The 72089-nt window shown below is 42.8% G+C and overlaps 1 pseudogene; it reads right to left on the bottom strand.

The window, feature by feature from the left end:
* Positions 1-37296: 37296 nt before the first annotated feature.
* On the bottom strand, positions 37297-53120 carry LOC136406571 (histone-lysine N-methyltransferase PRDM9-like; annotated as a pseudogene).
* Between the last annotated feature and the right edge of the window lie 18969 nt (positions 53121-72089).

The raw sequence follows: 72089 nt of genomic DNA, 5'->3' as shown, positions 1-72089 counted from the left end.
AAACTGGTTTCTGCAAAGGGAGGGGTCTTTCTGGAGGGGAGTTAATCAAGTGGAAAAGATTTTCAGAGGGACCAGAGAGGGGTCCCGAGAGGGGGGTGCCCTCAGGTGTCAGACAGGAGAAGGAGAGAGTTGAGAGTCCATGGAGAAGAAAAGATTAGAATCAGAAGTTTTAGATGAGGTTTTTTTGGCCAAAAACAGCCTGCACGTATAATAGAGGGTACAGAAATTAAGAACAGGAAAGAAGGGCGAAGAAAAGCCTTCACGTAAGGAATTTCTCATGCCCTCCCCATCTGGTGGCAGAAATTGTCAAGATCTCTTAGGATATTGTAATTGAATGCCCTGTTTTCAGGCCAATAGGAGTCATTGTCTGTATTGAGGCCATGCTGTGTTACAAAAAAAGATTAATTTCTTCGGTTTGAGGTCTGAGAGACCGAGTTTGGTAAGGTTTTTTTTATGAAACATCCTAGAGAGGTCTGGTTGGAAGGCTTAGATTCTGAAGAGCCATAGTGGAGACAGGTCAGCAAGAGGGTGTGCCTCCTCCTTTTGTCACTGTCCCAAGAGGAGAGAATCTCCGTGTGGGGGAGTCATCCCTGATAGAGGTCGTCACCACCTGTCAAGGAGCTCCAAAGATGAGAAGTCCTACTAGGCAACCAGTCTTCCGTGCAGTCCACTGAGACTGAAAGTCAAACCCCTCAAAATGTGAGGCGAGTCAGAGAAAACCATCCGACCAGGAAGGGGTGTTTGTAGAGAGAAATTTAGAGGCCAACAGGGGAGGGGGAAGGAGAAAGTTTTTACCTTTCTCTGGACCAGTAGGGGTTCAGGACAGGGTTAGACTGCTGGCCAATCAACCTACAATTACACGTCCAAACAGAATCAGGGAGTAAGCCAGGGACGAGCTGCTGCTGCCTATTGCTTCTCTGGTTGTAAGTTTGGACAACAAAGAGGGATCGTCCAGGCAGTTAGTACCCTGTCCCGGATTTCGGCACCAGATATGAGAATGAGATGGCACTCGATTACCAGGTGTGCACTTTTTATTAGAGGAGAAAGACCTGCTGGGGCCCTTTCTACCACTCTCAGTGTGTTTTCTTCTGTGCTCTTTGTTTTTTGAGTCCTGTTCTTTTAGTCCGAAGTTTGTTTTTCAGTATTATTGTTCTTAAATTAATAGGTAATTCAGTTTGGTCCTGGGAGGTGGTAGTTTGTATGTCTGCCTACTCCACTGTCATCTTTAAATGTTTTTTTTTAGGTTTAATTGACATATAGCATTATGTAAGTTTCAGGTGTCCAATATACTGATTTAATATTTGTGTATATTGTGAAATGATTATTGCAATGTCTAGTTAACATCTGTCACTATGCATAATTACAATTATTTTTTTCATGATGAGAATTTTTAAGATCCACTCAGCAATTTTCAAATGTGCAATAAAGTATTATCAACCTTATCAGCCATGCTGTACATTACATCCCAATAACTTTTTTATTTTATAACTGGAAGTTTGTACCTTTTAACCCCTTCAACCGTTTCTCCCACTGCCTCCCCCTGGCAACCATCATCAGTCTGTTCTTTGTATCTATGGTTTTTTTCTTCTTCTTCTTAAATTCCACATGTAACTGAGATAATATAATACTTGTCTATCTTTGTCTAACTTCTTTCACTTAGTATACTGTAATGCACTCAACTTCCATCCAGTTTGTTGCAAATGGCAAGATTTTATTTTTTATGGCTAAATAATATTCCATTTATAAATACTTCACATTTTCTGTCCATTCATCCACTGATGGGCACTTAGGTTGCTTGTGTATCTTGGCTTTTATAAATAATGTTGTAATAAATGCAGGGGTATATATATCTGTTTGAGTCAGTGTTATTTTTTTTTTAGATAAATACCCAGAAGTAGAAGTGCTGACTTATAAGATAGTTCTATTCTTAGTTTTTGAGAAACCTCTATACTGTTTTCTGTAGTGACTACACAAATTACACTCCCACCAATAGTGCATAAGGATTTACTTTTCTCTGCATTCTTCAACACTTGTTATTTCTTGTATGTGTTTTTCTTTAATAGCCATTCCAACAGGTATGAAGTGACATCTCATTGTGGTTTTGATTTGCAAATTCCTGATGATTAGTGTGATGATGAGTATCTTTCATGTACCTGTTAGTGCCTTTGAAAAAATGTCTATGTAAAAATCTAGATCATCTGTCCATTTTTAAATCAGCTTTTTTCCTATTAAGTTTTATGAGTTTTTATATATTTTGAATATTAACTCCTTATCATATATTTTATTTGGAAATATTTTATCTCATTTTTTAGGTTGTCTTTTTATTTTGTTGATGGTTTCCTTTGCTCTGCAGAAGCTTTTCAGTTTGATGTACTCATTTATTTTTCTTTTGTTGCCTTTGCTTTTGGTATTAGAGCCAAAAAAATTATCACCTATATCAATGCCAAGAGCTTAACACCCATGTTTTCTAGTAGGAGTTTTTTTAAATTTTAAGTCTTATATTCAAGTCTTTAATCCATTTTTAATTAATTTTTGTATATGGTGGAAGATAATAATACAGATTGATGCTTTCATATGTGGTTTCCTGAGAGTACCCTTCAGCTATTGTCTATTGTATCTTTTGTTATAAGTTAATTGGCCATATGTACATGGGTTTTTTTTTGGTTCTCCATTCTGTTTCATTGGTTTGTGTCTGTTTTTATGCCAATACCATTCTGTTCTGATTATTGTAGCTTTGTATTATAGTTTGAAATTGGGGTGCATGATTTCTTCAGTCTTGCCATTCTTTCTCAAGATGGCTTTGACTATTTGGGGTCTTTTGTGATCTCACTCAAATTTTAGGATTGTTTGTTGTATTTCTGTAAAAAATGGTGCTGGGGTCCAGCCCCGGGGGGAATCCAGGGGTCCCACAGGAAGAGACGGTGTCAGCATTAATCGAGTGAGAGAGCCGAATTCTTTTTTCTTCTCTTTAGCATTTACTGCCAGGCATCTCTCTCAATTGCTGGTCTAGCTTTCCTTTTATGCACACACACTAAGTTACAATCACATGGTATTCAGAATACATTGAATAATCATTGTTTTTGTTTCACTATGATTACATTTTCTAGGTAACAGTTAATTCATTTCTATAAACTATAAATCAGGTGGTAAGTCATTCAAAGTACAATTATACAATAACTTGAACAGCAATAACAATATTGGTACAAACTTCCAAAAGGTCAGTACTGATTAATAACTCTACCTTGTCTAAGATTCTATAGTCAAATTTTATTTATTTACTATATTCATACACTAGTTAAGTTCTAACTTTATTCTTCTCAGAGTGTTCCACCACCTGCAGGTCAGGTATGCAAGAAGAAAGGAAAGTTTCTCTACTCTACCACATGGAAAGGCTAGGGAGGAAAAGTGATGAATTAAGTGAAGGCTGGAAGGTGCTCTGTGTATAGTTACTGTTTCCTACCTATTCATAAGTCACAATCTATTCTTTCTAACATGATTAATGAGAAGAAATTCTCCTACAAACTTAACCCTTTACGAGGAATATTATAGCCAGCCTCTTATATCTATGAGCCCAGTTCAAGGGGCTTACAGGCTTTTCTGTGGAACTCACACCCTTTGTCTCATTTCCAAAGAAATTACTACGAATCTACAGGGAAAGCATGGTACTATTATCCCTGTGCCATAAATGATAGCACACACCCAGAAAAAAGGGGGGATATAAGGCCAGATTAATACAAAAAGGTCAAAGGGGGAAGTATCGTTGTGCCTTTCCTTTGCGGTGACTTTGTCAACCAGCAGCCGTTGGTCTTCTCTGCTGTGACTTTGTCAATCAGCAGTTTTTGATCTTCTTCTGCTGTGACCTTGTCAGCCAGTAGTTGTGGGTCTTCTCCTGCTGTGACCTTGTCAGCCAGCAGTTGTAGATCGGCTCCCGACATCTCCTCCTTTTTTATTATTTAAATAAAGCTTTTGTATTTTCACCGCTGATTCCCTGAGATCATTGTTTAAGAGTTGGAAGATGACTGGAAGGATAAGAAGAGTGATAATTACCACAGCTACTATAATGCATATATCAGTAGCCAAAGAGGTCAGGCCATGCATATAAAACATACTTTTAATGTTTTCAACAAATTGATCAGCTACTTCTGAGGAAGAGACTAAAGAGCCTGAATGTCCTAAGTTTTGTATCTGCTGATGTAATTCCCTCAAATCTAAACTAACATCACTATTATTCCATACACCTATAAAATGATTCTGTATATTATTCCATGCTATGATAGACTGATTGTATTCTAAAGAAGTCACACATATCCATCTGAATCCTGCATGGCATCTAAGAGTCATCCTAGCCTTCATAGCTAACAGCTCATTACCTATGTGAATAAAAGCCTCCTCTAAAGCATTCACTTTCATTTCTAACTTCCTATCTATAGTCTCCTGTACTGCTAAGGCAAGAGATATATTATGAGATAAAATATCTACATGATTTGCAGTGTGAATTGATTGAGCTAAAGCAGTAGTGGAAGCAGCTACAGATCCTATAATAGCAATAAGAGCAGTAATTCCTAAAATTCTGCAATAAATTGCTTTCCTTGATAGCGAGCAAGTGCTTCAGAAGCAGCCTGTAGTGCATGCAACCCTGGGTCATCATACCAAGGCTGAGACAGACTAACAGGTAACATCACATAAGGTGGCTGCTGCAGAATAAACATGACTTGAGCTTTGGTGTCATAAGATAGACAGTTAGTTAAAACACAGTGAGAGCAGGAAATGCTAAACATAGAATTATAAGTGCTAACAGAAAGATTACTGTTCATTGTAGCAATCAAGAGTACATAAGGAGCCTGTACACAAGCCTGAACAAAAATATTCTGAGCAGGATAAGGGTGAGGCCTAACCATATATGCAGGAGCAGCAGCTGCAATTAGCTGCCAAAGCTTTGTTTGATACCTGGTGGTTGATTCATCCTGATAAGTCAGCTGTGCAGGTATCCATCCAGCAGACTGCCAACGTGTGATGATTTTATTTAAAGGATTATATTTATTTGACCAATTGTAAACATCTTTCATTTCCTGCACTAATTTTCTATAATCATATTCAAAATAAGGACTAGACCAATCTTGTACAGTGAAATTAACAGCATATGCAGTATAATTCATATAATTGGAATATGAACATTATTGCCATGGAGGAAAACCAAATCTATTCTCCACAGACCACCAGTAAGGCTCTTGAGTTGCCCTTTTTGGAGAATAAAGTTTACATGGGTGAAATCCCTTAGGAGGCAAAGTAACAGGTTATACTCATGGGTGTCAGGGCCTCCTGGCATTAAAATTGTGAGAGACCATAAGTCTCTTGTATTGTGTCCAGGTCTATTACTTTTGGGAGAGTCAGCCAAAATAGTCTTAAGTGTAGTAGAAAAACATCCAGAAATTCTGTGAGTACTATTAAACATAAAACATATGGGTATATTATCTGTTTTTCCATGAAATGAGAAATTTGAATCAGTTTTATGCATAATAAAAGAACTAGATAGTCCTCCCAAAACCTTAGTATGATTATTAAACACAGGTATATCATCTCCTCCCCAAGTAACAGGCTTAACCAATGGTGGATTTGGAATATAAGCCCAATAAGATTTGTTTTGTCCAGTAGCCTCAACATTAAGTACCTGAATTGAAAGTACAGCTAGCATAGCAATAAATATATTAGCAGGGTTACGATGTATATTTTGTTGATGAAAAATTAAATCAGCCCTCTCAGACAACGCCTTCAACTGGCTCCAGGTTGGTGGGTTGACAGTTCGAGTAGAGCGAACCATCCACTGACCATGATAGGGAGGTCGTTCAGCATCCTGTAGTGACAATCGCTGCATCACTTGAGTAACAGGATTATATGGAGAGTTCCTTAATGGCCTTTGCTGGGAAGACACTGGTGACGTGGGTGGCACAGGAGTCTCCTCCGGGCTGGATGTATAAGGAGGATGGGGATGAAGAGGGGGCAGTGGCGGCAGCGGAGACCTCCGATGAGACATGGTGAATCAGCCGGTCTGGGTTTCAAAGAGGCGAGTCAGTGTCCTGTGGAAATATACAAGCATACCCTCTCCCCTGAGTTAGAATTACATCTGGTCCCTTCCATTGACCTGTCAATAAATCCTTCCACTTTGCCATTGGTTTAGGCTTATCCAGATCCGGATTCCAGTGTCTCAGCATACGAGTGTGGCCTTGATAGTCTGAATTAAGATTGTTAATAACAAACAAAGCATAATTTAAAAGATGATGTGGGGAACTATATTTTAACACACCTTCCTGTAGTTTTTGAATATGCATTTTCAGGGTCTGATGAGTCCTTTCTACTATACCTTGTCCCTGTGGATTATAAGGGATGCCAGTACTATGTGAAATATTAAAAGTGTTACAAAACCTTTTAAAGGCAGCTGATGTGTATGCTGGAGCATTATCAGTTTTAATAGCCTTTGGCCTTCCTAAAATAGCAAAGCAGTGAAAAAGATGTTGTACTACATCCTTAAAGGCCTCTCCAGTTAGTGCAGTACAAGCAACAACATTTTAAAAGGTATCAACACAAACATGCACATAGCAAAGTTTGCCAAAAGATGAAATATGACAGACATCCATCTGCCAAAGGTCATTGGGTCGGAGTCCTCGTGGGTTAACTCCAAAACTACGATTAGAAAAGTGAGTAGGGCAAGTGTTACAGCTACGCACGATAGCTCGAGCAGCTTCACGATATAGTTGAAACTGCCATCGGAGTACAGATGCATTCTGGTGATGTAAAGCATGTGAAAGTTTAGCTTCTTCTACTGCTGTAAACACTGCTTTCTGCTGTGTAAGAAAATCAGCAAGACAATTTCCTTCGTGTAGTGGTCCTGGAATAGAAGTGTGAGAGCGAATGTGACCAATAAAGAAAGGGAAAGTTCTGGAATGAATCTGCTTTTGTAGGCTATTTAAAAGTGAAAAAATAGTGGTTAGATGATGTGGCAAAGAAGCAGTTTCAATGTGAGGAAACATTTTAACTACATACTGTGCATCAGTAAACAAATTAAAGGGAACATGTGTCCAATTTTTGAAATGCTGTTATAACAGCAATAATTTCTGTTTTTTTGCATTGATTTCTCCTGAGTTTTGGTGATAAGATGCTCATTCCCTATGATTGTTACAGCTTTACCATTAGATGAGCCATCGGTAAAAACCAGCGCAGCTGGTGGCGGTAGCGAATTTCTAGAAGTCTTAGGGGGAAAAATTACTGATTGTCTTTTTAGAAATTGCAGTAGTGGGTGAGCAGGAAGATGAAATAAAACGTGCTCTGTAAAATTACTAAAAGCAATTTGCCATTCTGAATTTAGCTGTAATAATGCTTGAAATTGATCCTTATTATAAGGAACAATGACTTCCATCATTTCTTTACCAAACAACTCTCTGCTGTGGTTTCTTCCTTTAATTATAAGAATAGCCACCAAATCAGTATAGGGCATAATAACTTTCTTGTGAGAGACAGGTAAGTGAAGCCAATCTAGAGGGCCATTTTGCCACAAACATCCAGTAGGAGTGTGTTCAGTGGCTAAAAACACAAGCTGCCATTTTTTCTCTATAATAACTCTGACCAAGTGTTGATTATTAATTACTTCTTCTATTTTTCTAAGAGCTTTTGCTGCTTCTTCTGTGAGCTCTTGAGGAGAAGTTGGATTAGCATCTCCTCTCAAAATATCAAACAATGGCTTAATCTCTGCTGTAGTTAATTTCAAATAGGGTCTAATCCAATTAATGTCTCCTACTAATTTTTGATAGTCATTTAGAGTTTTTAAATGATCTTTTCTTAATTGTAACTTTTGCGGACTGATAATGTCTGTAGACAGAATACACCTCAAGTAATTAAAAGGTGGCTGTACTTGAATTTTTTCAGGGGCTATTTTTAATCCAAAGTTCTGTAAAGACTGAGTTGTTTCTTGTAAAATATTATGCAATTTTTTCCGATCAGGCAGAGCAAGCAAAATATCATCCATATAGTGAATTAAATAAAGATCAGGATATTTTATTCTTATTGGATCTAAAGCTTGATTCACAAATTTTTTACAAAGTGTGGGACAGTTTTTCATTCCCTGGGGCAAAACCTTCCACTGATATCTCTCATAAGGTTGTTTAAAAATTTCTGATGGCAAACTAAATGCAAACCTTTGACAATCTTGTGTAGCCAATGGTATAGTAAAAAAGCAGTCCTGTAAATCTATAACAATTACACTGTAGCCACGAGGCACCGCAACTGGTGAGGGGAGCCCAGGTTGTAATGACCCCATATCTTCCATTGTGGTATTTATAACCATAAGGTCCTGTAGCAACTTCCATTTTCCTGATTTCTTTTTAATAACAAAAATAGGAGTATTCCATGGACTGTTAGAAACTTCTATATGTCCATCCTGTAATTGCTGCATAACTAATTCTCTGGCTGCCTTAATTTTTTCTGAATTCAGGGGCCACTGTTCTACCCATACTGGGTTGTTAGATTTCCAGTTAATAGGGTCGGCAGCAAATAACTCAGTCACCCCAACTTTAAATTTGTTTATCCTATACCATGTCTCCCTTGATTTTCTAACACCTGAATTGGATATACTTGGCCCTGCTGTTTCTTTCCTAGCCCTCGATTAAGGTCAAAACCCATCTGTAACATTTTTGCAGTTACTTTTGAATTCGGGCTGTACATGAAAACACCCATTTGTTCTAATATGTCTCTCCCCCAGAGAGATAATGGTATACTTGAAATTACATAGGGGCAGAAAGTTCCTTGGTTACTGTCTTCATCCTGCCAGGTTAATATTTGAGAACTTTTAGTAACATTTGAAGCCTGGCCAAGTCCAACTAATGAGGTTGGAGTTGACTGAGTCAGCCAGGCTCGAGGCCAATCTTTGCTAGCAATGCAGGAGATGTCTGCCCCAGTATCTAAAAGCCCCTCAATTTCTTTTCCAGAAATCTTTAATTTCTTTAATGGCTGAATTTTCTTAATTTCTTGTATCCAAAACACAAAATCACTGGAGCCAAAGGCACCTTCTTCCCATTTTTGTTCAGATATAGGCTTTCTAATGAGACAGTAAGGCAATAGTAAAAGTTGAGCAGGGCAAATCTCAAGTGTTTTAATTGGGGGAGCAATCATTACTTTTATCTCCCCTTCATAGTCTGAATCAATTATTCCTGGCATTACGTATATTCTTTTTAAAGATGTTGAACTTCTGCCAATTAATAATCCAACCATTCCTTTAGGAAGGGGACCTTTAACTCCTGTTGGTAATGTAACTGCAGGACTGTCAGGGGTTAATATTGCTGAGGCGGTGGAACAGAGATCCAGTCCTGCGCTACCTGGGGTTGACCTGGTGAGGTCTGAGACGACCGACTGGAGTTGACAAATGGATTCAGGCTGGCCCCAGTTATTATTGGGGCCTGAGGCTGACCCCCTTGCCAGTTTCCCTGATTGTTACTTTGATTACTTGCCAGATTTTGGTTTTGTGGGGGCTGCCATTCCATACCTAATTTTGGTCCTAATGGCTGTCCGTTTTTGTGAAATTTAGAATGGCACTGCTTTGCCCAATGATATCCTTTTTGACAGCGTGGACACAAAGTCTTAGGCAATGGGACATTATTATTAGCATTATTAATTATGTGATCTTTCCCTTGCACTCCTTGGCCTGCTTGCCCACTCTTGTTAAGGCATTGTCGGCTAAAGTGGCCTGTTTGGTTACAAGTGAAGCAAGTAAGACCTCCCTTAGAGGAAGCTTCATTGTCAGATGGCATTTTTCCTTGATACATAGTCTTAATAAATTGAGGATACATTTCTCCTTTTAAAGCTGAAGCAATAGTTACTCCCTGAATAAAAGCAGGATTTACATCCTGACAGGCTTTGATGAAATCCCCTATTGTTCCTTCTCTCTTCACTGACCACAACATGGCCTGGCAAGTGGAATTAGCATTTTCATAAGCCAACTGTTTAATTATAATATCTCCTGCCATCTCATTTGAAATAACTCTTCTAACTGCTTGAATCAACCTAGCAACAAACTCCTCATAAGGTTTATCACTTTTCTGTTTTACTCCTACCACAGTAACATCTCCACCAGATGGAGCCGGTAACCTTCTCCAAGCTGATATAGCACAACCACTCACTTGCATCAAAGCTGGTTTAGAAAGTTTTAAGTGTTCACTAACATCAGCAAATTCTCCTTCTCCTGTAATCATTTCTCTAATCACAGGATTATGAATCCTCCAATTCCTAACTGCCTGTTGTTTAGCTTGCTCCTCATATTCAGCTTTCCAAAGGAGATAATTTCCTCCAGATAAACAAGCTTTATCCACTTGTTCCCAATCATAAGGAGTCATTCAATTATGAGAAACTGTTTCTATCAAAGACATAGTATAAGGAGAGGTGGGTCTATATTGACTGCAAGCCATTTTCAACTCTTTCAATAATTTATAAGAAAGCGGCTCCCATGTAGGAACCCCCTCATCATCAAATTCACCAGCCACAGCCACAGGAAAACATAATGCCAAATCAGTTTCCCCTTGGTCACAAGAAGCTTGAATTGCCTTCTGCAACGCTGTTAACCCTGATGATTTTTTTCTTTTCATTAACATCTGGTGATTGTACTGGTAAAGGCAAAGACATTCTAACAACTTTATTTTTATTCTTTTTGTCAGTCTTGGGGGGATATAATATGGGCAAGACTGTTTTTGACTTTCAATCCTCATTATCCCTATTATATTTAGCTGCCTCATCTTCTAATTCATCCTCATCAGATGGTGATAAATGATCTTCACTATCATCCTGATGTTTACTTAATTTTAAAGAGGCCATACCATAATCTCTACTATCTTGTGACTGCCTTCTATTTTTAATTAATGGAGTCTCTTCTTTTGGAGGAGCAGTTGCCTTAGAAAATTTATGCATCTCATGTTCTGGATATAAGGCATCTTTAATCAAGCTCCATAAAGCAAATATATCGACTGGGACCCTTTCTGGTCCATGTAGCTCATAGTGAAGTTTTAGATCATCTCCAACCTTAGCCCATGTCTCGAGACTAAGCGTTCCCTCATCTGGAAACCATGGAAAACATTCTTGTATGAAATACAGAATACGAGCTACTTGTTGAGGGGAAACACTAACTCCTTAGGGAAAGTGTATACTGAATGACTTCTATAAAGAGTTTCTTTCTTTAGACTCAGTATGGCCCATGACTTCTCAAAATCTTAAGTTCTGTAATCCTCCACTTATCCTCACCCTGTCTTCCTTAGAGGGGGGTCTGCAGCACCCTGAGTGGAGTCCTAGTCATCCCAATACAACGAGGGGGGCTTACCTGTGGGTCTTTGTTCAGGCACCAAATGCCGGGGTCCAGCCCTGGGGGGAATCCAGTGGTCCCACAGGAAGAGACGGCGTCAGCACAAATCAAGTGAGAGAGCCGAATTCTTTTTTCTTCTCTTTAGCATTTACTGCCAGGCATCTCTCTCAATTGCTGGCCTAGCTTTCCTTTTATGCACACACACTAAGTTACAATCACATGGTATTCAGAATACATTGAATAATCATTGTTTTTGTTTCACTATGGTTACATTTTCTAGGTAACAGTTAATTTATTTCTATAAACTATAAATCAGGTGGTAAGTCATTCAAAGTACAATTATACAATAACTTGAACAGCAATAACAATATTGGTACAAACTTCCAAAAGGTCAGTACTGATTAATAACTCTACCTTGTCTAAGATTCTATAGTCAAATTTTATTTATTTACTATATTCATACACTAGTTAAGTTCTAACTTTATTCTTCTCAGAGTGTTCCACCACCTGCAGGTCAGGTATGCAAGAAGAAAGGAAAGTTTCTCTACTCTACCACATGGAAAGGCTAGGGAGGAAAAGTGATGAATTAAGTGAAGGCTGGAAGGTGCTCTGTGTATAGTTACTGTTTCCTACCTATTCATAAGTCACAATCTATTCTTTCTAACATGATTAATGAGAAGAAATTCTCCTACAAACTTAACCCTTTACGAGGAATATTATAGCCAGCCTCTTATATCTATGAGCCCAGTTCAAGGGGCTTACAGGCTTTTCTGTGGAACTCACACCCTTTGTCTCATTTCCAAAGAAATTACTACGAATCTACAGGGAAAGCATGGTACTATTATCCCTGTGCCATAAATGATAGCACACACCCAGAAAAAAGGGGGGATATAAGGCCAGATTAATACAAAAAGGTCAAAGGGGGAAGTATCGTTGTGCCTTTCCTTTGCGGTGACTTTGTCAACCAGCAGCCGTTGGTCTTCTCTGCTGTGACTTTGTCAATCAGCAGTTTTTGATCTTCTTCTGCTGTGACCTTGTCAGCCAGCAGTTGTGGGTCTTCTCCTGCTGTGACCTTGTCAGCCAGCAGTTGAAGATCGGCGCCCGACAAAATGGCATTGTAATTTTGATAGAGATTTCTTTGAATCTGTAGGTTGGGTAATGTGGACAGTTAAACAATATTAATTCTTCTAATCCATGCATATGTAATATCTTTCCGTTTATTTGTGTCTTTACTGTCATTGTTTTCAGTGTGGAGGTCTTTCACTTCCTTGGTTAAGTTTATTACTAGGTATTTTATTCTTTTCAATGCAATTATAAAGGGGATTTTTTAAAAATTTATGTTACTTAATATGTGTAATTTTTAACCAGTGTAATTGTTACCCCAATAAATTTAATTAAAAATTAGTAAAAAACAGATATTGTTTTATTTTTACTAGAAATGCAATAGATTTTTTGTATTGATTAAGTAGCTTACCATTTTACTGGATTTGTTTATTCTAACTATTTTTTTGGTGTGTTTAGAATTTTTTATATATGTTATGTCATCTGCAGTAGTGACAGTTTTACTTCTTTTCGATTTCAATGTCTTCTATTTTTTTCTCTTGTATAATTGCTTTGGTTAGGACTGTCAATACTATGTTAAATAAAAGTGGCAAGAGCGGGCATCATTGTCTGGTTTTTGATCTTAGAGAAAATATTTTCAGCCTTTCACCATTGAGTATGGTGTCAGCTGTATACTTGTCATTTATAGTCTTTATTATGTTGACAACTCCCTTTATTCTAGTAATGTATTGTATGTTCTATTGTAATAAAATCACAAATTATTTAGTCATTTTCCCATTTCAATACATTATTAGAGTCTCCAATACTTGCTTTTACAAAGTTGTAATGATTGTTATTGTATGAGTCATCTTCTCTAAGAGGTATGTTCTCTCTATATCCACTTTATTGAGGGTTTTTATCTTATATAAATGTTGAATTTTTTCAAATGCTTTTTTTGCATCTATTGAGGTGGTTATATAATTTTATACATAAAATATATATAAATGTTTATACATCACATTTATAAAATGTTTTTATGTTTATCACCATTTAAATGTAGTTAAAATTATATAAGTGGTATACACTACATATATTTTTACAACTTTATTTTTACTCTTAATTATGTTTATGTGGCTAAACACAACTCTCTTTATTCTAGTAATGTATCTTCTATTGTGTTAACATCACAAATTATTTAGTCATTTTCCCATTTCAGTACATTAATAAAGTCTCCAATACTTGCTTTTACAAAGTTGTAATGATTGTTATTATATGAGTCATCTTCTCTAAGAGTTGAGTGTTCTTTTTAGTGTACTTACCCATGAGTGGCATTTGGATTGTAGCTTATGTGCTATTTAAGAAATGTTGCCAGTTGTTTTTTGAAGATGTTGAAAATTTTTTGAACAAATATTTTTTCTTCACAGGTTCTTTAGTACTTGGTATTGTCAGCTACTTTATTTTTTATCTGTCATTTTTATTTTTGCTTTAACTTGCATTTCCTGCTAGTGAGGTTGACAAAATTTTCTATGTTTTCTATTAGGATTTCTACTTCAGTGAATTGCTTACTTACTTGCTAATTTCTTTAAGTGTAATTTTTTTAACAACATTTAACATTTACAAAGCACATACTGCATGTCAGGCAAAATTGGAAGTGCTATTAATGTAAAACAGAAATCATAATAAAAAAAACCTCATCTAAACTCACATAGGTGGCAATTGGCAGATAAAAATTTAGACTCGTGGTGTCTGGCTCCTTATTTATGCACTTAGCCACTATTCTATATTGTCTGGTAGGAAAGAAATCCTACCTTCTTTCTGTTCTCCTTCTTTATATTTTTTATGGCTATTCTTAGCACTCTGATTTTGCATATGCATTTTTAAAAACATGCTTGTCAGATTCCTCCAAATTTTGTTAGAATTTTTATTTTCATTATATGGAAATTGTGCTTTAATTTGGGAAGACTTAATACTTTCACACAGTCATCTTTTCCCCCATAAGTGAATGTGTTCTATCTTTCCACATAGTTATTTCCTTTATTTGTGTTATTTAATGACTTTAATGGATTTGAAGTAATTTTCTCCATGAAACGAAAGCATTTGTCTGATTCTCTTTTTTAAAATGTTTTCCTGAGAAAATGTGTTTTGTTTTTTTGTTTTTGCTGCTGCTGCAAATGGCATGTTTAAACACATTTACTTGTGCTTTTTTAAATTTAGAAATTAAATTTAATGGGGTGATTCTGGTTCCTAGGAACACATAGATTTCAGGTGTACATCTTCATAGCCTGTGAACTTTTATTGTGTTGTGTGCCTATCACCCAAAGTCAGACCTCTTTCTTTTACCTTGTATTCGCCTCCCTTTACTCCCCTCCCACACTGCCCACCCATATCCCTCTGGTAACTATTTAACTTTCTTCTATGTTCATGAGTCTCAGTTGTATATTCCACCTATATAGTTCTTAGCTTGTTCTGATTTACTTAATTTGCTTAGCATAATATTTGTGCTTTTAAAAATGTCTACGTAAAAAAAAAATCTTGTATATTCATTTCTTAGCCAGAAAAATTTTTATAGTTCTCATTAAGTTTAATAGTTTGTGTAGATTTTCTAAAATCAACAGCTATAATTTCAGTGAGGAGAAGTTTTATCTAAATTTTACACCTTTATTTAATTTTCTTATCTTATGATTTCTTACTTCCTCTTCTGGTCCTTATCTGATAATGGAGTCTAGTATTGTATATGCCTCCTAAAAAGGATTAGGAAGAATTTCTTCCCTCCCCATACCCTCATAACATCTGGAATACTTTGCATATTATGGGGATTATCTTTCTCTTGAATACTTGATAGCACTTATTTATAAAATCATCTGGGACTTTTTAGTAGGTAGATTTTAAATTACTCATTTATTGCTTAAATAATTTTAGGTCTCTTTTTTAAAATTTCTATTAGTAACCATTTGTTCTGTGTTTATGTTAATTAACCAATTTTATCATAAATTTTACTTTAAAATATAAAAAAATTTAAAGCCATTGAAAAGTATAAAAAATGATGTAACAGTCATATAAAATTCCACCAAGTTCAACAGGTTTTAACTATTTGCCATATTTGCTTTAGATCTCTCTCTAAGAGACAGGATAAGTGGTGGAGAGAGGGAGGATGGAAGGAAATAAAGGAGGAAAGACAAAAATATACAGTGGGGAAAAAGTAGGTTTACAGTTATGCATAAGGAAGATAATACAATCATTAATAAATGACTATTTAGTCATTTAAGAATTTAATTATTAATTAAGAATAAGGCAAGAATAAACTCTGTGTTTCCTGTACTCAGAACAATAAGCCTGCTTTTGCCCCACTCTGTATTACAGAAACAGCTAAAGGTACACTTTAACATTTCATCTCACTTTTTCTTGAGATGACCAATAACCAGAAGCGGTTGTATATCACATTTCTGTATTATAGCTGTAGCACAGAGGAAAGAAAGAAGTCTTTGGAAAAGAATGCCAAAGAGGTATGCACTGAGGAGATGCTCTTTGAGCAAAGACTCAATAATGTGAGGCAGTGAGTCATGCATGTATCTGTGGAAGGAGAAATCCAGGCAGAAGGAGCAGCAAGTTCAAAGGTGGTAAGGCAGAAGTGTGCCTGGTGCACCCAAGACTCTGCAGTGTGGCAGGGAGGCAGTATGGGGTTGGAGAGTGGGTGCAGATCATGGAGAGCCTTATTAGACACAGAAGGATGTTCAGCTTTTACTGTGAGTGAGATAACAAGGCCTTTTACTTCCTTTTTGATTAGGTCCTTTTAGCTGCTATGGTGAGAAAAGTGTGTAGGGGCTGGGATAGAAGTGGAGAGACCAATTAGGAGGTTGTTTTAGGAATCCAAATATAATATGATGGTGGTTTAGCCAAGCTATAGGCTTTATCTGATTTATTTCTCACAAACCCCTTTAAGTATATATATCATGCCCATTTACCAGTGAGGAGTTGAGGCTCAGAGGAGGTCCATCAGCCCTGTATCTGTCGAACAGAACAGAACTTGAACCTGTGTCTGACTTTATGTATATCCAGAAGTAGTTCACACTGAATAGCACTACCATTTTGCCTAATTTAAAACCCAAAATAGTAACAAGGGATCCTACAATGACTAGATTATTTGAACCTGGAATTTTGCAGAAATAATCCGCTGTACTGGTCCAGCTCATAAATATTTATATCAATATAAGGAAACGGTATTATTTAAAAATTATTTAACCTTACCCAGTGGTGGCACAGTGGAATTGAGCATTGGTTGGGATGCTGAGGACTGAGTTTCAAAACCCAGAGGTTGCCAGCTTGAGCACAGACTTACTAGCTTGAGTATAGCTTCAGTGTGAGATCATAGACATAATCTCATGGTGGCTGACTTGAGTCCAGAGGTTACTGGTTTGAGCCCAAGTGTCACTGGCTTAAAGCTCAAGGTCACTGGCTTGAGCTAGGATCACTAGCTCAGCTGGAAGTTCCCCCACTCAAGGCATATATGAGAAAGCAATCAATGAACAACTAAGGTACCACAACAAAGAATTGATGCTCCTTATCTCTCTCCCTTCCTGTCTGTGTTTGTGTATATATATATATACACACACACACACACACACACACACACATACATACATACATATATACACACACACAGCACTTGAAAGACACTATTAAATATTAGAATTGTGGCAGTTGTATATTGTTTTCTGTTGGCCCAGTGCACAAAGATCACCTTGTGATTATGTGATCATAATTAGATTCATTGAGAAGGATTTATTATATTTCAGTTGATTATACTCAAATTTTTAAGAAAGATCATGACAATTTGTTGCCATTTGGGTTTAGTTTCTATAATTGCTTATTAAAGATAATTTCTGGCATTATGTTTAATCAGTAGGTTATAAATAAGATTTTGTGTTTTAGGATTTCAAAAGCATCTACAAATCCCAGAGAGCACCCTGGCAGTTGGCTCAGCGGTAGAGCGTTGGCCTAGCATGCGGAGGACCCGGGTTCAATTCCCAGCCAGGGCACACAGGAGAAGCACCCATTTGCTTCTCCACCCCTCTGCTGCGCCTTTCTCTCTGTCTCTCTCTTCCCCTCCTGCAACCAAGGCTCCATTGGAGCAAAGATGGCCTGGGCACTGGGGATGGCTCCCTGGCCTCTGCCTCAGGCGCTAGAGTGGCTCTGGTCACAACATGGTGACACCCCGGATGGGCAGAGCATCGCCCCCTGGTGGACAGAGCGTCGCCCCCTGGTGGGCGTGCTGGGTGGATCCCGGTCCGGCGCATGCGGGAGTCTGTCTGACTGTCTCTCCCTGTTTTCAGCTTCAGAAAAATGCAAAAAAAAAAAAAAATCCCAGAGAGCCATTGGATATTGACTAGGCAGTGTGGCATTCAGCTGTACAAGTCACTTGGTGTCATAAAGTCTCAAGCAGGAAGGACTCAAAATAACTTAGTGGACTACCTTTATTTTATAGAGAAAAACTGAGGCAAAGAGAAGCTGATTGTATATTAACTGAACAAAGATGTGCTGAGAGGTGGTCCAGTGTTTTTAAAAAATAAGTTTTCAGACATCAGGCAGATATGTCTCTCTTACTGTCTATGTGACCTTGGGGATGTATTTAATGTTCCTAAGCTTGTGTGCGTGCATGTGCGCGTGCGTGCATGAGTGAAAGCTGGATAATAACTATTTTGCATAGCAGTTGGGAAAATTTACAAATGTGTCAAACCTTCCAGGCAGTGTTTGGTACAAGATAAGTACTAGCTCTAATTTTAATTCCTTTTATTTACTTCAGAAATTCTTTCAAGTATAACTTTATAAAGTACTGATCTCCAAGTCTAAGTCCAAGCCAAATTTTAAGCCTCATCTTTATTGGCAGCAACTTTAATCTATAAAGATACTTAATGAATTTTAGATACTTAATTATGGAATGGTGTATTTTATGAAGGGCCTATGGCTCCAAGGGAAAGGGGGAAAAGATGGCTAGTACTCATTTCATTTAAAAAGCATCCTAGAGAAGACCTGGCCTGTTGTGATACAGTGGATAAAGCATTGACCTGGAATGCTAAGGTTGCTGGTTCAAAACCCTGGGCTTGCCCAGTCAAGCACATATGGGAGTTGAAACTTCCTGCTCCTGCCCCCCTTCTCTCTCTCTCCTCACTCTTTAAAAATGAACAAATAAAGTCTAAAAAAATACATTTAAAAAATGAATTAAAGAAAAGCATCCTACGTCAGCCTGGCGTGTAGGTCTCCCGGGTTTGATTCCCAGCCAGGACACACAGGAGAAGCACCCATCTGCTTCTCCACCCCTCCTCCGCTCCTTCCTCTCTGTCTCTCTCTTCCCCTCCCACAGCCAAGGCTCCATTGGAGCAAAGTTGGCCTGGGCGCTGGGGATGGCTCCATGACCTCTGCCTCAGGCGCTATAATGGCTCTGGATGCAACAGAGCAATGCCCCAGGTGGGCAGAGCATTGCCCCCTGGTGGGCATGCCAGGTGGATCCCAGTTGGGCACATGTGGGAGTCTGTCTGACTGCCTCCCCGTTTCCAACTTCAAAAAAATACCAAAAAAAAGAAAAAGAAAAAAAAGAAAAGCATCCTAGTGAAGGAAATAAAAAGATGACTTCTTTCATAAAAAAAATGAGATTTCCCACTTTCAAGGGCCTGAAGTCCCGCATTCCACCAGCAAAGGTTTTTTGCCTCAGTGATGCACGAATTTGAAGTATCTTATTTTCTCTCAGTGGGCTTTCAGTCTGCTGAAGGGCATTTGATTGCAATGTGGTAGACTAGACACATTTTCTTTGGATACTATAAGGAGAAGTTATGGAACTCACAAGTTTGAAGTACACTTGTCAAGTCTCCACAATACAAATGACTCCATGTTGTTGTAAGACCTGCTTTCAGAGCTACTGTTTGCCAGAAAAGAACATAATTATGATAGTGGGAGATGCATTTGAATGATCTTTTGAAAGCACTCAGTGCTGTTAGAGGGAGATTGACGTGTAATTACACAAAGAGAATATTTTGTCTTTGCTGCTTTTAAAAAAATGTTACTGAGTAAAGTCAGATATAGCTCAGCTAAATCCTCAATAGATGCATTTTTTAATGGAGATTCTATGGCTGAAGGCAAGAGACAGCTTTTTGGATTTTATTTTCCCCGAGTTCCTGAAGCAATTTGGTTCTGACACACACTAAACAACCCCTCCCCCAAGAAATGCATGATAAAGCAGGCTGTGGGTATACTGTTTTACAATGGGGCAAATGCCTTTGCAGTGACTGGAACAATGTGTTCAGTATTCAGAATGTCTTCTGGTTGTCATGGTGTGGGCATAACAAAGTAATAATTATAGAGTTGCTTTGAAGTCATAGAGTCAGAACAAAGGCAAGAAAATTGTCCTGAGAAATATTATATCCAAATTTTATAGCAGCTTTATGAATGATAATCCATGCCTGTTATACAATAGATAAGGCATTGCTGTTGACAAGAAAGTATCTACCAAGAGATACATTCAAGAAACCACCATGCAGACCACTCAACTTCTTTAATGCATTCTTCTTTCAAACAGGTTACAGAACAAAGGATTCCTTCATAACTTTCATTTGTTGTTGGCAGGCTGTGCTGATCTTGAGTATTTCTCAGTTCTTCATCAGCAGTGTGTTTGCAAACAACTTTGAATCATATATTGAATCTTAGTACAGTACTTTTCTTCTTCATGGAGGGCTTTATATCGACATTTTGGAAACCAATACTTACTATAGATTGTACCCTCTCTGTTCAGCCCTAAATGTGCACGTTCTATATTTGGACACCATCATGATATTAATAGGGCTTTCAGCAATTAGTGGAGATCCAAACTGATAGATTATGTGAATTCCAAACTGCCCTCTTGATGTTCCACTTATCTGTCAGACCTCACCCTTATTGGACTATTGCCCCTGAGACAGAGGAATTCCAAGAAGCTGACAAGTTGCCCCAAGGAGGGGCTCCAGACATACCAGGACTTTTTGATTCAACACCCACATGCTTGAAATTTTCTTGACCCCATATAATTTGTCCCCCTAGCTTGTACTGGTGCACTTCTCCCAGAGTTGTACCCCAGGAGGTCTTTCTCCTCTAATAAAGCCTGCACACCTGGTGATTGAGTGCCATCTCATTCTTACATCTGGTGCCAAAACCCCGAACAGGGTACTAACTGCCTGGACAATCCCTCTTTGCTGTCCAAACTTACAACCAGGGAAGCAATTGGCAGTGCCAGCTTGTCCCAAACTTACTCCCTGATTCTGTTTGGACATGTAATTGTGGGTTGATTGGCCGGCAGTCTAACCCTGTCCTGAACCCCTGCTGCTCCAGAAAGATAAGGAGTTTCTCTCTTCCCCTTCCCCGGTTGGCCTCTAAATTTCTCTCTAAAAACACCTCTTCCTGGTCGGATGGTTTTCTCTGACATGCCTCACATTTTGAGGGGTTTGACTTTCAGTCTCAGTGGACTGCACAAAAGACTAGGTGCCTAGCCAAACCTCTCCACTCTCTCGGACTTCTTGTCCTTGGAGCTCCCTGACAGGTGGTGATGACCTCTATCAGGGACAACTTTCCCACATGGAGATTCTGTCCTCTTGGGACAGTGACAAAAGATGAGATGTCCCCTCTTGCTCACCTGTCTCCACGGCTCTTCAGAGTCTAAGCCTTATGACCAAACCCCTCTAGGATGTCTCATAAAAAACCTCACCAAACTCAGTCTCTCAGACCTCAAAACGAAGAAATTAATCTTCTGTAACACAGCATGGCCTCAGCACAGACTAGACAATGAATCCCATTGGCTTAAAAATGGGACATTCAATTACAATATCTTCAGAGATCTTGATAATTTCTGCCACCGGACAGGGAGGACATCAGAGATTCCTTACATATAGGCTTTTCTTCTTCCTTCTCTCCTGTCCTTAATTTCTGTGCCTCTGTTCTACACGCAGGCCATTTTGGCCAAAGAAACCTCACCTAAAACCTCTGCTTCTAATCTTTCCTTCTCTGCATACTCCCAACTCTCTCCCCCTCCTGCCTGATCTCCGGGGGCACTCCATTCTTGGGACCCCTTTTGGTCCCTCTGCAAATCTTTTCCATTCGAATCTCTTTCCTCCAAGAGCCCCCTCCCATCTCCACTGTGTTCTTAATCCCCTCCCTCCTCCTTAGAAGCTGTGGCTCCAGCTGCAGTGCCTGTCTCTTCTCTGACCTCTCCTCCTCCTTTACAAACTGTGACTGTGCCTCTTTACTCCTTGCCCCCTCCCCTCTCCTCAAAGCTCTAAATATTTTTTGACTCCTCTGACCATGTGGCGTCACACCAGTACTTTACCCTCCTCCTCCTCTTCCTGCAGATTCTGACCCTCCTTTTCCATCCAGCTGCTCACACTGTCCCTCCATCTGCTTTCTCTCTTCCTCCCCTCTATGCTGGCAACTCCCTGCCATCTTGAAAAACTTAAAAAAACAGAATTGTATATTAAGCTATGTGAGTAAGTAATCCATTTTGTCTCTTTATTTTTCAGAAAATATCTCTAGTATAATTTGAATTGAAAAAAGTAAAGCACACTCATTTAAATTTTTTAATTTGTAATGTGTATCTGAAGTCTTTGTTTAATGTGTAACTGTGTCTGTTTCTAAGGCCTTAAACCAGTAATTACCCACCTCATAAACTGAGGCTTACTCATCTCCACGAACTCTCCCTGCAATACCCCCATCCTTCCTGTTCAAAAACCTTCAGGGGCTTATTGCCTCATACAAAACTTATGCCTAATCAATGAGGCAATAGTTCCCCTCCATCCAGTAGTCCCTAATCTCTACAAGTAACTGTCACACATTTTCTCAAACATCACTCACTTCAAGATTTTAGACCTCAAGAATGCCTTCCTTACCATTCCTCCACCCTGACTCTTACTTTCTGTTTGCATTCACCTGGACTGACCTGGACACTAATACAACCCAGCAACTTACATAGACTATTTTACCCCAGGGTATCAAATACAGCCTACACCTGTTTCGGCAGGCTCTAGCTCAGGATTTAGCAGCATGCAATCTCAAATCTAGTACTCTCTTAAAATATGTAAATAACCTACCCCTCTGCGGCCCCTCACTGCCTTCCTCAAGGAGACACACCATCACCCTTCTTAACTTCCTCACTGTGAAGGGATATCACATCTTCTCTGCTAAGGCTCAACTTCATTCTCAGTTTGTGGTCTATGTAGGCATCACCTTAACCCCCACCACCTGAAGTCTGGCCCTAAACTGAATTCAGACCCTCCACAATCTCCAACCACCTACCACTGCAGATCAAATCTTTTCTTTCCTCAGTATAATAGAATTCTTTAAACACTGAATTCCCAATTTTGCTCTCTTAGTCAAGCCGCTCAGTGAGATTTTGTGAGCATGGCTTTTAAGGTCTATAATGACCAAGGAAGTAACAGAAAAGGCAAATAAGGCCCAAAAGAAGTCAAGAAATACGAGCTTTTGGCATACACTCTTAAAGGCTCCAGCACCCTAAAAGGCTTCATAGGATTCTATCAGGGCCCTACTAAGAGTGGAAAAAAAATCATTGAACTGAAGCCTGCCAGGCTTCCCAGCCCCATCAAGGGACACACCTGTGCTGTGGAAAGAGGGATGCAAGAAGGTAAGCTGCCCCCTTGCTCCATGGAGGGAGGGTTCAGTGTCTTCTAGCCCTGCTCCAGCTACCTGTGACCTGACCTGGCCCAGCTTACTGGGAATTGCCACTGAAGGCCCAAGGACATCATTCACAAACCTAAGGTATTTCTTCCAAGTAGCAGATAAACTGATCTCATTTCTTGTAAACACACGGGCCATCTAGTATACCTTGCCTGAATATTTGTTTTATTTATTTTTCAAAGATCTCTACTGTGGGTATTGACAGATTGATTTTGTTGCTTTATTTAATGCATAGTATCTCCTTTATTCCTCTTGTTTCAATGCCCCATGCCTATTGTAGGCTGGGACTTGCTGCTAATTCCAGCTAGAAGCAGTGGTCACTAGGACTTAACCTCTAACTGAAAAGTGTAGAAATGTAACCGCTCTTTCCCTAAGTACTTGCAGGATTTACAGGATACTCAGCAAACTGTTCAAAGACTGTCCAAGAGGGGCTTCCAGCATTATGTCACCCAAAAACTAATTTTCACATGGACAGGTCCACACACTGTGATCCTGACAACTCCCAATGCTGCTAAAATAGAAAACCAGCATTCCTTACTCCAACCACAAACCTTTAGCTTGTTGGTCTACATATGGCGAATAGATGAAAAACTAAGTACTCTTTTAATAAAACTTTGGGAAAAGGGAAACTAGGGTAAAAAGAAAGTCAACTTATTTATCACTAAAGGTTAAAAAATTTTAAATCAAGAGTTCTGACTAGAAAACAATTATATAGTTTTGATAATAGTATGTATAAGGTATGGAAATACTTTTGAAAAAAAAAGTAAAAGCAAGTTGTTATGAAGGCCAGTTATTTCTGGATAAGAAAGTACATGAAAGCTGAAGGTTTATGTAAGTTGTAGAAGGTTTGTGCAGATTGTAGGAGGTTTGTACCAAGAAAAAAGAATTTGAACAATCAGAAAATGGGTTTTTAAAGAATGTTTAATTAGTCACCCTAACTAACAATCCTTTACTCTTCCCACTTATTGGGATGACTCTTTCCTCCACCTTGACCATCTGGAGCTCAGAGAAACAAAATTGACCCCTTGTCTTTCTATTCTCTATTCACCTCTCAGCCTGCCTCACCCAATCAGGGGCTTTTTACTCATGTGGGACCAACAGCTATATGTGTCTCCCTACTAATTGGTCAGGAACATGTACCCTAATATATCTCACCCCAAATATCAACCTAATCCCACCCCATGAACCTCTTCCAGTTCCTAGTACACTACCCGTCAATCTAAGAACCAAATGAGCTGTACAAGTAATCCCTCTTCTTATTGTTTTAGAAATCTCTAAAAAAAGTAGGTCTGGGGGCAGGGGGACTGGCTACTTCCCTGTCTTATTCCTACTCTCTCTCTCTCTCTCTCTCTCTCTCTCTTTGAAGCCCAGCGAATTTGTAAACATGGAATCAGTGGTTTCACATAAACTGGGTGTCTTGACTATTGCCTTTCATTAATCCACTCATTCTCCTATTTATTTTTCTAACTTTTAGACCATGCCTCTTACATTTATTCACTAGTTTCTTATAGAAGCTCATGCAGACCTTTGCCAATCAGAAAATTGGAAAAATCTACCTAACCCTACACACCAACCCTGAAACCTGCCCTCACATAATAAAAAATCTGAAACACTATTATCAGCAAACCTCCTAAATCCTATCTTTCAACTCCTACAGGTTCCCTAACCCTAAAGCTCTCCCATATCCCTGAAGAACTAGGAGAATAAATAGCATTCACCTCTTAACACTTCTCAGTTTTTTTACCCTTCACATAGTAAGGAGACAAGATCGCTGGGTCTTCTTGGCTGAAGAAGAGCCTACAAACAGACATAAAATATTTCTTTTAGCTCAAGCTAACTGCTCTCTTCAGGGATGCCAGGAAAGAATATCTCTAACTTTACCATGGAAGAACTTTCACCCTCTGCTATACAACCCTCCTTATCTCTGCATTTTTAATCTCCAAATACTTGCCCCTTCTTTATCAAGTTCCTACAGGCCCAGATGAGAGAAATCGCTATGATTACCTACAATCAAATGCTCCTACACTTCTATTCTCCAATACCCCAAGAAGAACTTCACAAGGAAAATATCAGATAGGTAGGGATGACAGTGGGTAGAAGCCACCCCTCAGCCCGAGAAGTTCCCTCCTGAATGTTCTCCAAACCCCCTTCCTTTTAAACCACACATATTCAGCTCTTCCAAAACTCACATCAACAGGTTCCCTGTCTTTAAAAATCTCCACATGTCCTCCCATTCAAGAGGAACCAGACCAGCACATCTCATGAGGCTCATCCAGGAGACCATGTATCACCATGTCACCCTGTTCAATCAGCACTCACAGCAAGCAATTCACAATTATTACTTCACAAGATTTTTTTTATACATACTTCCTCACTCAGGTTTTTGGAGACATCGCCTGGTTCAGACCTTACAGCATGAAAATTGATGACCTCTTTAACTGGATGAGGGACTTGGCTTGGCAAGGTTCCCTTCTTGAGTTCTCTCCAGAAGAATCAATAATTTTCCAATTTTTCTCCTCATCACCCCTCACCATATATTATAAAATTAATAACTGCCTTTTCTTTAATGTAACCACAGAGTTGAGAAATGATAGATACGTGAATTCCAAACTGCCCTCTTGATGTTCCACTTATCTGTCAGACCTCACCCTTACTGGACTATTGCACCTGAGACAGAGGAATTCCAAGAAGCTGACAAGCCGCCATAAGGAGGGGCTCTGGACATACCAGGTCTTTTTGATTCAACACCCACATGCTCAAAATTTTCTTGACCCCATATAATTTGTCCCCCTAGCTTATACTGGTGCACTTCTCCCTGAGGAATGCCCTGGCAGGTCTTTCTTCTCTAATAAAGCCTGCACACCTAGCGATCGAGTGCCATCTCATTCTTACACAAACAACAAAATTAGTAGAAAAAAAAAAAAGAACACATGGGCTTTAAGTAAAACAAACTGAACCATTATTTTTTTATTGACTGCTGATCATGCTTAAAAACCAATAAATATTATGCACACCTTCCCTTTGAAAACTGATGTCCTGTGCAGGCTTCAGAATTTGTTGATGAGTTATCAAATGAGAGTTATATGAGGCAAAGCAAAATGATTCTCTGAATATTTTTAACTGATGAAGTCCAGTCATGATGAGTTCTCACCAGTCTTTCATTTAAAATAAAATTATGACCCGATTAGGAGAGCAAAACCATTTTTTCTATGTACCATGTTTTATTTTATAACAAAATAATAATTTATATTTTGTTAGAAATTCCTAACAATTGTCAATTATTTTATTAAAGTTTATTTTAAATGTTTACTTGGGGAAATACCTTTTTTCCTGTTTTTTAAAATAATTTCCTTATTTTTCTTAGTATTCACTTGGGAATAAACTAAACATTCAGATATTATGCCTTCTGTAATAGATTCTAAGTTTGGCTTTTCTAATTATCCCTTTCCTGTTGGCCAAATCCTTTTTCTAATTGGTTTTGAATAAACCTTTAGCAATAAGGTTTCCAAGACCCCACTGGTTCTGGGTGGCATCTATTCATTTGAATTACTATGTTCTGATTTTGAGGCAGACTGGAAAAATATACAATTAACAATAAAATTCAAATAGGTAATGTTAACAAATACTATAACAAATGTCTTAATACAATAAAGTGACTAGAGCCTACTAGATTATTAAACAAAAGTAAAATTCTGCCTTAGCCAGTTGGCTCAATGGTAGAGCATCGACCTGGTGTACAGAAGTCCCGGGTTTGATTCCCAGCCAGGGCACACAGGAGAAGCGCCCATCTACTTCTCCACCCTTTCCCTCTCTTTCCTCTCTGTTTCCCTCTTCCCCTCCCACAGCCAAGGCTCCATTGGAGCAAAGTTGGCCCAGGTGCTGAGGATGGCTCCAGGGCCTCTGCCTCAGGTCCTAGAATGGCCCTGGTTGCAACAGAGCAATGCCCCAGATGGGCAGAGCATTGCCCCCTGGTGGGCATGCCAGGTGGATCCCAGTTGAGTGCATGCGGGAGTCTTTCTGACTGCCTCCTCGTTTCCAACTTCAGAAAAAATACCCCCAAAAAAGTAAAATTCTAACCAATGTAACAGGATTTAAAACAAAATTCTTAGAACCACAAGTTCTTAACATGTTAACATAATTTCACTGTCTATGTTGACATTCTCATTGCTTTATATTATTTGCCAATGTAACTTAATTTCAGTTTTCTGAGAAATGTCCTAAAAATAGGAGTTACATATACTCAAGAAAAGTCCACAAGGCATTGGAGTTGTGGTCACATTCTACACTTTGCAGCTAGAGTTTAAGTCCTAGTGACCACTGCTTCTAGCTGGAGTTAGGAGCAGGTCGCAGCCTACAATAGGAATGGGGCATTGAGACTAGAGGAATAAAGGAGACACTATTGTAAGAATGAGATGGCACTCGATCACCAGGTGTGCAGGCGTCACTAGAGGAGAAAGACCTGCTGGAGCACTCTTCCAGGAGAAGTGCACCAGTACAAGCTAGGGGGACAAAATATATGGGTTCAAGAAGATTTTTGAGCATGTGGGTGTTGAATCAAAAGTTTTGGTATGTCCAGAGCCCCTCCTTGGGGCAGCTTGTCAGCTTCTCGGAATTTCTCTGTCTTGGGGTAATAGTCCAGTAAGGGTGAGGTTTGACAGATAAGTGGAACATCAAGAGGGCAGTTTGGAATACACATTTCTATAACTACAGGCTATCAGTGTTTCAAATTAGCAAAACAATAGATCTGTCTTACCTATGCAGTGGAGTTACAAATTAGTAAGTCACAAGTCTACTTTACCTACAGCTAGTCCCATACCAGTACCAGTTTAAAAAAAAAAGTGAAAGCAAGTATTCAAAGGAAAGCAAGAACATAAAGCAAAAAGAGTTGCTTTGCTTACCTCTTTGTTTCTCTGCTGAATTATCCAAATTGTCAAATTTGGGAACTGGAAGGCATCTACAATAGAACTGTCCAGACTCCACAGGAAGACCAGAAGCCCTGGAAAGTCCTAGGTTGCATGCCTCTCCATGAGATTCAAGTGGGGCCAGGCAGCTTCTCAGAGAGACCAGCCAATTGGGGGTGTCTCTATCGAGTGACAGAAAATACCGGATTCCAGATGAGCCCCCATATGTTATAAAGTATTGCACTTCAGATTCTGAAAGGCACTGTACCTCATTTCATCGAGTTCATGTAGAGACACCCAGTCCAGATGAATTTTGAAGAGTATTATTAGTGGAGGAGATTTATTAAATATGCCAGCCACATATGGCTGACACGGGGCATCAGGCCCAAATCGTGCAGTCCCCAAAATAGTCCAGGGACTGCTTATATACCCTTGATCACACATGGGCAGGAAAGAGCATGACATCATGGCATAGAATGATAACATTTGTTTAGGGGATTCAAAGAAACATTAAGACTTTCAAGGTGCCTGACCAGGTGGTGGCACAGTGGATACAGCATTGTACTGGGATGTGGAGGACCCAGGTTTGAGACCCCAAGTTTGCCAGTTTGAGCATGGGCTCATCTGGTTTGAGCAAAGCTAACAAGCTTGGACCCAAGGTCACTGGCTTGAGCAAGGGGTTTCTTCTTCTGCTGTAGCCCCACGGTCAAGGCACACATGAGAAAGCAATCAATGAACAACTAAGGAGTCCCAATGAAAAACTGATGATTGATGCTTCTCATCTCTCTCTGTTCCTGTCTGTCTGTTCCTATCTTTCCCTCTCTCTGACTCTCTCTCTATCTCTGTTAAAAAAAAAGACTTTCAAGGTAACATAATCAAAGATGTTTACAAATCTTTCAGGGTTTAACTTCCTTCACTAGCCTAGAGGTATTTTACCCTCAAGATTCCAGGAAGGGGGAAGATCTACAATCAATGCAAGGTGGTATGTAAATTCTGCCTCCTATTGAAAGAGCAAATTAGCCCTGGCCGGTTGGCTCAGCGGTAGAGCGTCGGCCTAGCGTACGGAGGACCCGGGTTCGATTCCCGGCCAGGGCACACAGGAGAAGCGCCCATTTGCTTCTCCACCCCTCTGCCGCGCCTTCCTCTCTGTCTCTCTCTTCCCCTCCCGCAGCCAAGGCTCCATTGGAGCAAAGATGGCCCGGGCGCTGGGGATGGCTCCTTGGCCTCTGCCTCAGGCGCTAGAGTGGCTCTGGTCGCAACATGGCGACCCCCAGGATGGGCAGAGCATCGCCCCCTGGTGGGCAGAGCATTGCCCCTGGTGGGCGTGCCGGGTGGATCCCGGTCGGGCGCATGCAGGAGTCTGTCTGACTGTCTCTCCCCATTTCCAGCTTCAGAAAAATGCAAAAAAAAAAAAAAAAAAAAAAAAAAAAAAAAAAAAAAAAAAAAAAAAAAAGAAAGAGCAAATTGGCCTGGGTGCTGAAGTTGTCTCTAGTTGCAATGGAGCAACAACCCAGATGAGCAGAGCATCGCCCCCTAGTGGCCTTGTCGGGTGGATCCCAGTCAGTCGCATGTGGGAGTCTGTCTACCTCCCCATTTCTCACTTCAGAAACATACAAACAAAAACAACATAAAACAAACAAAAAATGGAATATGTGTTCTAGGGAAAAGCCTCAAGGTTCCATTTAGTCTTATCTGATAGAGGGCTCCAGTATTTATAGGCTTGATGGCACATTAGAGGAATCCATTATGTCCTGAGAAGTCCATTGTCCCCTCTGCCCTCTGGCTCAGGTTTGGGAGGAGTTTCCTTAAGGCACTGCCGGCCAGGTGGGAGGGGAAGGAAAAGGGAAAAGGTTACATTGTAGGAGAGGCACCATGGGAGTAAAAAATGGATGGAAAACACTGAGGTTCAGAATTCAGAGTGTTTATGATCAAGAGAGGTTGTTCTTCTCAGATAAAGAACAGAAACATGGTCCTAACAGAGATCTGGGCCATGTGTTTGTCATTTTATTCTGCCTTCCTGCTGAGAGTAACACAGTGGCCACATTGTGGATTCATCACTCTACTTTTCATTCATTTTCCAAGTTTATCCATTCATTTGAGACAGAGAGAGAGAAGCATTCACTCATTGCTCCACTTAGTTGTTTCATTTAGTTAGGTGCTCATTGGTTGCTCCTTTTAGGTGCTGACAATGAGGCTCACACATTTTCCCTTGGCAATGGGAAAATGGTATCTGTACTTAGCTACATGGCCAGTGCTACATAGCATTTTTTATACTGTAGTATTTTAATTATCATTCAATTGAAGTTATTTTATATTTCCAATTGTGATGCATTTAGAGGGTTATTTAGAAAATGTCATTTATACCTTAAACCATGAGTCAAGAAACTTTTTGGCTGAAAGAGCCATGAACGCCACATATTTTAAAATGTAATTCTGTGAGAGCCATACAACAACCCATGTACATTATACATTATCCAATAAAAATTTGGTGTTGTCCTGGAGGACAGCTGTGATTGGCTCCAGCCACCTGCAACCATGAACATGAGTGGTAGGAAATGAATGGATTGTAATACATGAGAATGTTTTATATTTTTAATGTTATTACTTTTTAAATTAAAGATTTGTCTGTGAACCAGATGCAGCTATCAAAAGAGCCACATCTGAATCATGAGCCATAGGTTCCCGACCCGTGCCTTAAACCATAAGGAGCTCGTAGGTCCCTCTTATTAATAGTTTTTAGGTTTATGGCCATGACAGCAAGACACACACTTTGTATTCTTTCAAACCATCAAGCTTGTTGAAGGTTGCTTTCTGTTGCTTTGTGGTCTCTGTAAATATGTTTGAAGTGTGCCTCTCTGTCATCTTGTGCACATGCCAGTTTCAGAAGAGAACTTAAGTACAATCACCTTAGTGTTAGACATCAAGACTGCAAGGAGCAGTTTTTTGACCCCTTTACCTTACTTCTTTTGTCCAATAGGTTTTGGGGTTTTCCAACAAAAAGTAATCTGTAAGATGTGTCACTTCTTCTCAAATTAGCTGTATGTTATCCATGTCACCTTTGTGAATATAAGATTCTGGTCTGACTTGTGGTGATGCAGGGGATAGAGCATTGATTTGGAATGCTGAGGTTGCCAGTTTAAAACTCGAGGCTTGCTGGATCAAAGCACATGTTAGAGGCAACTCCTCAGAGGTAATGCTTCCTGCTCCTTCCCCCTTTCTATCTCTTCTGTCTTTTCCCTAAAATCAATCAATAATTTTTTTTCAAAAAATCTTAGATTCTGTTATTCAGTTTTTTGAAGTGTTCTATACATCCAGTGTAACCTCATTGTCTTGTATTCTTGGGAATATCAGTTCCCCTTGAGCCTTTATTATACATTGAATATCCCTTGTTCATCTTATTATTTCACTTATTAGTCCAGCTGCTAGAATTTTCAAAGTATAAGGACATATTTTTATTTCATTCCCCACAGTGTCAAAGTGTCAGGCATGTGACATGAATGGCTGGGGAATTAAATCCTGGAGAGTCCTGCAGCTGAGATCATGAACATGTATCAAGTAAGGGTAAGTTTTATTTCTGTTCCCTCTGTCAGTTACTTGGTTTATTTTTATAGGGTTTGGTAGAATGTGGTAGGGCTGCTAGTGATATTTCTCTATTCTACATTTACATTGGTAGTGAAATATATTTTGAAGCTCGCTGCTTGGACTTAGGGAGTCATGAGATGTCCTTTATGGAGTCCTGGCTGTGTTTGCATTGTATCAGGTTCAGCTCCTGCATCTGTCATTTAGCAAGTGAGGTCTGTTGTTTGGCTCCATGTCTGAAGTTCAGTTATGGGGTCTTGTTTACAGACCAGGAGCCTGTCTCCGGGGTTTGTTGTTGAATCTGTATTCTGCTGTGCACCTGGGGTCCCATTGCATTTTACCTCATATCCGAGTTCCAGTGTGGGGCCCATAAGCAGCTCCAGTTCTAGGACATGATTTATGGACTCTGGTGTCCAAGGTGCTGTGTCAGTCTCTGGCATGGGTGAGTCCTAGTCTCGGTTGGGTCTGTAGACCAGTGTTAGGTGTTTGGTGCCAAGTCCCCTTTTTGGTTTGGAAGTTGGTCCAGTGCTCAGTTTAAGTCGTCTAGGGTCCACAGAGCCCTGATTCTGTCTAAGGACTCTGGTGTCTGTTCAGTAATGATTGTTGTGTTCATGTTGGCAGGAAGGTAGATATGGATGGGAAAGAGAGCAAAGCGAATGGGAGATTCTATTCTATAAAACTCGGAATACCTGCTCCAGGAAAAAGTCTCAAGGTTCCATTTAGTCACATCTGATAGAAGACTCCAATATTCGTAGGCTTGATGACACAGCAGAAAAATCCATTTTGTTCTGAGAGGTCCATCATTGCCTCAGCCCTCTGGTTCAGGTTTGGTTGGAGTTTCTCTAAGGCACTGCCGGTCATGTGTTTTGGGGAAGTGAGAGGGAAATGGTTCCGTTTGTAGGAGAGGCACCATGGGAAGCAATAATGGGCAGGAAACACTGTGAGGTGCAGAATTAGATTGTTGATGGTAAAAAAGGTAATCTTTTCTAGGTGAAAAATAGGAACATATTTTGAAGATATCTAGATTTTTTTACTTTGTTTTTTTTTTTTTTCTTATTTTCCGCCTTTCTGTTGAGGGAAATACACTAGGCATGTTGCAGTTCTTTCTCAGCTTTTTCCATTTGATTTTTCCATTTTTTTTACATTGATTTGAGAGAGAGAGGGAAGCATGAAATAATTTTTTTTCAATTAGTTGTTCCATTTAGTTGTGTACTCCTTCGTCACTCCTCTTAAGTGCTGAGACCTGTGACAAAATCCACAACCGTGGCTCACAGGGAGGACACTCCATGCACTGAGCCATCTGGTCAGGGAACCATAGGTTTTTAAAAATTATTATTATCTTTCAGTTGATGAAATTATTTTAAGAGTTCTAATTGCAATTTATGTTACAGGTTATTAAAATTGTATTTTATAAGTGTAAGTATAAGGACTTCCTGGCTTATTTGTTACTAATGATTTCTTCTTTCTTTTTCTTTTTTTTTTTACAGAGACAGAGAATGAATCAGAGAGAGGGATAGACAGGGACAAACAGACAGAAACGGAGAGAGATGAGAAGCATCAATTATTAGTTTTCATAGCACATTGCAACACCTTAGTTGTTCATTGATTGTTTTCTCATATGTGCCTTGACTGTGGGCCTTCAGCAGACCGAGTAGCCCCTTGTTGGAGCCAGCAACCTTGGGATCAAGCTGGTTAGGTTTGCTCAAACCAGATGAGCCTGTGCTCAATCTGGCAACCTCGGGGTCTTGAACCTGAGTCCTCTGCATCCCAGTCTGACACTCTTTCCACTGTGCCACTGCCTGGTCAGGCGTTACTAATGATTTCAAGGTTAACTGTCATAAGAGGAAGAAACATGGGTTATGTAATTTCAAACTTTTGAAGTTTGTTGTCACTTCCTTTATAGTGCAGTATGGTCCCTTTTCAATGTGTCTCTGCTGTTAGGTCATGTGCATCTTGAGAACAACACATCAGTGGTGGTCAGGAGGAACAGGGGTGGGTACAGTGCATTATATGTCAGTTGTTGGATGGCAGGAATCAAAGGAGGACAAAAACACTCAGACAGCTTGATGAAGGAAGTAGCATTTATTTAGCTGGCAGAGCAGTGTGACTGCAAAAGAGGCAACCAAACATGTACTCCCCGAAGTTAGATTTCTTACATCTTATATACCTTTTACAGAATAGAGGTTTTAATGCAAGGGGCTCAGGATCCCTTTGTCTAGAGTTATATGTCACTCCCATAACTCCAGGATGGGAGGGTGAGTTTAGGTAGATTCAGAGGATGTGTTGGAATTTTTTCAATTAAGATATGTAAACACTGTTTCTTAAAAGCTTTTGGGAAATGAAAAGGGGAAGTGGTTATCAGATAAGTTTTATCTTCTTTGCTTTGTGTAGCAAGTGGCCCCAGGCACTGTTTCAGAGAACTATAAGAAGTAATTAATCTATAACTGCCTGACTCATTTACCCTGTAGGCTCCCTTCTCTTTCATTCTTCTTGTTTCTTCCTTCTCAGGAAAGAAGGGGCATGTCCCTCCCTCCTTAGTTATATTTTCTATTTCTGTGTTTTCTTTCTTTGTGGTACTATATTAGTTCTGAAAGATTATTTTCTATCCCTAAATGAGAGTTGGATGAAACCTATGGTTATGCCCTCACCAGGTAGCTCAGTTAGTTAGAGCATCATTCTGATACACCAAGGTTTTAGGCTTGATCCTCAGTCAGGAGACATCCATGAATTAAACAGTAAATGCATGAGAACATTGGTGCTGTCATATTTGAAGTTTAGCAGTTCTAATAGGTGTGAGTGTTGTATTATTTTAGTCTTTTTTTTATAACTTTATTTATTGATTTAACAGAGAGAAGAGGGGGAAAGCAAGAAGTATCAACTCATAGTTGTTTCACTTTAGTTGTTCATTGATTGCTTGTCCTATGTGCCTTGACCAGACAAGCCCAGGGTTCGAACCAGCAACCTCAGTGTTCCAGGTTGACATTTTATTCCACTGGGCCAGCACAGGGTTATTTTAGTCTTATTTTGTCATTTCCTAATGATAAATCAGGTAGAGCTTATTTTTACAAGGTTAGGTGTTTGGTCTCATCAACATAAGAAACATGAAACCTGGGAGATTTTAGGATCACATTTGAGCCAAAATGACTCCAAATGTTTGGGATGAAGATCTCTATTTCTACAGACTGACAGTGTAGCAGTTTATTTTAAATTTATTTTTTAAAATTTATTTTAGGCCAGCCTGACCTGTGGTGGTGCACTGGGTAAAGCATTGACCTGGAATGCTGAGGTTGCTGGTTTGATACCCCGGGCTTGCCTGGCCAAGGCACATATGAAAGTTGATGCTTCCTGCTCTTCCCTCTGTTCTCTATATCTCTCTCCTCTCTCTCTAATAAAAATGAATAAATAAAAAAATTAAAAAAATAAAAGGACTCTCCTTAAAAGAAAGAAATTAGGCCCTGGCCGTTTGGTTCAGCGGTAGAGCGTCGGCCTGGCATGCGGGGGTCCCGGGCTCGATTCCCAGCCAGGGCACATAGGAGAAGTGCCCATTTGCTTCTCCATCCCCCCTCCTTCCTCTCTGTCTCTCTCTTCCCCTCCTGCAGCCAAGGCTACAATGGAACAAAGATGGCCCGGGCACTGGGGATGGCTCCTTGGCCTCTGCCCCAGGCACTAGAGTGGCTCTCGTCACGGCAGAGCAACACCCCGGAGGGGCAGAGCGTCACCCCTGTTGGGCTTGCCGGGTGGATTCTGGTCGGGCGCATGAAGGATTCTGTCTGACTGTCTCTCCCCGTTTGCAGCCTCAGAAAAATATAAAAAAAAGAAAAAAAGAAAAAAAAAAGAAATTATTTTAGGCCGTGGCCGGTTGGTTCAATGGTAGAGCATTGACCTGGTGTTCAGGAGTCCTGGGTTTGATTCCCAGCCAGGGCACACAGGAGAAGCACCTATCTGCTTCTCCACCCTTCCCCCTCTCCTTTTTTTCTCTCTGTCTTCCCCTCCTGCAGCCAAGGCTTCATTGGAGCAAAGTTAGCCCGGGCGCTGAGGATGACTCCATGGCCTCTGCCTTAGCCATTAGAATGGCTCTGGTTGCAACAGAGCAGCGCACCAGATGGGTGGAGCATCGCCCCCTGGTGGGCATGCTGGGTGGATCCTGGTGGGGCGCATGTGGGAGTCTGTCTGACTGCCTCCCTGTTTCCAACTTCAGAAAAATACAAAAAAAAATTATTTTAGACCAGTGGTTCTCAACCTAGGGGCTGGTTTTCACTGGGGTGGTGGACATTTGGCAATGTCTGGGGACATTTTGGTTGTCACAGTGGGATCGGGGAAGAATGCTCCTGGCATTTGGTGGATAGAGGCCAGGAATGCTGATAATGTCATAGAATTCACAGGACAGCCCTTCACAACAAAGCAATGACCAGTCCCAAAGGTCAATGTGCTAAGAGGTTGAGGAACCCTTTTTTAGACAGTGTAGAGGGGGGAGGAGGGAGAAGGTGGGAGTAGAAAGCATCAACTCCCATATGTGCCTTGATCAGGCAAGTCCTGTCTTTTTTTTTTATTTAATTCGTTTTAGATAGTGCAGAGAGAGAAGCAATTTTTTCTTTTTTTTTGCAAGAGAGAGAGAGAGGGACAGATAGGGAAAGACATGAAGGGAGAAAGATGAGAAGCATCAATTCTTTGTTAGGGCACCTTAGTTTTTCATTGCTATCTTATGTGCCTTGACCAGGAGGCTACAGCACAGTGAATGACCTCTTGCTCAATCCAGCAACCTTGGGCTCAAGACAGTGATCCTGGGGTCATGTATATGATTTCACATTGAAGCCTGCAACCCCACACTCAATCAAGCTGGTGAGCCTGTGCTCAAGCTGGTGACCTTGGGGTTTTTACCTGGGCCCTCTGAATTCCAGTTTAGGACTCTATGCACTGCACCACTGCCTGGTCAGGCACCATTCTCATTTTATAGATTAAAATATAGAAAAATGGAAGTTGAGAATCTTGCCTTGGGTTGCACAACTGGTGAGGGCAGAGCTGAGATTCAAAGCAACTACTGAATGATCCGGAGTCCATGTGGTATGCACCATGATATGCTCACCCTGTAGAGGCCAGTGAGGAGAGCGTGAGGGAGACCAGGTGCCCAGACTGAGCCAGGTACATAGACATGCACATGCACATGTTCTTCCCTGGTTTGCACCACTGAGACACAGAAGTCAGAGGAAATCATGACAGGAGCCAAGAGAAGCCCAGGGACGAGGGTTGTGAGCCTACTAGGAGAAAAGGTTCCACTTCCTGGGAGTCAAGGAAATTCCTTTCCTGGTGAGTCTGTCTCTAATCTCTCTCCCTGGGCAGTAAGCTAAGTAGATTGACTCCAGACTTCCACATTTCCAGTTGTTGAGTTTCTATGCATGACAGTATGAGTTCTCTGTGGCTTTCCTGGAACTCTGGTTTCAGTGACAGGGGGAATGAGGTATGTGAGCTTCAAAGTTTTATGAAGATAAGATTTATTAGAACCGGAGGCCAAGATACCATGGAGGAGATTGGTGTTGACATTCCCATAGCACTTAAGGAATTGTTTCTCTAGCTCATCTCTTGTTAGGAAAGTGAAGCATTTGTTTAACCAGTTACTTCTTTATTAATTACACTCTTCGGAGGGAAGTGGTCAATAGACTCCTTCTGAAGTCTCTTCAGAGATGGGATATGACCCATGAAACAGCTATGGCTGTGGAGATGCAATTTTATGCTAATAACTCACTACACTCTTTGCAAACATAGGGTTTCTCCCCTGAATGTGTCCTCTGGTGTATGAGGAGATGTGACTTCCATGCAAAGCCTCATTCATGCCTGACCAGGCGATGGTGCAGTGGATAGGGCATCGGACTGGGATGCAGAAAACCCAGGTTCGAGACCCCGAGCTCGCCAGCTTGAGCGAGGGCTCATCTGGTTTGAGCAAAAAGTTCACCAGCTTGAGCCCAATGTCGCTGGCTCAAGCAAGGGGTTACTTGGTCTGCTGAAGGCCCGTGGTCAAGGCACATTAAAAAAAAAAAGAAAAAAGAAAAAAAAAAGCCTCGTTCACACTCCCTGCAAACATAGGGTTTCTCCCTTGAATGTGTCCTCTGGTGTCTGAGGAGATGTGACTTATGTGCAAAGCCTCTCTCACACTCCCTGCAAACATAGGGTTTCTCCCCTGAGTGTGTCCTCTGGTGTCTGAGAAGATGTGGCTTCATGCAAAGCCTCGCTCACACACCCTACAAACATAGGGTTTCTCCCCTGAGTGTGTCCTCTGGTGTATGAGGAGATGTGGCTTCATGCAAAGCCTTGCTCACACACTCAGCAAACATAAGGTTTCACCCGAGTGTGTCCTCTGGTGTTTGAGGAGATCTGACTTCTGTGCAAAGCCTCGCTCACACTCCCTGCAAACATAGGGTTTCTCCCCTGAATGTGTCCTCTGGTGTATGAGGAGATGTGACTTCCATGCAAAGCCTTGTTCACATTCCCTGAAAACATAGGGTTTCTCCCCTGAATGTGTCCTCTGGTGTCCGAAGAGATGTGACTTACGTGCAAAGCCTCTCTCACACTCCCTGCAAACATAAGGCTTCTCCCCTGAGTGTGTCCTCTGGTATCTGAGGAGATAGGACCTCTATGTAAAGCCTCGCTCACATGCACTGCAAACATAGGGCTTCTGCCCTGAGTGTGTCCTCTGGTGTATGAGAAGATCTGCCTTCCATGCAAAACCTCGCTCACACTCCCTGCAAACATAGGGTTTCTCCCCTGAATGTGTCCTCTGGTGTATGAGGAGATGAGACTTCCGTGCAAAGCCTCGCTCACACTCCCTGCAAATATAGGGCTTCTCCTCTGAGTGTGTCCACTCGTGTATGAGGAGATCTGCCTTCTGTGCAAAACCTTGCTCACACTCCCTGCAAATATAGGGGTTTTCCTGTGAGTGTGTCCCCTGGTGTCTGAGGAGATGGGACTTCTGTGTAAAGCCTCGCTCACATGCACTGTAAACATAGTGTTTCTCCCCTGAATGTGTCCTCTGGTGTATGAGGAGATCTGCCTTCCATGCAAAACCTCGCTCACACGCATTGCAAACATGGGGTTTCTCCCCTGAGTGTGTACTCTGCTGTATGAGGAGATCTGCCTTCTGTGTAAAGCCTTGTTCACACTCCCTACTAACATAGGGCTTCTCCTCTGAGTGTGTCCTCTGGTGTTTGATGAGGTTTGACTTCCGTGTAAAGCCTTGTTCACACTCACTGCAAACATAGGGCTTCTCCTCTGAGTGTGCCCTGTGTTGTCTGAGAATATGTGACTTATCTTCAAAGTCTTGCCCACACTCTCCATACTTGACAGCTACAGTTTTTGACATTCCTACTCCCATAGATACTTTGCCTGTGTCTACTGAATTTACTTCCTGGCCTGTGCTGGGCACTTCCTGTATCATTCTTTCTTGCTCACTAGAGCTTTCCATATGTCCTTTACAAGGTTTGAAAAAGGCCCTTGAAATCCTCCTCTGCCTGGTCCTTTTAAGCAAAAGGCTGGACTTTTCTTTGACCTCTTGATCTTCAGCTTTGTCATCCCAGTTGCGTGTATCAGTATGTTGCTGCTGCTTACTTGGATCCTCTGGGTAGGGATCCTCTGATTGAAGCTGTTTTTTTGTAGATTTTCTTGGGAGAATCTGAGGGGGGTGACTGCATCCCATGTGTTGAGTGAGGAATTTCTGACTGGAGAAGACCAGAGAGCAGGAAGGACATGGGTGTATCTCTGGCTTTGGTTCTGCTGAAAGAGTAAATTTTGGTCAGGGTAGAGGTTGATAAGGCTGCATGGGTCATATGTTTTGTCTGATGTTAAGACGTCTCCCATGAGTCGTTCTTACGGGTTTGACAGTATAATCTCTGTATTCCACAAACTGTTTCTTTATAGTCTGTTGTGTTTTTTTTTTCGTTCTAGTCTGTTTTATCTTTTTAATTTTTATGTACTGTATCTTCTTTAGAAATCCAGAAAGCCCATATCAAGGGTCCTTTGTATGTATTAACAGATGAGGGACTGTCAAGTGGCATCAGGGGCTGTTTCACTTCTTGTATGGGTGGAACAATGCTGACCTTTCTTATATACACGTAGCTTTTAACACAGTTGTTTAGAAAGACCATTGCTGCAATTAGGAATTGCTTCCCTCATAGTTTCCTATAAATGATAAACTGAAAATATGTCCTTCCTCAAGCCTCACACCAAATATTCATACTTGATTTCATTTAGTGTCAGCCCATTTCATATACAATGGGAAGCCTGTTTCAAAATATTTCCCCAACCATACTTTTTAAAAATTGATTGATTATAGAGAGACAGAGAGGAGGAGGAAAAAGAAGTAGAGAAGAAAAAGAAAGAGAGAGAGAGAGAGAGAGAGAGAGAGAGAGAGAGAGAGATAAAGGCATTTATTCATTTTTCTACCTAAACATGCAGTCATTGGTCATTTCTCGTATGTGCCCTGAGCTGGGCTCAACCTTGATATTACAGGGTGATCCTGTTACTGACTGAGCTAACCAGCCAGAGCCGCCAACCATACTTCTTACATGCCTGACTCCTATTCCTCTCTACCTAATCCACCATCCTATCTCACTTGGAGATGAAGTAATCTCTGAGAGGATTCCCCTCTGAAGTGTATTTTACAAAAATTAACAAAGCAAATAAGAGAATAAGTCTCCCTGTAGCTAAAAATAGCACCATTGTCCCACCTCACTCAGGAAGGTCACCAGTGTCTCAGCTTGGATCACAGCACTGCATTTCCAGGCTGCTGGGCATCTATCCGACCTCTGCTCTTATCCTATATGCTAAACAGGAGTGTCCCTCAGAAAACAGGCCCTGGACAGTTTCTCAGTGGACAGAGTGTTGACCTGGCATGTGGAAGTCCCAGGTTCAATCCTCGGTCAGGGCACAAATGAGAAGTGACTATCTGTTTCTCTTCCCCTCCCTCTCTCCCTCTCTCCCTCTCTCTCTGTTTTCCTGCCAGAGCCAGTGCCTCTATTGGTTCGAGCATCAGCCCAATAACTCAGTTGGTTCAAGTGTTGACCTCCGGCACTGAGGATAGCTCGGTTTGTCTGAGTGTGGACTTCATACTGGGGTTGCTGGGTGGATATTGGTTGGGGCACATGAAGGAATCTGTCTATCTCCACTCCTCTCACATGAAAAAATTAAATCAAAAGTAAAAAATATAAAGATTTTTCCTAAGACTCAAAGGCATATGAAACGAATTCTTCATTTTTGAAGCATCTGATTTGAAATCTTACTGACTTTAGAGTGTACCATAAAAATTTCTAAGGTGAGTTATTTCTTTTCTTTCTATTTTGAAGAACAGTTGTGCCCACCTCTAGCTGCTGCAAGCTCTCTCTTCAACTTGCTGCCACACTTGATGCCCAGCTTCTGGACATACTCATCACCATGCCAGAATAGCAGCTCACAGTCTGGCCTGATGACCCGGCAGGTTCGGTAGAAAATATGCCCATGATACTGGAAGGCCACCAGATTCTGCTCTTCATCATCCTGGGCACAGTTCACATACCTGGGATTGAGGCAGATGAAAGAAAAGAAACCCACAGGCAATGAGTTCTTACTACCCCTCAGATCCATGTCCAGTTCTGCACCTGACACTCAGGCTCTGATGTCGCCCACTCCCACAGTGTTCCCAGAGAACCTTCTCTCTGATGTCTGAGCATATCAGAATGTCATATGACTTCCAATGTCCATGTCCTGCTTACGGTGCTCATCCTGCCTAATACCATTTTCCAAAGCCAATTGCAGATGTAACCTTTACCCTGATTGGCCATAAAACCCAGTGACCTCTACCTTCTCTAAGCTAACTCAGGTTCTGTTTATATCACAGAACTTGCTACTTGATGTTGGAATCTGTGTCTAGATTAGTTCACATCATTCAATACTCAGACCAAGTCCATCTTTTCTTGAGGGTCCTTTCTCCATTCTCCTCACATTTTATTTAGGTAGCTGCAACCAGGTTCCCATAAAATCCTGGAGGTCTCCTCCACCCCCAGAAGTGAAAAGCAGAGAGATAGACAGACTCCCGTATGCTCCTTACCGGGATCCACCTGGCATGCCCACCAGGGGGTGATGATCTGCCCATCTGGAGCACTGCTACACTGCAACCAAAGTCATTCTAGTGCCTGAGGTAGAGGTCATGGAGCCATCCTGAGAGCCAGGGCCAACTTTGCTCCAGTGGAGCTTTGGCTAGGGAGGGGAAGAGAGAGACAGAGATAAAGGAGAGGGGGAAGGGTGGAGCGGATGGGTGCTTCTGTGTGCCCTGGCTGGGAATCAAACTGTGGACTTCCACAGGCCAGGCTGATGCTCTACCACTGAGCCAACCTGCCAGGACTTGGAGGTCTCTTTGTCTTAGCAAAATCTTAAAGAACAATAATAGCTTATTCACATTTTGTAACCCCTGATAAAAGATCCCCTTAGGAAAGTGTCTCTTGATCATTGCTCTGCAGGCTTCAGAACTTAGTTCTAGTAAGAAGGGAGGCTGGGATAGTTTGCTGCCCTCACAGGTTTAGGCCAGTGGTCGGCAATCTCATTATTCAACAGAGACAAATATTAACACTACAATGATTGAAATTTCTTTTGAGAGACAAAATTTTTAAACTTATACTATATAGGTAGGTACATTCCTTATCGAGGTAGTGCCTGCACATGGTATTTTTTGGAGAAGCCACATTCAAGGGACCAAATAGCTGCATGTGGCTCATGAGCTGCTGTTTGCTGACCACTGGTTTAGGCTATCCTTGGTTTAATTATGCTGGCACTGTGATCTTCTCAAAAAAATATTATAGTTAAATATTTGTAATATCAATTGTTTCACTGTGTCTGCAATTACTCCTCCATAAGAAGATGGGTTATATGACCTGCTTAAGTAATGAATACTTTCATCTAAACTGGAACATATGAAGGGCTTAAATAATGTTCATTAGATCAATTAAATTGTAATCCAGACCCTCAAAGTTTTTTTTTCCAGTGCCTAAATTTTGTCTAGCATTGAGATTTATATTTTGAGGACATGTGCTATATTTTTATCCCCCTTTTTTCTCTAAATACCTCTTGCTTTGAAAGAGCACCAAATGGAGAAAAAAGAGAAACAGAGGATTGAGGGAGACCACTGAGGGAGGCATGAAGAGAAGGAAAGATGTATGGGCTTGAGAGGGATGAGTGTTCTCGTGACTCCCAGAAACTTATTGGCCTTACCTCATCCAGTTGGCCCAGGATTCATCTTCTTCATTCACATACATATGGCAGTTTCTCCCTTTGGTGATCTGCATTTCAGGAAGAAAAAATAAAGTTTTTTTTCAGTTGAGGAAGTAATAGAGAAATTATTTTACCCTACTATCAACAAAACACTTTCAGCTTGCATGCATTGCCACTTGTGACCACATGATACTTTTCTTACTCATCACATCTGAGTTGACCTGTCCACTGAGGGCTGGGAGGAGGCATTCCTTTGTGTCTGTACTGCTTTGCTCCCACTTAACCTGAGATCCTCAACAGGAGCTCCATGTTCTTCAAAGTCAACTCAGTACCCAGAGCTAATCATATTGTCTCCATCCTTGTCCTAGCATGTAGAATGGCAGGTCCCACTAAGCCATGGGAGGGATGTGGGAAGCCACAAGACAGGGGAAGTGGTAAATACTTCTCACCTGCTAGGAGTATCCATTGTTGCCTGCCTTTTCATCTTCTGAGATCTGGCCCTTATAAGGGCCAAAGTGCAGACCCACTGGCAGAGCAGATGCCTCGTTCCACACTCCAATCCCAGCCTCAGGGATGCCCGATGGTCTGATTCTCAACCCAGGAGGCAGAGTGAGGACTGCGTGGTTCAGATGCCCCTTATCCACTGCACTGTCTTTTACAAATGTAGGGGGCCCATGCACATCACAACTGTCAATGAAGAAGTTATGACACTTCTCACAATCTGGGGGTGAGAGCAACAGGGATTAGGGAAGGTGTAGTGCATGTTTCTGGACATACAGAGCTTCAGAAAGATCCCAGGAACTCACATCATTGAACCCAATTCTGTAATGCAGGTTCATAGGGGAATGGAATTCTCTAATGGCCAAATGACCAGATGAAATTATTGTATGAAGACATAACATGCTTTGCGAGGGTCACTTACAGAGGTAGTTATCATCCTGGGGCCTGTTGACCTCTTGGTACACATGGCCTTTTCTTTGTCATAGGCTATATACATCTTTACTTCAGTCTCCTTTATCCTGAGTTCTAAGTTGGAGAAGAGAGTTTGGTGAAGTTAGGAGTGTTAATCCCTATTTTGTCAGAAAACACACAATTTCCTTCCATCAAATTATCACCTGTCATTTTACATACTCTGGTATTTTCCTTTGTCAACTATTGGCTCAGAGAGCCTCTATAATAGTAAGCCTTTACACTGACTACAGATGGCCAATTCAATTTTTGTTTCTAGATCTTCCCATTGTGAGGTTTAATTTCCAAAAATTTAGTTATTCATAAAATATTTATTAAGGGCACAGTATTTGTAAGGTATTTAGGAAAGGCCAGGTATACAACACCAGCAGCATATGGTTGCTATTATCAGAGAAGAGAGTGAGAGAGAAACATTGATTTGTTGTTCCACTCATTTATGCATTTAGTGGTTAATTATTCTTTCTTTTTTCTTTTTGTTTATCTAGAGAGACAGACAGGAAGGGAGAGGGATGAGAAGCATCAATTTATAGCTGCAGTACCTTAGTTGTTCATTGATTGCTTTCTCATACGTGCCTTGACCAGGGGACTCCAGCTCAGTCAGTGACCCCTTGCTCAAATCTGCAACCTTGGGCTCAAGCCAGCATCATTGGGCTTCAAGCCAGTGACCATGGGGTTACATCTATGATCCCCTGCTCTAGCCAGCGACCCCACACTCAAGCTGGTGAGCCATCCTCAAGCCACAACCTTGGGGTTTGGAACCTGGGTTCTCATCATCCCAGATTGATGCTCTATCCTCTGTGCTACCACCTGGTCAGGCTCCAATGGTTGATTCTTATATGGGCCCTGACTGGACATCAAACCCAGAACATTGGTGTACAGGGACGACTCTCTAATGAATTAAGCAACTTGGCCAGGGTTCCTTTCCATCTTTTTGTTTCAGAGTAGCCTTGTCCAGTCTAATGGTACAGTGACCACCTTGCCTGCTTTCCTTCTTATCTTTTCACCTTTACACATTTGGCTGTTCTTGCTCTTCCTTAATCATCAGATTCTGTGGGCCACAGAAACCATTGGGCCAAGTTTGAGATTACATCTGTGCTTCATCTTTGTTTCAAAGCTAGACCATGAAAGCGGAAGGACCTTACTGACCACACCTTCATAAAACCAGATGCACTGAAGAGATGGCTGATACAGGGCCTGATACAATGGTCCCTACCCTGGCTCACAACCCCAGCTGCCTTAATCACCATGATTAATCCTTTCCCATCTGCAATGTGACTGGCGCTGCCCAGGGAGCCCTGTCCTGGAGCACTGCTCACTGGCAAGACCTTCATCCTCCTCTTGTGATGAGAAGTGTTCTGAATGAGTTATTTCTTACATGCTTTTGTACTTTTATACCGTTCCTGCTCATTAACACATCTATAAACATGTGTAATTATTTACACATGGAAGCAGTGTAGCAAATCGCCCCTTACTTCACAATGCACTGTATGTATCTCGCTTGTTTGCTAAATGCAAGCTCTGTCCCTCGTTATCTGTTTAGAGGCTGGGGACCTGACCCTGGGTCCATTTCAAATGAACAGTGCGTGCCTGCAGCCCCTCACCTCGCTGCCTCCGAGTCCATTCTTCATGCGAGTCCTCAGTGTTCTCCACTGGGGGTCTGGTGGCCTGCTGGTGGTGAACCATGTAAGTGGGCCAATGGTCGCCGAGCCCTGGGGAGAAACAAAATCGTGGTACCGAAAGCAAAGAGCTTGTAGGAGCAGCCCCAACACTTAGCCAGCCCTCATGCAGCCTGCGATTCCCGCCCGTGTGCCGTCACCTTTGCGCAGCAGTGCGTCCAGGTTTTTCTCCACGTTGGGGCCGCGTGCCTTCTCCCAGTCAACCATGGCGGCCACCCGTAGGCGCAGATGTCCCTGAGGGCGCCAGGGGCCTGTGGGGGCGGGGCGGTGGTGTGTGTGTGTGTGTGTGTGTGTGTGTGGAGAGAGAGAGAGAGAGAGAGAGAGAGAGAGAGAGAGACACGTGGCCACTTGACCCCGCGCAGCGGTTGGAAGGAACCGCTGGTCATTCCGCTGGGTCAGGGCTCTCCCCCGCCTGCCGCTCTGTGCTCACCTGCAGCGCATCCCACGCCCTCCCCGCAGCTCCCTCCACGCTGCTGGGATCCCGTCCGCGTCCACCCTGCAGGCCTATCCCCAACGTGCCTGCCTGGGAGACACCGCTGAGGCTGACTGCTTGGCCCACGGGGCGCACGTGGGACCAGCCCCAGGGATGCAAGGACGGGCCAGAGTGGAAACTCCAGCCAAGTCAGTGACTCCTTTGCCCAATCCAGCAATTTGGGCTTTAAGCCAGCAACCTTTTGGCTCAGCCAGCGACCATGGGGTCATGTCTATGATCCAGCACTCAAGCCATTGAATCCGCGCTCAAGCCGGATAAGATTATTACATTTTCTTGTTGTTCAAGCGCTCTCTTGAGTTCCTCTATTCTACTCTCAAGATTATTGAACATCGTTATGACTGTTTGCTTGGATGTCTTTATCTGTCCAATTACCCATCTCCATTTAATTAGGACATTTCTCCTGAGTTTTTTCCTTGTTCCTTCATTTGGGTTATATTTTTCTGTCTCCACATTTTGTTTGACTGTTTTTGTTTCTTTGAGTTGAATGGAATAGTCATATCGTCCAGTCTTGAAAAAGTTGTCTTTGTTACATTGTGTGTTGAATAGTTTCAGCCTGCCGGTTGTAGTTGGGGAGAGGTGCATGCATTGCCTGTCCTGTCACCTGACCTGAAGGAGTGGGTTCTGAATGGGCCACCTGGGGTGTGTGAGCCTCCTTGTCCTTTTAATCTGGGCAGGGCTGCCTGGTGTAAAAGGGGCTGCATGGTATGTGCTCTGCATGTTCTGTTTTAATTATCTGTTGTCAGAGCACAGTCTGCGCTGGGTTACCTGATTGCTTTCTTGTATCTCACCCCCCCATTAGATCCACCCTTTGTCCTGGTCGGGTAGCCTGGGTGCACACACAGCCTTCATTTGTTCATTCCCCACTTTCTCGGGGCTTGGCAGCCCTGTGCACATGCACAGCATTGCCCCCCCACTCTACACTGGGCCACAAGGTTTTGCTTGCTTTGTGCATTTTGGGGGTAGAGCTGCCTGACCAGTGCATGCAGCAGCGCCCCCCATTCTCTGCACTTTCTCTGATCAGGGAGTCCTATGTGCAGACCATATAGACTATTTTCCAGCTCCATATTTTTCAGGAGAGGTAATGCCTGTAGTGACCCACTATGGCTGTACTATTCTCTGGGTCAAATAGTCCTGCTGCTGGTACCAGAGTGTTTTGCTAGCTCTGCACTCTCTGTAGGTGGGGGCCCCTACATTCACATGCAGCTTAGTGGGCGAAGTGTTGCCACTTCCCCATACCTACCTGCTGGGTCGATATCTGGGAAGAGGAGCTGTCTTTATACAAGCTACACTGCCCTCATGATTCTATTGTATTTAGCTCTAGGAGGAGTGGCTGGCGGTTTGCTACAGCACTCTGCGGGTGGCCATAGAGCCTGGATGGAGCTCCCATCTTCTATCCACAGGCCCGGGATGTGTAAACAGTGTCGCTCACTGGTCTCTTAGGTCCTGAGCTGTTCCTTCACCTCCTGCAGAGCTCTCATGTTTCCTCAACCTTCTCTGCTCTCTCTCTCTTTCTCTTTCTCTCTCTCTCTCTCTTTCTCTCTCTGTCTGTTTATCTCTAGCTTGTTGTGCAGAAGCTGTTTAATTATTTTTCAGTTGTCTTTCAGGAGTAATTTTTCTAAGCAAAGGGATACATTGGATGGGTTTTTGGGAGGCTGGAAGCCCAGAGTCCACATGTGCCATTATGTTGGACCCACTGGAGAGTTCTTAAATAAAGTCTGATATTGGCTGCAGCAACAGGCTTCTGCTTTGATACATTCTTATTCCCCATATTCAAATTTCTATACAGTTTCTGAGACATTGGTTTTTCCTTTGACTTCAATTAGTTGTTGGATCCAGGAGGAGTAGTTTATTTTCACCTTGTTTATTTTTATTCTCCTGTGAGGATGGGCATGATAACTTCAAAGATTCTTACTTGTAGGATGAGAAACCAGGAGTCTTTGTTAGTTGCTTTTTATCTCTTGGCTTCCAGTTCTCTATTTGTAAAATAAAGGGATCAGATCACTCCATAGTCCCTGAACTTTCCTTTAGCTCCAGCATTCTGTTCATTCCATAAACACTGACTTGCGTGAATGACAGTGCAAATTTGTGACATTTGCTACCTGAGGAGCCACTGAGCCATTTCACCTGCAGATGTTGTAAAGTACCAAAAGGCTACAGAATTAATATTAATATTTTAGGAGGCTTGGAGAACATTTTATTAATTTGGGTTAAGGTGTGCAGAGAAATTGTGAGAATAGTCTCTGTACTGTGTGATTAGCATAACCAGGATGGCTCTTGCCATTGTATTGTAAATAAAAAGGGAAGGAAAGCATAGATTCCCTGACATTCCACTACACCTGTGGGGAAAGGAGTGAATGGCTAGCCAGGTGCAGGCAGGGAAAAGCCAAAATAAACCTTTTCTTATAACTATGAGCCATTTGTGGGCATTTGTCCCCACAGAAACAACCTCTCTTATGTAAATGCATGTGGTTAATATGTCTGACTCTGGACAGAGAGATGGCGGATGAACAATAGAAAATATAGGAAGGCCTTTTAATATGTAAAAAGATATCTTTCTACCATTGTGTTGACTTGTAAATTTTGTTTTCTCCAAAATGATGTATGGTTTTCAAATTGAACGTGGTCCTATCATGTTAAAGGACATATGACTATAACCAATAGTGATAAGGTGCTCCTAATTGCAATTTTTGCTTCTGTACTTCCCACTTACAAAACTATAAAAACTAAGTAGAACAAAGGGCCAGCGCGCTCTCCGTCAGATTTCTGTCAGAGTTCCCCGCCGCTTGGCCAAGCTAGGCAATAAAACTTTAATGTGTAAACGACGGAACTTACTCCTGTCTTCCATATTTCGGGTCCCTCCGAATTTGGATTAACATTACCGTTCTACCAGGTTGACCTGCAGGTGGACAAAGAAAGGCACATTTTTTTCGAGTCCTCCCTTGATTATGTTTATCAAATCGAGGAAGTTCAAGAGTCCAGGAGTCCAAGAAATTCAACATTGTGGAGCCAGTAAGTTCCATGTATTCTTTAATGCTCTAAAAATATTTTCTGAATGCTTAGTAAATGCGGAGAACTTTTATCATCAACTTTGGATCTCAAAGAATGTGAATGTGTATAATTGTGATGAATCTCTCTTTTTCCTCCCCCATTTTTTCTCTCTAGCCATAATTTGTTTTTTTCTTTTTTTCTTCTTCTCTTCTCCTTTCCCTCCCTGGATTCCTCTATCACCCTTATTTTCATCTTGTTCTCCTTCTTTCCTTCCTGCCATGCTTTCATAAAGCCTTTGAAAGTGCCCATTATATACCAGGCACTGTGCTAGGAACTCATGTCCCTGCAGTCAGTGACTTACCATTATACTATTTTTACTTCTTTCTCATATGTGCCTTGATGGGGGTTGGGGGGGACTCCAGCAGAGAGAGTGACCCCTTGCTCAAGCCGGTGACCATGGGGGTCATGTGTATGATCCATCCCATGCTCAATCCAATGACTCCACATACTCAAGCTGGTGAGCTCGCACTCATGCCAGTGAACTTGGGATTCAAACCTGGGTCCTCTGCTTCCCAGTGTGACTCTATATCCACTGTGCCACTCTCTGGTTAGGTGGAACCTATTGGTTCTGAAAGAGGCATGCTCAGTCTAGAAGAGAAGAGGTGTTGGGTTAAATCTTTAATGATTATACATTTGCTCATTTTTTCTTGTAGGTCTGTTCTGTATAATTAGAATTTATGTTATTGAGCACAGAAAAATTTGGAACTCCCTAGTTAATTAAAGTCTCTGATATGAAGTGCTGTTCATTTCTTTTAGTGCATTTTGCCCTTAAATGTACTGTATGCTATTATATAATTTTGCATGTAATACAGATAAGTGCGAAAGTAGGTTAACATTTGTTCATATGGAAACAACACAATAATTCACAAATAGTAATCCCACAAATAACTGTTTGACATACTAAAAAACGTAAAACTACTTTTGTACCACCTGTATGCCTTTACCCATTCTTTCATTTTCAATGTCTTTGTAATTTTATCAGAGGTGGATTCAACAGTGGGCACACAGGGCGTGCATCCTGGGCCCTGACTGATGAAGGGCCTTGCAAAATCCCAACTTGACACTTTTTTCTAATGACAAGGGGCCCAATATTTTCTTGTGCACCCTGGGCCTCAAGTGACCTTAGTCCATCTCTGACCTTTATGTTTTAGGTGACTCTATGTCCTATATTAGTAATGAATAGTTATTAAAATTTACAAGGTATAGAGTTTGGTCAAGGCTATGATAAAAGAATCCAATATGTTTTTGTATTTACTTTTCTCACAGTATATATTATATAATGCATATTGTTTTCATGCAACTAAAAAGATATCTTAGACAAAATTTTCATATGTATGTGCAGGTATTACTGGGTATTTCTTTCTGTTTTGTCATTTTGTCTATTGACATGTCATTACCCCACTGTTTTGATTAGTGTACCTTCATCCTGGAATGCATATCTGTGTCTAGTTGTGAAAGCTTCTGTGTTTTATTTTGCTTTTCAGAATTGTCCTTGCATTGTGTGTGCTTATTGTCCTTTGTTCTCTGCACACTGCCTGCCATGAAGACCCTCCCTCAGTCCAGGCTCATGACAATCCAAAGTGTCTGCATACATTGCCGTTGTCCCTGGGGCCACCATCTGACCTAGGTGAGAAACATGTGTTCAAAGATCATTCTGGAACCTGAATAATTTTCCTGGGAATATAGAAACCACACCCAATTAGTGAAGTTAGTTAACCTCAGAGGATTGAGGAGTAATCTAGAATGTTATCCATTGATGAATACATAGGGTCACAGTGTTTTCTGTGTTGTTCTTCATGTCTCAGTGTGTAATGTTATGGGGGAAATGTTCTCATTCTGAGGTTTATAGTCAGGACACATTGAATGAGTCAGTTCTAGAATGACCATCTCTTCTGTTCGATTGAATGTGGAACCTCCCCATCAACCTCCTCAATAGCCAGGTGAGATAGGGAGCAAGGAAAAGGTGTAGGGCTTTGAGGAAGCTCAGTTTCCCCATGTAGCCTGCTATGAGCGGGTAGTTATTGTCCTCCAGTCCCCCCCCTATGTGGACCGAGTGAGTGCATGGTGTGGAACAAGAGAGAAAGATGAGGAAATCCAGTCTGTAGCAGAATAGCTGTTCTCCTAGTTGTTTTGTACACTTTGGATGGGGTCTCTCTCAGTAGATATGAGTTCTATTTCTGTTCACATGTAAGAATCCAGATGTGAAGTGAGCAATGTGGTCCAGGGGATTCTAGGTAAGTAAAGGGTATGAGGTGAGAGAGAATGGGGAACAGCTACAGGCAGCTTGTGAGGACCCAAAAAGTGTGCCCAGACTATTTCTGAGGTACATGCCTCATGTCTCAAATTAGATGAACTATTCCCATGGGGCCACTTTTTGTGAGCCCTTTCTATAGATGCAAAGCAGATTCAGAAGCTCACTATTGTAGTCCCAGTTTATTGACCATGGCGAGGTCTAACCTCACAGGCTTCCAGGCAGAAGAGTCAAGTCCAGAGCCTAGATGCGTGTTCCAAGCTCCAGAAAGCAGAACTTTTATAAGCAATAGGAGAAAGACCCTGAGAGGTTTGTTCCCTGGATCCACATGTCTGACATATGATGTCCTGGGATGAGGAGTGAGGTGACACCTGGAGGCAGACTTTCTATCCCAATTCCCAGCAACCATGGAGGAGAAGAGGGGATGTCTGGAGAAGGAGGCAGCTGACTTTGTGGCAAGTTTTCCATGGAGGCTTGAGGTCAGTGTGTGAGGGCAGAGCAGATGTTTTAGCTAAGGGATGAGGAGAAACCAGAGAAGAATATTTATCTCCTCTGCATGCATCTCTTGGAAGGGGTCATGGGAAAACTGGAAGGAGAGACTGGCCAGTGAATTCTCCCTCCTTGCTCAGGCCAGGGTGTGAAGAGCACAGTGAGTCTTCAGTTCACTGACCAGGAAAGACCATGAGCAGAATTCCACACCCAGCTGCAGTAGCTTGTGTGGTGAAAGTGGTCATCTGGGGCTGAATTTCCATCCCTGCTTTAGCCAGAATTATGGGCAGGAGAGGTTTCTGTAGGAAGGAGCCAGGAGAGACCTGGAGGAGAATTGTTTTTTTCTGACTCTAGTTAAGCATCTCATGGGCAGCTGGAGCCTCCAGAAACAAGTGAGGAGCCACCTGGTACCACTTCTTTCTTCCTGGCTCCAGAAGGTCTGTACGGGCAGAGGGTGTCCTTAGGTAAATGGCGAGGAGAGACCTGGACATGGCTTCTCACCAGCCTGTGAGAGGTAGTGGGGTTTCTGGGGTGAGGGGTGCAGTTCAGCCAGCATGAGTCTGGCCATGCCACTGCCAGGCAGCCCTGCCCCAGCTGCTCAGCTCAGGTCAGGGCTCACTGGTCCTGAAGCCTCCCCCAGCCAGCCAGGTTCCAAAAGCTCTTCTCAGATCACAGCCTCTCCCAGCCTTTGCCTGTCTCTCCTCTGCTTTTCCCTCCCAGTGGTGTCAGGACCTGAGATGCCCAGTGCCTATGGTAGAGTAAGGTGCAATAAGAGAAGACTTAGGCTTTCAGAACAGAGAGCCTGGGTGTGATGAGGTCATGGGGGGAGAGAGAGAGAGAGAGAGAGAGAGAGAGAGAAAGAGTGCTGAAGGAAGGGGGCTACCCGTGGGCTACCTGGTGACATGTCTGAACTCCGTTTCAGACATGTTGTCTCCGCAGAAAGGAAGAGACAACAGGGTCCACCAGCATCAGTTACAGGCAATTCCAGTAGCCAGGCCTTCAGCTTTAAAAAAATGTTTATTGATGAGAGAGAGAGATTTGCTGTTCCATTTACGTAAGCATTTACTGGTCACCGCAGTTGGAGGACTCGTGACAGGACCCCCTAGTCTCGGGTGGGACCCCTGCACCCAATCACAGGGTCAGATCTGATGTGTCAGAGCTCCATACTCCCTTAGGGAAGACCCCTGGGCACACTCAGAGGAGGCAGAGCCAATGTGACCGGACTCTCCATGCTGAGTGGATCCATGCACACACTCCAGTACAGAGGAAACAATCTTCTCTGCTGCCATCTAGTGTGCACCGTCGGAACAGCTCCCATTTACCGAGCATCTGCTTTTGTCATGTTGCTGGGACACAGTGAATGTCCAAGGCGCCTCCCATCACCCTCAGCTCTGGATGTCTGTGTCTCCATAATGGTAGGAACTAAAGCACATGGGAGAAAGTTCACCACTCTGTCAGGTGGGACTCTTCTCTATGAGACAAAATCCAAAGCTCACATGACCCCCTCACCACAGTCAGAAAACCCAGCCATGCTGAACCATGACTCCTTTTTTAGGGCCCCCTTCTTACATCACAGGGTCCAGAGCCAATGGGGTCAAACCCAGGCCCTCTACTATCTCAGTTGTGACCCTTCCACACCGTCAAATGACACAGAGCATGTGTGACGGGATGCCCTATGCTCTCAGGGAAAGACCTTTCCTTGCACTCACGTGGCTCAAAAAATGACGTGATGCCCTCCTTACTCTTTCAGGGAGGGACCTTTCCTCACACTCACAAGTTCCAGAGCTGATGTAACAAGACCCCTCCATTCTCTCAGGTTGGTTTGTTTCCTATACTCACAGGGAACAGAACTAATGTGACAGGACTCTCTGTGTCAAGTGAGACCCCTTCCACAATAAGTGGACCCAGAGCTTATGGGCACAACCCCTAAATTTCACAAGGCAGAGCCTTCTTCCTGTGAGAGGGCCCCCTGTTACCTCACTGTCTTGTATGAATATGAATTCACCTTGAGCATGTATTATATGTTGAGTATCTCTTGTTCATCTGATTAAGTTTATTTGATTATTACCAATGCTGTTGGAACTTACAAGGTATGAGGAAAATGTGTTTGTCTCTTTTTTATCCCTCATACTGTCAATGAGCTGGACATGTGAAGATAAAGGATGAGAAACTAACTTCAGGAAAGTGCTGCAGCTGAGACGTGGACATCTGCCAGGTAGAATTACCATTATTTTGTTCACTGTCAGCTGTTTGGCTTCATTTTTTGTAGGGTTTGGTGGAACTATGTAGTGCTCCACATTTACACTGGCATGAAAACACATCTGAGAAACTAGGTGCTTGGACTCAGAGTCATGAGTTTGCAGTATTGAGTCCCGGCTGTGTTTACATTGTGAGGATCCAGTTTAGCTCATACTTCTGTTGTGTGGAAACTTGAGTCCATTGTCAGGCTCCATGTTGGAGTTTGGCTGTGGGGTCTCTGTTGCAAATGTGGATTCAGTCTCTGGGGTTTGTGGTTGAATCTGTATTGAGCTGTGTGGAATCTGGGGTCCCTCTGTGTGTGTCTCCATGTCCTGGTTTCCAGGGTGGGACCCATACACAGCTCTAGTCATAAGATGTAATGTGTGGCATCTCATGTCCAAGATCTTGTGTCAGTTTCTGGTGTCTGGCATTTGGGTTCCAGGGTCTGACTTGGGTCTGGAGAACAGTGTTTGGTTTGGGGCCTGGGGCCCAGGGTCCTACTGTAGGTTTAAAGTCTGTTGTTTAAGTGGAGGAACGTAGGGTCTATGTCTGGGTTCCTGAGTCATCTGTGGCCTCTGTCCAGTGCCTGTCAAGTAATGGTTGTGTTTACAAAGACAGGTAGCTGGCTATTGGTGAAGAAAGAGAGGTAAAGAAATTGCACATTATATTATATAAATCTAAGAAAGCATGTTTTAGGAAGAAATTTCAGCATTCCATTTAGCTAAAGCTTAATCTACATGAAAGCTCAAGTATTTCTAGGCTTGATGACCCATTTCAGGAATCCACTGTGTCCTCAGAAGCTCATTGTCCCCTGTGTTCCAGTCAGGCAGGAGTGAGTGAAAGAGGCCCAGGTCATCACACACTGGAAGGTGTCCCAGTTCTTAGCTATGGACACAGATAACCCACATTGGCATATTGAGAGCTAACTTACAAAATGAATAGAGTGGAGCCCTGGCCGGGTACCTCAGTGGGTTAGAGTTTCCTCCCAATATGTCAAGGTTGTGGGTTTGATCCCTGGTCAGGATATGTGTCAGAAGCTACCATTGAATGATTAAGAAGTGGAACAATAAAACATTATTTCTCTCTCTCGCCCTCTGTCTGTCTCCCCCCACTCCCCTTCCTCTTGCTCTCTAAAATCAATAAATAGCCTGACCTGTGGTGGTGCAGTAGAGAAAGTATCGAGCTAGAAATGCTGAGGTTGCTGGTTAGAAAACACAAGCTCTGCTGGTCAAGGCACATAGGAGAAGCAACTACCAGTCGATGCTTCCTGCTTCTCCCCACCTTTCTCTGTCTTCTCTCTCTAAAATTAATAAATAAAAACTTTTAAAATTAATTAATTTTAAAAAATGTATAGGTTGGATAGTCCCATCTTTACAAGGACCCCAGTAAGGCCATATGAGCTATTGATACAGCTTGAGAATCTCAAACTTGATGCCAAGAAGGGGTTTAGGGAAAACAGCCCAGCAGCCTATGGGTCCAGCCCCTCTGTGCCATAGCCACTCTGCTTCTAGAGAAGGCCAAGAGCAAGTCATAATAATGGTGGGGGTTATGGGCACTGAGTTCTGTTCTTTTCCTCTGGATGCCTCCCCTTTTCAGGTGGCCCCTCAGTGTCCCTTCTTGGACTGTGGTCTACAGGAATGAAGAGGTTGTGAAAGTGCAAGGACTGGGAGGATGTCTCTGGGTAAGCCTGGGCTTCTGGTTGCTCAGTCACATCAGTTTATTATTGGCCTGGATGTCAGCTGGGAATGGCAAGGACAGAGTGCAGGAGGCCATCCTGAGCTCCAAGGTCTCACATGCCAGGTGGTGGTGGCTGCGGAGAGCTGGGGATGGATAAGAATGTCATATGAAGCATGGGCCAAAATAGGACAGAGTGAGAGAGATTGCTGGTCACACGGTTGGCAGGAGCTAACATGCACCACTTTCCTGAATCCTCACAGCCACCCAAGAGGGAGCGGTTCTCCCCAATTGACAGATGAAGAGACTGAGTTTTCATTTATTTGCCTGAAATCACACAGCTTGCAGGTGGTGGAGCCAGAAGTCAGCTCTAGAGTTCATTCTGAGCCTGGTAGAAGCTCCTGTCAGTTAAGGTCTCAGAGGAAGGACACATGGGTAGAAGCAGACCAATGCTCTAGACTGAAGAACAGATTTTAAAGACAATGAGGGGGTAGAAGTGGGAAGGACACTCTTAAAGAGATCTGTTCTTGGTTGAGAATGTGGGAAGGGCCAGGCCACTTCCTCCCTCTCCACCTATCCTATCTCATTTCCTGCCCAAGTTCCACCTCAAACTCCACTGTAGGTGAGAATATGGCAAGCTGGACCATCAGGTTATGTGCAGGTTTTCTTAAAAACATAAAAAAATTTTAAAAAGTACAATATTCAACACAAGACTGCAAGGAGTAATTAGGTTGTTCGATTTGTCCAGGATACTATGAGTGTACACTCTTCTAGCCCATCTTGGACCATCAGTTCTGGAATTTGAACTGTATTAGAATCAGTCTTTAAAATACCCGTGAAATGGAGATAACAGTTGTCCCTGTCTCATTTGGCAAACGGGAGCAATAGGTAAGGTGAGGCATGTGAGGTCATAAAATAGGAATTATTACCAGGTCTGGATCATTTAATGCAGTGGGCAGTGCTGTTGCTTAATTTTTTTTATATATATATATTTTTTCTTTCTGAAGCTGGAAACGGGGAGAGACAGACAGACTCCTGCATGCGCCCAGCCGGGATCCACCCAGCATGCCCACTAGGGGGCGATGCTCTGCCCAACCGGGGCATTGCTCTGTTGCGACTAGAGCCACTCTAGCGCCTGAGGCAGAGGCCACAGAGCCATCCCCAGCGCCCGGGCCAGCTTTGCTCCAATGGAGCCTTGCCTGCAGGAGGGTAAGAGAGAGACAGAGAGGAAGGAGAGGGGGAGGGGTGGAGAAGCAGATGGGCACTTCTGTGTGCCCTGGCTGGGAATCAAACCAGGAACTTCTGCACGCTCTACCACTGAGCCAACCGGCCAGGGCCTTTTTTTTTCTTTTTAATTGAATCCAGAGTAGGGAAAGGGGAGAGAGGGAGACAGAAGCATCAATCTGTTCCTGTATGTGCCCCAGCCTAATTGAACCAGCCACCTCTGGCATCTCAGCATGGTGGTCCAACCAACCGAGCCATCCAGCTTGGGCTTTTGCTGCTCTGTTTTGCACATATTTGGATCAACATCACGGTTGACCTGTCTAAGGAAAAAACACCCCACAACTATGCTTTTACTCCCATTTCGTGGACATCTTGAGAATAACAGGTAAAACTCACCAGAAAGTTTTTTCCTCTGCTGTAATCTGGTGTACAATTTGAAATTAAAAGCTGAGTGTAGCCTGACTTGTGGTGGCGTGGTGGATAAAGCATTGACTTGGAATGCTGAGGTTGCCAGTTCAAAACCCTGGGCTTGCCCGGTCAAGGCATATACAACAAGCAATCAATGAATAATAACTAAAGTGAAGCAACTATGACTTAATACTTCTTGTTCTCTCCTCTCCTCTCTCTGTAAAATTAATCAATAAAATAAAAAAATATGGAAATTTTAAATTTTAAAAAGCTGAGTGTATGTGACCAAAAAACTGTCAACCTACTTTTTTTTTTTTTTTTTTTTATAGAGACAGAGAGAGAGTCAGAGAGAGGGATAGACATACAGGAATGGAGAGAGATGAGAAGCATCAATCATTAGTTTTTCATTGCGACACCTTAGTTGTACATTGATTCCTTTCTCATATGTGCCTTGACCGCGGGCCTTCAGCAGACCAAGTAACCCCTTGCTTGAGCCAGCGACCTTGGGTCCAAGCTGGTGAGCTTTTTTTGCTCAAGCCAGATGAGCCCGCGCTCAAGCTGGTGACCTCGGGGTCTTGAACCTGGGCCCTCCGCATCCCAGTCCAACACTCTATCCACTGCACCACTGCCTGGTCATGCGTGTCAACCTACTTTTGCACCACCAACGTGTCTTTTCCCATCTCTCACTTTGACTGCCTTTACACGCTTATATTTTAGGGACGGCTTGGGATAGGGTGGACAACGTGGGGAGGTGACAGGGCCTGTGAGGGGCCGGGCTGGGAAGGCGCCCGGTTCTGTGATGGGCTGTGAGGGGCGGGGACTGGGCTGGTTGAGTCCGGTGGCGTGGGTGGGCTCGGGGAGGGGCGCAGAGAGGGGCCCAGTGAGGAAGGGGCACCGCGGGGCGGTGGGGAGGACAGCGAGTGATGGAGTGGGGATAGGGAGGGGGCGGGGTGGGACCGGGCGGGGCAGGGTGTATGGCACCGGGTGGTGATGGCGCAGGGCGGGGAAGGCAAGAGCAGGACAGCTCCCTGTGGCTGGGTCAGTCCCAAGAAAGGAGCTCCAGCCTCGGCTTAGACAGGAGCTTCCTCCCCGGAGAGGGGATAACTCCCCGGAGAGGGTCTTCCTCCTTGGATTTGGTGAACTTCCGAGTGAGGGGGCCCTCCCTCTGTAGAGTGGCTTTTTTCCATGGAGGGGCGCCCCCTCCCTGGAGATGTCTACTGAGGGGAGGGAGCCTCTTTCCCCCCCTTGCAGGTCTCCCTTGTCAAGTTAAGCAGCTTCCAGACCTGTAAGAATTTTATGAGTTTATTTTAGCCAAACCGTCGACAATTGCTGATAATCAAAGCCGCAGCGGACTGAAAAATGATCTGGAAAAAGGCATTTTGCCCCATATTTTGTACATCAGAAGCAAAGCATAGTGGAAGACAAGGGGGTTACATGAAATTGATTGATAATATATTAAGGAGGCTGAGAACGGGAAGTAGGGTAATCTGTGGGACTGGATAAAAGTAAAAATGTATAAACTGAAATTTCTTTTACCTGGGCGGGAATAAGATAGGTAACAATGACTGTGATAATAATAACAATGGGATGGTTGGCTTCTGCTCTGGTGATACAGCTTGCACTGAGGACTGCAGGAAAATGTTACCCTTATGTTTCAAAGGCATGCTATTGTTATGTAAGATAGACAGGCACCAGGGTAGGAAAAGGTAGAGGGGAACAAAGGGGTTTTTATCTCATCCACTGAAGGAGGGGGTCAGCAGTCACACGGTCTGCCAGGACAAAATCACCAGATGTCTAAATGGCTTTGAAACACTGTACATTGGTCAGAGTATTAGTGAAAGTGAACCTTGGAAGTTACAGCTAAAAAGTGTATGGTCTGTAAAACCCCAACAGGTAGTGGTGCTCAGATGAGCTGAGTTGCTCACTTCTGTCTTGTGCCAAGTGCTCAGCTTGCTAAATAAACTGCTTGCTTTGCTTGAACACTGCACCCTGTCTCTCTCCTGAATACTTTTTCACCTGAGAAGCCCCCTTGGACATGAGTTTTCTCTGTGCCATTATCAGGTGCAAAAGACAATAGACAGGCTCAATTAAAGTAAGCTTTTGACATTCGTTGGAGAAAAATACCTCCCTAGGACATGACTACTTACCATGAACTGCTTTTAGTTAGAAAGTTTTAATTTTAGATCATCTTGTGTGGTTATTTTATGTCTCTGAGTTTGTAAGGCCACAATGCAAGCCTCCCCAGAGCTTGTTACATTCAGCATGTGGCCCCTTTTTTGTCCACACCCTCCTCAGAAAGAGGCTGGCTTCCTAGAGAGGTGCTTCCCTGTCACAGTAGAGCCCTACCTCTATGTCTCAGGCATCCCTGATTCAACTTCCCTGTGCAGCCTGACCTGTGGTGGTGCAGTGGATAAAGCGTCGACCTGGAAATGCTGAGGTCGCCGGTTCAAAACCCTGGGACTGCCTGGTCAAGGCACATATGGGAGTTGATGCTTCCAGCTCCTCCCCCCTTCTCTCTCTCTGTCTCTCTCTCCTCTGTCTCTCTCCTCTCTAAAAATGAATAAATAAAAAAAATTAAAAAAAAAAAACTTCCCTGTGCAGTGGGGCACTCCTGCTTAGCAGCAGGGTTGGCAGACTACTCTTTTTTTTTTGTATTTTTCTGAAGCTGGAAATGGGGAGAGACAGTCAGACAGGCTCCCACATGTGCCCAACTGGGATCCACCCAGTACGCCCACCAGGGGTGACGCTCTGCCCACCAGGGGGTGATGCTCTGCCCCTCTGGGGTGTTGCTCTGCCATGACCAGAGCCACTCTAGCACCTGGGGCAGAGGCCAAGGAGCCATCCCCAGCGCCTGGGCCATCTTTGCTCCAATGGAGCCTTGGCTGTGGGAGGGGAAGAAGGGGAGGGGGGTGAAGAAGCAAATGGGCACTTCTCCTATGTGCCCTGGCCGGGAATCGAACCCAGGTACCCCTGACGCTCTATCGCAAAGCCAACCGGCCAGGGCGGCAGACTACTCTTGAGGAGGCTATGAGGATTCTACTTATTGGTACTGAGGCCAATTGCCAACCGGAGGAAAGACATGACTAGTACACAAGTGAGTTGCAAGAATTATAAGCAGTGTATTACTCACAGGTCCTATGGCATGCCGGGATACAGCTTAATGGGGCCTCTTGGCTGTCCTTTGTTAGAGTGGCCAGCTTGGAGACAGTCCACCTTTAATGTTGGAGTCTGGGTGACTAACTGTAGCTGGGGACCCCTTGGCTTTAGTACCCTTTCTGTCATACACCTTCTAACACAGGGGTAGTCAACCTTTTTATACCTACCACCCACTTTTGTATCTCTGTTAGTAGTAAAATTTTCTAACCACCCACCAGTTCCACAGTCATGGTGATTCATAAAGTGGGGAAGTCACTTTACTTTATAAAATTTATAAATCAGAGTTACAGCAAGTGAAAGTATATAAGAATAATTACTTACCAAGTACTTGATGTCAGATTTTTGCTAAGTTTGGCAGAATAAATCTTTATAAAACTGTTGGAATCCATAGGAGACCGAGAAGACCAGAGTAACAGGCTTTATTGAAAGGAAGAAAGGAACCCTGTTGGGCACTTCTCCCGGGGAGAATAGCACCAGTTACAGACTAGGGGCGAATTATATAGTGTTTGGGAGAGCCTGAGGGGATACTGAGGCAAAAATCCTGGTATGTTCCCTTTTATGGATTGAGGATTTTAGCTTTCTGGGATTCTCCTTGGGGCAGGTTGACCAGCTTCTTGGAAATTCCTCTGTCTTAGGGGTGATAGTCCAGTAAGGGTGAGGTCTGACAGGTAAGCGGAACATCAAGAGGGCATTTTGGAATTTATGTATCTATGAAAAACAACTTACTAAAAAAGAAACTAAAAAAAAACTTACTATAGTTAAATTTATCTTTTTATTTATACTTCGGTTGCTCTGCTACCACCCACCATGAAAGCTGGAATGCCCACTAGTGGGCGGTAGGGACCAGGTTGATTATCACTGTTCTAACAGGTGTTAATCTCCAGGATTATCACATCAATCCAGTTTTGGGGATTTCCTTGCAGAGAGCTATTTTTATCTATATATAATTTCACATACACACTAACTGGGCCCTGAGCTAAGGGAATGGTCTTGCTTATCATATCCCTATACACTAGATTAGCTCCCACCCAGAGTGTGTAGCCTTATTCACTTACCTTAGTTGCTTTTAATATTATATAATAACATTTCTAGATATCTTCTATAGTTTCTATATTTCTATATATTTAATTACTGTAACATTTTATTACTGTAACATTCTACCCCTTGATTCTGATGAGCAATACATTTTCTGGCTTTTGGTGCCTGACCAGTAATGCTTGTTGTATTCGTGTTGGCAGGAAGGTAAATATTGGTAGAGAAAGTGAGGGAAGAGAGTTGGATGCTGTATTTTATGAAACTTTGAATGCCTGCTCCAGGGAGAAGCTTTAAGGTTCCATTTAGTATAATCTGATAGAAGGCTCCAGTATTCATAGGGTTGATGGCACATTAGAGGAAACCATTGTGCTCTGAGATGTCCATCATCCCCTCAGCCCTCAGGTTCATGTTTGGGAGGAGTTTCTCCAAGGCAGTGCTGGTTATGTGTTTTGGGGAAGTGAGAGTGAAATGGTTCCATTGTAGGAGAGGCACCATGGGAGTCATAAATGGGCAGGAAACACTGTGAGGTGCAGAATTAGATTGTTGATGGTAAAAAAAAAGGTAGCCTTGTCTAGGTGAAAAATAGAAACATGGTCTAAAGATATATCTTGGTTTTACTTTGTTTTTCTTTTTTTTTCTGCCTTTCTGTTGAGAGAATTGCACTAGGCATGTTGCAGGTCTATCGTAGCTTTTTCCATTGGATTTTTGCATTTTTTACATTGGTTTGAGAGAGAGAGAGAGAGAGAGAGAGGCATGACATCATTTATTCAATTGTTCCCTTTAGTTATTCACTCATTGGTCACTTCTCTGTTGCTAAGACCTGTGACAAAACCCAGAACCTTGGAACACAGGGAGGACACTCCATGCACTGAGCCATCTGGTCAGGGTACCATAGGTTTTTTAAAATTATTGTTATATTTCTGTTGATGAAATTATTTTAGAATTCCAATTGCAATGTATGTTACAGGTTATTTAAAATTGTATTTTAGCAGTGTAAGTGTAAGGACTTCCTGGCTTATCGGTTACTAATGATTTCAAGGTTAACTGTCATGAGAGAAGGAAACATGGGTTATGGAATTTCAAACTTTTGAAATTTGTTGTAACTTGCTTTATACTGCAGTATGGTCCCTTTTAAATGTGTCCTCAGTGTGTGTCTCTTCTGCTAAGTTGTGTGCATCTTGAGAACAAGACGTTGATGAAAGTCAGGAGGAACAGGGGTGGGTACAGTGCATTATATTTCAATGGTTGTATGGTAGGAATCAAAGGAGGACAAAAAAATCCCAGACAACTTGGTGAAGGAAGTAGGATTTATTTAGCTGGCAGAGCAGCATTACCCCAAAGGAGGCAACCAAACACGTACTCTCTGAAGTTAGATTTCTCACATCTTATATACATTTTACAGAATACAGGTTTTCATGCAAGGGGTCTGTGATCCCTTTGTCTAGAGGTATAAGTCACTCTCATGACTCCAGGATGGAAGGGTGAGTTTAGGTAGACTCAGAGGATAAGTGTTGGAAGTTTTTAAATTAAGGTATGTAAACATTGTTTCTTAAAAGCTTTTGAGAAACAAAAAGGGAAAGAGGTTTTCAGATAAGTTCTCTCTTTTTTGGTTTGTGTAGCAAGTGGCCCCAGGCACCCTTTCAGAGAACTACAGGATGTAGTTAATCTATAACTGGCTGACTCAGTTACCCCTGCAGGCTCCCTTCCCTTGCATTCTTCTTGTTCTTTCCTTCTCAGGGAAGAGGGGGCCTGCCCCTCCTTCCTCAGGTGATTCACTTACCCGCTGATGTTAAGTAAGGTTTTTTTTTTTTTCTTTTTTACAGGGACAGAGAGAGAGAGAGAGTCAGAGAGAGGGATAGATTGGGACAGACAGACATGAACGGAGATAGATGAGAAGCATCAATCATCAGTTCTTCACTGCAACACCCTAGTTGTTCATTGATTGCCCTCTCATGTGGCCTGACTGCGGGCCTTCAGCAGACTGAGCAACCCCTTGCACGAGCCAGCGACCTTGGGTCTAAGCTGGTGAGCATTTTTTTTTTATTTTGCTCAAGCCAGATGAGCCCAAGCTCAAGCTGGCGACCTTAGGGTCTTGAACCTGGGTCCTCGGCATCCCAGTCCAACACTCCATCCACTGTGCCACCACCTGGTCAGGCAAGTTTTCTATCTCTAAACTGACTTTCATTGTGTGGCAATATATTGGTTTTGAAAGATATTTTCTATCCCTAAATGAGAGAGTTGGATGAAACCCATGGTTATGCCCTCACCAGATAGCTCAGTTAGAGCATCATTCTGATACACCAAGGTTGTAGGCTTGAGCCTCAGTCTGGGGACATCCAAGAATTAAACAATGAATGCATGAGAACATTGGTATTGTCACATTTGGAGTTTAGCAGTTGTAATAGGTGTGAGTGATGTATTCTTGTAGTCTGAATTTGTCATTTCTTAATGATACATCAGGCAGAGCTTATTTTTACAAGGTTAGGTGCTTGGTTTTATTAAAATAAGAAACATGAATTCCAAAAATTTATATGGAACCAAAGAAGAACATGAATAGCCTCAGCAATCTTGAAAAAGAAGAATAAAGTGGGAGGTATCACATTCCTCATATCAAGTTATACTACAAGGCTATTGTACTCAATACATCTTGTTACTGGCATAAGAACAGGCATATAGATCAATGGAACAGAACAGAGAACCGAGAAATAAGCCCACAGCTTTATGGACAATTGATAATTGACAAAGGAGGTAAGAGCATACAATGGAGGAAAGACTGCCTCTTTAACAAATGGTGTTGGGAAAACTGGACAGCTACCTGCAAAAAAGTGAAACTGGACCACTAACTTACACCATGCACAAAAATAAACTCAAAATGGATAAAGGACTTAAATGTAAGTTGTGAAACCATAAGCATCCTAGAAGAAAACAGGCAGTAAGCTCACCGACATCTATTGCAGCAATATATTTGCTGATTTATCTCCATAGGCAAATGAAATAAAAGACAGGATAAACAAATGGGACTATATCAAATTAAAAAGCTGTTGCACAGCTAAAGACAATATGAACAGAATAAAAAGACAAACCACATAATGGGAGAACATATTCGACAATACATCTGATAAGGGGTTAATAACCACAATTTATGAAGAACTTGTAAAACTCAACACCAGGAAGAGAATTCAGTAAAAAAAGGGCACAAGAAATGAATAAACACTTCTCCAAAGAGGACATACAGATGGCCAATAGACAGATGAAAAAATGTTCAACATCACTAATTATTAGAGAAATGCAAATTAAAACCACAATGAATCTGACCAGGTGGTGGCTCAGTGGATAGAGCATTGGACTGGGATGCGCAGGACCCAGGTTCAAAACCCTGAGGTCACCAGCTTGAGTGCAGGCTCATATGGTTTGAGCAAAAACTCACCAGAGTGGACCCAAGGTCGCTGGCTCCAGCGAGGGGTTACTCAATTTGCAGAAGGCCTGCAGTCAAGGCCCATATGAGAAAGCAATCAATGAACAACTAAGGTGTCACAATAAAAAACTGATGATTGATGCTTCTCATCTCTCTCCATTCCTGTCTGTCTGTCCCTATCTATCCCTTTCTCTGACTCTCTCTCTCTGTCTCTTTAAAAAAACAAAACAAACAAAAAAAGCCCCTAACAAACAAAAAAAGAAATACTGTACGGTAGTCAGAGTATCAGTGAAAGGGAACTTTGGAAGTTAGAGTTAAGAAGTATATGATCTCTAAGAACCCAACATGTAGCGGTGCTCAGACTAGATGAGTTGCCCACTTGTGTCTTGTGCCAAGTGCACAGCTTTGCTTAATAAACTGCTTGCTTTGCTTGAACACTGCACCCTGTCTCTCATGTGAATTCTTTCTCACCTGAGAAACCCCCTTTGACCTGAGTTTTCTCTGTGCCATTATCAGGTACATTATTGTAGATGCAAAAGACAATAGACAGGCTCAATTAAAGTAAGCCTTTGACCTTTGTTAGAGAAAAATACCTCCCTAGGACATGACTATTTACCATGAACTGCTTTTAGTTAGAAAGTTTTAATATCATACCATTCTGTGTGGTTATTTTCGGTCTTTGAGTTTGTAAGGCTACCATGCAAGTCTCCCTGGAGCTTGTCAAGTTCAGCATGTGGCCCTTTTTTGTCCACACCCTCCTCAGAGAGATGCTGGCTTTCTAGAAAAGTGCTCCCCTGTCACAGTAGAGCCCTAGCTCTATGTCAATCAGGCATTGCTGATTCGACTTTCCTGTGCAGTGGGACACTCTTGCTCAGCAGCAGAGCTGACAGCCTCTCTGAGACTACTCTTGAGAATACTATGTGGATTCTACTTATTGGTGCTGAGACCAATCACCACTGAAGGAAAGACATGACCAACATACCAGTGAGTGGTAAGATTCACATGGGCAGTTTGTTAATCAGAGATCATATGGCATACCTGGGTTCAGCTTAATGTGTCTCCATCAGCGTGCTTGTCTAGCTGTCCTTAGAGTGGCCAGCACAGAGACTACACATTTAACGTTGGAGTCTGGATGACTAACTGCAGCTGGGGACCTCTTGGCTTTAGTATCCTTCCTGGCTGTTTGGGAAGTAGTCATAGCTGCCTGGCCCACACAGGTTCGCATTTGATTTGGACAAAGGTTAATGAAACAACAAAGGCAAGAACTGATGAGTCATTAGCTTTAATCCTAGGTTGCAGCCACGGGCAAGAAATACACATGGTGGGAAAACACTTCCCTTTCCATTCAGGGCTCCCAAAGCCACTGATCTATCCAAGTTACCTAGAATCAAAGGTATCTACCTGACCAGCCTTATTCACCTCTGTTCCCCATCTCCTTCTCTCTGCACAAACTGGCTTCTCCCTCAGCACTCCACCATCTTGGCTGCTTCTCCTCTCCACCACATGGCCTTTCTCTGCTCTCCTTTATAGTGTAGAAATCAAAACCTTTAATCCAATATAGAAACAAGGAATTCTCTGATACAAAGCCACTTATCTGAGGCATAATGAGATTTTTCATGAGAGTGCATCGCCCCTCCCCCCACTGCCATGCAACAGTCAAGGGTGTGGGGAAAAGCTTAATTTTAAAACTAAGCCTTAGGCTATAAGGATCCTGTGAGTTTACAGCATGTTCCCCACACCTAACACAAACTAGAAGCGAGCAAACATATATATCATATTTACAAACTTATTTGACCAACACTGGCATATATCTTCTAACAATTGTTAATCTCCAGGATTATTACATCAAGCCATTTTAGGGACATCCTTTTAGGGAGCTCTTTTTTATAAGACTCTACATAATTGTTACATCATGCCACTTTTAGGGAGTTTTTTGCAGGGAACTCTTTTTATCTATATATAATTTCACACACACACTAACTGGGCCCTGAGCAAAGGGCATAGTCCTTGCCTATCATATCCGTATATACTAGATTAGCTCCCACCTTGCTTTAATGGCTTTTAATATTATATCCTAACATTTCTATATATCTTCTATAGTTTTTATATTTCTATATATTTGATTACTGTAACATAGTACTGTGACATTCTACCCTTTGATCCTGATGCGCTAAGCTTTCTGGCTTCTGATGCCTGTCCAGTAATTCTTGTTGTGTTTATGTTGGCAGGAAGGTAGATATTGTTGGGGAAAGATGATAGATAGGTAAATTCCAAACTGCCCTCTTGATGTTGCGCTTATCTGTCAGACCTCACCCTTACTGGACTATAGCCCCTGAGACAAAGGAATTCCAAAAAGCTGACAACCCACCCCAAGGAGGGGCTCTGGACATACCAGGACTTTTACCTCAGTATCCCCTCAGGCTCTCCCAAACACTATATAACTTGCCCCTAGTCTGTAACTGGTGCTCTTCTCCCCCAGGAGAAGTGCCCGGCAGGGTTCCTTTCTTTTTTTCAATAAAGCCTGTTATTCTGGTCTTTCAGACTCCCATGGATTCCAACAGCATCCAATATACAAAATAGGGAAGTCTCTGATACAAAGTCCAACCCACATCAAAAAGGGTGGGGGAAAAAAGGGAGGGAAAGGCTTAGTCCTAAAGCCAAGCCCCAGGCTACAAGGATCCTGTCTGCCCACAGACCACCCCCAACTCACGTTAATATCACCTGGGCCATGGGGCTCCCCAAAGGCAGCATCATCTTTAACAAAGTGAGCGTAATATATTTTATCTGCCCAACAGACACTATATTTTATGAAAATCCAGGGAGAAGCTTCAAGGTTCCATTTAGTCTAATCTGATAGAAGGCTCCAGTATTCATGGGGTTGATGGCACATTAAAGAAATCCATTGTTTCCTGAGAAGTTGTAAAGCCAGCGGCCGTGGCTACCTGTAAGGCCAGGAGCCGCCATCGTGGCCATTCACATGCAAGTTCCCATTGGATTCGGGCAGACGATAAAAAAATGGCGGAGTCAGAGGACGGGGGGCCATCCTATTTATTGGTGTCTCACCAAGACAGGCAAACCACAAAAGAAGACAAGGGAAAAGCAGAAAACCAGCTCTTCCCATGAAGGGCAAGGGATCAGGGAAGCCCCTGCAATTGTGATAGCAGGAACTGTGTGTCCAAGCTCCTGGTCTGTCCCACTTTATAGTGTAGAAAACCAAAATCCCTTAATCCAATATACAAACAAGGAAGTCTCTGATACATAGTCACCCATCCAAGGCATAATTGGATTCCTCATGAGAGTGCACCACCCAGATAATACAATCATTCAAGGGTGTGGGGAAAAGCTTAGTCCCAAAAACAAACCCCAGGCTACAACGACCTGGCCTGCTTATAGCCTGTCCCCCACACCCAATATAAGTCACAAGCGAGCAAACATATATATCACATTTACAAACTTATTTGACCAACATTCCACCCCTTTTGCTCGCTTTACAATCTAAACCACAGGCATCTTCCATGATGGTCACTGTGCAAGGAGTAGGATACATTGCATAAACAGAAATAGTACCAACTACAGCAATAGGATTAACAGATCAAAAACTATGGGCGAAATGAGAGAGCTGTCAGTGGCACCAAGAGAGGCAAATCTTTTCCCTCTGGCAGAATACAGGCCAGAGTTTTGTCTGCAGACAGCACCGTAGCTGGCACCAGAGGCCGCCCTGAGCGGGCATACCAAACCTTATTGGCCAATACACCAGCATCTGCTGGTTCTATGTGTAGTAAAATAGGGGAACTCATTATTGGCCATAAAGAAATTACAAAGGTGCCCTTCAAAATGCTGTCCCTTTGAGCACTCAAGGGATAATACACTTCTACCTTAGGTGGCCAGGTGCTGGTTGCCCAAGGAGTTAACTGGAGGTCCACCTCTAACCCCTTTCCCCATGGTGCCAACAAGGCCACCCATCTCAGATGGGGGGCCTGTATAGTCCAGGGCCAAGTCCATTGAAGCCGTTGTCCTTTAAGAAGGGCTGTTGGAGCAGGCAAGAGCACGTTGCCCTGCTGTCCAAAACCTGGCTTGAGTAAAATGTCCTTGGTGCGTATCTGCAACTGAATAGGGGCAGCTGTCCGATGCAGGAGGGCCTCTACTGGAGCTGGGCTTCCCCGTCGAGGTCGCTCATTCAAAATCCGAAGTACTGTCCATAAGCGGCGTGTCCATCCAGTAAGAGAGCCGGTGCCCCCCTCCTGTCTCAGTCCCTGCTTTAAGAGTCCATTATAACGCTCAATGATACCAGCAGCCTGGGGGTGGTAGGGAACATGGTACTTCCAGTCCATCCCCAGCTTTTGAGCCCATTACCTCACTGTTGAACCAGTGAAGTGGGTACCATTGTCACTTTCAAGGACCAGCGGTCGCCCGTATGCAGCACTCAGGCGGTCCAGAGCCTGTATGACTGCCCTCTGGTCAGGGTTACGAGCGGGGTAAGCAGCAAGCAGCCCGGTGGCAGTATCTACACAAGTGACTGCATACTGGTACCCTTCTGACTTTGGTAAGGGTCCAATGATGTCTATCTGCCATCGTGTCAGTGGGACATGACCCCTCTGGATCTGTCCAGGTGACACCAGTAGTTTCCGAGGGTGTTCCTTGGAACATACTGCACATTGCTCACAGGCTGCAAGTACCTCTGCATAGGACACAGGCAAGTTCCAAGCCTTAACCGTAGCCCACATAGTTTTCTGTCCTGCATGGAGCAGGCGCCGGTGGAGCCACTGTGCCACATCACCTGCAGGTGCAGTCTCCAACCATCGCACCCTTGCCAACGTATCTGCCTCATCATTCCCAGGATGGGCTAGAGGGGCATGCCCTGTGACATGATATACTGTCACCTGCTTCTGGTGTCCTATTTCCCATAAGTCCTGCCACATGGCCTGACCCCATAATGGACAGTGCATTACCATCCACTGGTTAATGTGCCAAGTAGCAATCCAAAGGGTCAGTCCACGATAGACAGCCCAACTGTCAGTACAGATCACCAGAGGTGAAGGTTCATTATGGGCAACTAGCCAAACAGCTCTTAATTCTGCCCATTGGCTGCTTTGGCCTGTAACCGTGTCCATCCAAATAGTCTCAGTGGCCGGATGGAAGGCGATAGCCGTCCATTTGGCAGGTTGGCCCCTGCTGGAACCATCAGTATACCAGGCATCTTCGGGGGTGGGCACCCACCCCTCCTGGTAGGGACTGACCTCAGGTTCTGCCTCCTGAGCCCCAGTTGCACCTGAGTCTAAAGTCGCATAGGTGACTGGACCCAAAACTTCCTGCAGTTTTGCCCTCAATGGGCTGGTGCTAAGAGCACAGCGTTGTTGCAGATAGGCACCCCACTTGGCCAGGGTAGACATTTGGGCCATACCACTACGTGGTTTAGTTGCCCAATCTCTCACCCATCAAGCTATAGGGTATGTTGTTTTGACTGTAACTGGTGTTGTGGTTGTAATACTCTCAGTTGCCAGGAGGGCAGCATACACAGCTGCCAGCTGCTTCTCTACTAATGAGTAACGAACTTCAGCACCTTTCCACAATTGGGACCAAAATCCAATAGGTTGCCATAGGCGCTCTGTCCGCTGCCACAAGCCCCATCCAAACCCCTCCGAGGTTACATGAACATCCAGCTCACAGGGCCTGGCAGGATCAAACACATTCAAGGCCTGTGCCACCTTGACAGCTCTCTTAGCAGCTGCAAATGAACCTTGCGCCTGCTCAGTCCAATCCCAGTGAACCCCCTTTTGAATAAGGTTGTACAAGGGGCATAGTAACTGAGCCAAATGCGGTATAAATGCTCGCCAATACCCCAACAAACCTAAGAATTCCTGTAACTGTTTTACTGTTGTGGGCACGGGGTAGGCTTGAATCTTATCTATAACTGCGTCAGGGATAACTTTTGTCTTACCCGACCAGACAACTCCAAAGAATTTAACAGATAACCCAGGTCCTTGTAATTTGTTCTCGTTAACTGCCCAGCCACATGCTTTCAAATGGGATAGCAGGGTAGGGACTGCTTGCTCCAATTCTGAAAGAGAATCACTAGTTAGCATAATATCATCAATATAATGGTACATGCGGACTACCTCTGGCTGTTTCCATTTAGCCAGGTCAGCAGCCACCAGCCCATGGCACAAGGTGGGGCTATGCAAATAGCCCTGGGGTAACACTGTAAAGGTCCATTGTCTCCCTTCCCAACTGAAGGCAAATTGGTCTTGACTCTGTGGCTATATCAATAGAGAAAAAAGCATTGGCCAAGTCTGCCACAAAGTGGTATGTCCCCAACTCATGGCTTAGCCGATCCATCATGTTAGCTATCGAAGGAACAGCAGCGTGCAAAGGGGGAACAACTTTATTAAGTTCCCTGTAATCTACTGTCATTCTCCAGGTTCCATCTGCTTTGCGCACAGGCCATACTGGGGAGTTGTAAGGACTGTGTGCTGGCCGGATGATCCCCACCTTTTCTAGTTCAAGGATTGTCCCTGTGACTTCTTCATAACCACCTGGCAGGCGGTACTGCTTGGTGTTAGTCACACGCCGAGGGACGGGTAATTGCAAAGGGGAATGTGATGCATGTCCCCGCAATACTGCCTTCACAACCCTGATCCGCAGCTGGAACTCCCCAGCTGTAGTTTCCAACCACAGTCCTTGCAAGACATCTACCCCCAAAATATATTCAGGAATAGGAGATACATACACCTTATATGGCTTAGGAGGCAGTCTCCCTATCCCCAATGGAATAGTTATTGGCTTCACTTGAACAGTTTGGCCCCCATAACCGTCAATGGCCACTGGGGTCCCAGCAAACCTCTCTGGGTTTCCATAGAGAAGGGAACATTCTGCACCTGTATCCACCAAGGCCAACACCTGTTGTACATTGGAAGGGGACCAGTGGATAGACAGTTCCACATGTGGCCTCCGGTCCCTGCCCATCCCCGTTAGACGGGTCCCTCGGCCTTTTTCCTATTCAAACTGGTACAGTGGGTCTTGGGAGTTCCCCTCTCCCTCGGCCGTCTCTATCATATAATCTTGTAACCGAGCTGTGCGCGCACCAAACGTTTTATTGGTAGCTGCTGGGGCCTTTCGTCTCAGTGGCTGGAACTTCTGTTCTAGTTTAAGCTGCCGCCAAAGCTCCAAAAGAATTTTATTAGACTGGCCATCCAATTTCCCCTTATCTGCTCCAGCTGCAATCAAGTCTAC

The sequence above is a fragment of the Saccopteryx leptura genome, chromosome 5 (assembly GCF_036850995.1).
Source record: "Saccopteryx leptura isolate mSacLep1 chromosome 5, mSacLep1_pri_phased_curated, whole genome shotgun sequence".
Classification (NCBI taxonomy): domain Eukaryota; kingdom Metazoa; phylum Chordata; class Mammalia; order Chiroptera; family Emballonuridae; genus Saccopteryx; species Saccopteryx leptura.
This window is presented reverse-complemented; position numbering and strand designations above follow the sequence as displayed.